The sequence below is a fragment of the Xenopus laevis genome, chromosome 5S, assembly GCF_017654675.1.
Source record: "Xenopus laevis strain J_2021 chromosome 5S, Xenopus_laevis_v10.1, whole genome shotgun sequence".
NCBI lineage: Eukaryota > Metazoa > Chordata > Amphibia > Anura > Pipidae > Xenopus > Xenopus laevis.
This window is the reverse complement of record NC_054380.1, coordinates 135,779,058-135,851,146: the sequence shown is the minus strand read 5'-3', so window position 1 is coordinate 135,851,146 and position 72,089 is coordinate 135,779,058. Positions and strand designations below refer to the sequence as shown.

General features: G+C 39.3%; 2 protein-coding genes across 2 annotated transcripts; one reads left to right on the top strand and one right to left on the bottom strand.

Annotated features, from left to right (window-relative positions):
- Positions 1-29,181: 29,181 nt before the first annotated feature.
- crisp1.8.S (cysteine-rich secretory protein 1 gene 8 S homeolog) lies at positions 29,182-47,053 on the top strand. Its single transcript, XM_018264736.2, has 7 exons — positions 29,182-29,277; positions 31,187-31,291; positions 35,361-35,451; positions 38,136-38,287; positions 41,703-41,797; positions 43,460-43,552; positions 46,646-47,053. Exons 1-7 carry the CDS (start codon positions 29,209-29,211, stop codon positions 46,659-46,661), a joined length of 621 nt encoding a protein of 206 aa, XP_018120225.2. The 5' UTR covers positions 29,182-29,208; the 3' UTR covers positions 46,662-47,053.
- An 8,124-nt stretch (positions 47,054-55,177) lies between these two features.
- crisp1.7.S (cysteine-rich secretory protein 1 gene 7 S homeolog) lies at positions 55,178-66,304 on the bottom strand. Its single transcript, XM_018266006.2, has 8 exons — positions 66,182-66,304; positions 63,442-63,503; positions 60,700-60,819; positions 59,935-60,025; positions 58,954-59,099; positions 57,275-57,378; positions 57,074-57,162; positions 55,178-55,531 (listed from the first exon to the last, which is right to left on the bottom strand). The coding sequence occupies exons 1-8, from the start codon at positions 66,192-66,194 to the stop codon at positions 55,398-55,400; spliced, it is 759 nt and encodes a 252-aa protein (XP_018121495.1). The 5' UTR covers positions 66,195-66,304; the 3' UTR covers positions 55,178-55,397.
- Positions 66,305-72,089: the final 5,785 nt, after the last annotated feature.

The window sequence follows — 72,089 nt, the reverse complement described above, 5'->3', positions numbered from 1 at the left end:
CAGCCGTCTGTATTTAGAGTCACCCATAGCTCAGCTTCTCATACAAATCTGCCCCTGTTAACATATACAAAACAGGCTTCACCATAAGTGATTGTAGATAATCAACGGTAAGAACTAAATTCAATTAAATGTTGCAACAGTGACATCTAGTGTTAAATCATAAAATGTCAAAGGCTGGAAATTACTGCCCCAAAGTTGGATATTTTAGGAAGAGGCATATATACTGTATATAAATATTTATATATATTCCTTTCTCTGATTATTTGATCTATGTAGGGATGGGCGAATTTGACCCGTTTCGTCAAAAATCTGCCGCCAGCGAAATGTCGCCGACGCCCATTAAAGTCTATAGGCGTCAAAAAACTTTTTTTGGCGCTTCTTTTTATTTTGACTGACAGCACAATACAAGTCTATGGGCGTCATTTTTTCGGCGAAACAAGGCGAAAAAATTCGCCCATCCCTAGATCTATGTCATTTTACATAATATGACTAAAGTTTATGTATATTAATATATGACCTTAACAAAATCTTTTTAATTGGTTTCTTAAGAATTTCAGAATTTGGCAATGATTAGTGATGGGCGAATTTGTCCCGTTTCGCTTCCCCAAAAATTTGAGAAAGATAAGCAAAATGCAAATTTTGACACCTGAGTCAATTTTGACGCCTGTTCCCGAATAATTTTGCACAAATTTTTTTGGCGCAGCAAATGTTTGCCGCATTTGCCAAATGTATTCGCCGGTGGCTAAACGCGGAGATTCGCCAAGAATTTGTGCATGGCGAATTTATTGATTGATAGCAAATCATGGGTTAATGTAGTAATACACTGCACAGCTGGGACTGTAATACAGGTATGGGACCTGTTATCTTATCCAGAATGCTCGGGACCTGTGGTTTTCTGGATAACAGATCTTTCTGTAATTGGGATCTTCATACCTTAAGTCTACTAGAAAATCATGTGAACATTAAATAAACCCAATAGGCTGGTTTTGCTTCCAATAAGGATTAATTATATCTTAGTTGGGATCAAGTACAAGACACTGTTTTATTATTACGGAAATCATTTTTTTTTTTTAAAAAAAAAGTGTATTAATTATATCTTAGTTTGTACAGGTATGAGACCTATAATCCAGAATGCTCAGGGCCTGGGGTTTTCCAGATAACGGATCTTTCTGTAATTTGGATCTTCATACCTTAAGTCTACTAGAAAATCATATAAACATTAAATAAACCCAATAGGCTGGTTTTACCTCCAATAAGGATTAATTATATCTTAGTTGGGATCAAGTACAAATTTACTGTTTTATTATTACGGAAATCATTTTTTTTTAATCATTTTTTTTTAAAAAAGTGGATTATTTGGATACAATGGAGTCTATGGGAGACAGTCTTTCCGTAATTTGGAGCATTATGGTTAACAGGTTTCCGGATACCAGATCCCATACCGTTAAAGCTTATTCTCACATTGTATCTTTTAGTTTTTGTGAAAAGAATGGTGTTTAGTGGCAGCTGACACCAGGAGAGTTACTGTCTGAGTTATTGAATAAAACCATTAGATAGGACTGCAGACTGTAACATACTGTCATTTAAAGAATCACATCTCACTTGCTCTGTTTGCTCTTCTAAGAGCTCCGCTGGCTTTGGTTTTGCATAAATGGTATGTTTATTAGTCTGTGTTTGATTTCTTTTTTAATATTTTATTTGGGGGATCAGTGGGGATACAGCTGCTGAAAAAGAAATTTCAGGGTGGAGCACCCAGGTTTAGATACGGGATAGCGGTGAAAGATGGAAGTAAAGCAGGATTAAAGCACTAGTAGAGTATAAGTACAGTATTAGTAAAGTTATAGTACAGCAGAAGTAACAGTAAAGCCAGAGTAAAATACTGGTACAGCAAGAGAACAGTATACAGTAAGTACAGTAAGTACAGCAGGAATAACATACTGTCACCATAAGAGTACAATAGGAGAACAGTAATAGTAAAGCAAGAGTAAAGCATTGGTACAGTAAGAGTAAAGCAAGAGTAAAGCATTGGAACAGTAAGAGTAATGCAAGAGTAAAGCATTGGTACAGTAAGAGTAAAGCAGGAGTAAAGCATTGGTACAGTAAGAGTAAAGCATTGGTACAGTAAAAGTAAAGCAAGAGTAAAGCATTGGTACAGTGAGAGTATAGTGTTAGTACAGTTATAGTTAATCTGGAGTAAAGCACTACTACAAATTACAATAGTATTATATAGGGATGCACCGAATCCACTATTTTGGATTTGGCCGAACCCCGAATCCTTCACGAAGGGTTCGTCCGAATACCGAATTCGAATCCTAATTCGCATGTGCAAATTAGTGGTGGGAAGGGGAAAACTTTTTTTATCTCCTTGTTTTGTGACAAAAAGTCACGCGATTTCCCGCTCTGCCCTTAATTTGCATATGCAAATTAGGATTCGGTTCGGCTGAACAGAAAGATTCGGCCGAATCCGAATCCTGCTGAAAAAGGGCGAATCCTGGCCAAATCCAGAACCGAATCCTGGATTCGGTGCATCCCTAGTATTATACAGTAATAGTAAATAATAGTAATAGTAGTACATTATTAGTACAGTAATAGTAAAGCAGGAGAAAATTATTAGTACAGTAGGATTATTAGTCAGTAATAGTAAAGCAGGCAGAACACACTGGTATAGTAGGAGTAGAGTATTAGTACAATCAGGGCCGGACTTGCCCTGAGGGCGCCCCGAGACCGGCGTCCTCCGTCGCCCCCTCCCTCTGTAAAGATAGCGCGCATGCGCATCCTGTGTGGTTTCTGAGCACTAGCCATTTGCCGCTAGTGCTCCACCAAGAAAACTGCTTGTGTGGCTGGGCAGCATGCCGCCCCTTAATTGATGCCGCCCTAGGCCCGGGCCTATGTGGCCTTGCCGCAAATCCGGGCCTGAGTACAATACTAGTAAAGGAGGTGTAAAGCACTAGTACAGTAATAGTAAAGCAGATGTACAGCATTGATACAGTAGTATTAAAACATGAGTAAAGCATTTATAAGCTTATTTCTAAATGTAATGCTGTGCTCTCCCTGTGGAGGAAACTTACATACAACTCTTGTACTCAGAACTGATGGGCCCTCGCTGTATTACTGGAGAAAGGGTACAGTGGAACTTGAACTCTCAGGTTAAACATATCAGTTTGGGCGCCAGTGGTTCTTAAACAATATGTAACTGTTTATGTGCTGGAATGTGCACCAATGTGAGGCTGAGTAAAGATGATAGAGTACTCAGCAATTAGCTCACCAATGGATTTTCTAACAGTGCTCACTCAGTTTAGGTACAAAGACAATCTGCAGAATGGTAATCACTTTCATAGTTTCACAGCCCAAGTACAAGGCCCTCCAAGTAGAACTCCTGTGGGAAGTACATCTATCCCTATGTCTGTACAATTAAAGGAGAACTAAAGCCTAACTAAAATAGTAGGTTAGAAATGTTGTACATGATGTTTTGTGCTTCTGTACCAGCCCAAGGCAACCACAGCCCTTTAGCAGTAAAGATCTGTGTCTCCAAAGATGCCCCAATAGCTCCCCATCTTCTTTTCTGCTGATTCACTGCACATGCTCTGTGCTGCTGTCACTTACTGAGTTTAGGGAGCCACTCACAATATACAGTACACATAGAATAGAAATGTCAAAATATAAGGCTGATTAGTAATTAATACACATAATTACTACATGGCAGCACAGAAACCAGTGCAATTAGCATCAGAATTTAATAATCAGCAAACCTGTAGCATCAGCTTATATTACAGCCAGGGAAGCTCATTTTCTGCTGGATAATTAGTGACGAGCCCTAAGCTTAGCTTCTCAACAGCCAATCAGAGCCCACTGAGCATGTGAGTGTCACAGACACTTTCCAAGATGGTGACCCCCTGTGACAAGTTTGAAGTCCTGGATCATTGCTGCTATTGACAAGCTCAAACTTTAGCCTCGTGCAATAAGTTCACTATATGAAGTAGGACATTTTTAGCCATATTTATTTTTAGGGTCTATATCTCCTTTAAGTCCCTACTCTGGCAGGTGGTACCCAGGACTAATCATTTTACATGTAGAGAGTACAGGAGCCTCTGCCTCTTGCTGTTCACTATTTACCCTCTTCTTCTCATTAGGGATGTAGCGAACCGCCGATAATGTGTTCGCGAACGCCGTTCGCGAACACCGGCAAAACTTGCGAACAGTTCGCGAACAGTTCGCGAACTTCGAACATCCGAAAATCGTTCGATTCGAACGATCGAAGGATTTTAATCGTTCAATCGAACGATTTTCGTTCGAATCGAACGAAAATCGTTCGATTTTAGCGATCGAATGGTCAAATGGTCGAACGATTTTGACGCGAACGCCTATTGGCGAACGTCGCGCGACGTTCGCGAACTTGCGGCGGACGCGAACAGCCGATGTTCGCGCGAACAAGTTCGCCGGCGAACAGTCCGCGACATCCCTACTTCTCATGAGCGAGTTAAAATAGATCCAGCAGGTTGGTAGCAAAAAGCTGAACACAAGGTTTTATTAAAAAAAAATTAGTATAGCTTAATGCCTGGGAAACACCACCCCTCCTCCCTCCTGTAACATAACGGCTTAACCCTGCCTTAACTAGTGATGGGCGAATTTGCGCTGTTTCGATTCGCGGAAAAATTCGCAAAACGGAGCCGGCATCTCGTTTTTGACGCCAGCGTCCGTTTTTTTAACGCCGGCGTCTGTTTTTTTTAGCGAAATTTATTCGACAGCAGCGAATCACTCAAATTTGCTGTGAATTCGCGCCTTTCGAATAAATTCGCCCATCACTAGCCGTAACTGCAGGGGGTCTTAACTATTTCACATCCCTAAACACTGATACATTAAGGGGTCTATTTATTCTGCTGTGAAAAACGAAAATTTGCCAGAAAAAAAAGTTTAAAAAGCTGAGTTACATAAGTGGATTCCAGACCTTTGTAAGTAAGTTCTGGTGGAAGTTGCTCATAGAAAATTTTTTTAATTCTTACACCATTGTTTACATAATGAACGATGCCTGGCGAATTATTTCGCCATTTTTGTACGCCACATAATAAATCTGCCCCAAAGTGTACAGTATCAGTACAGCAAAAGTGCAGGAAAACAGTAGCAATACCACAGCGGTACAGCAGCAGTTAAACACTGGTCCATTGAAAGTACAATAAGGAAGGGAATCTCTTATCCGGAAACCCAGTATTCAAAAAGCTCTGAATTACAGGAAGGCCATCTCCCATAGAAACCATTTGAAATGATTGGGTCAACTTTAACCATTACTATGTTGTAGAATGACTGATTCTAAGCAACTTTTCAATTGGTCTTAGTTTTTCCCTTTTTTTTATAGTTGTTTACTTATTTGCCTTCTTCTTCAGATTTTTTCCAGCTCTTAAATGAGGGTTACTGACCCCATATGAAAAATAAATTCTCTGTAAGGCTACAAATGTATTGCTATTGATATTTGTTATCACTCATCTTTCTATTCAGGCCTCTCCTATTCATATTCCAGTCTCTTATTCAAATCAGTACATGGTTGCTAGGGGAATGTGTATTGTAGCAACCAGATTGCCGAAAATTGCAAACCGGAAAGCTGCTGAAATAACTCAAAATGATACATAGAAAAACAAAAATATGAAAACCAATTGCAAACTGCATATACTCTGCTGGTGCTGGGTATGCCCACTGTCAGACTGAGACATCCCCCCCAAGGCCGTTATCTGAAAACCCATTATACAGAAAGCTCTGAATTAAAGAAAGACTGTCTCCCATAGACTCCTTTTTATCCAAAAAATCTAATTTTTAAAAAATGATTTCCTTTTTCTTGACAACTTCCTTGACTACTTGCTGGTCAAACTGGTGGGAAAATGACCAGCAGGTGGCGCTGTTGTAACAAAATTCATTCATATTAACAGTACAGGTATTGGACCTGTTATCCAGAATGCTCGGGACCTGGGGTTTTCCGGATAATGGATCTTTCCTTAATTTGGATCTGTATACCTAAAGTCTACTAGAAAATCATGTAAACATTTAATAAACCCAATAGGTTTTGCTTCCAATAAGGATTAATTATATCTTAGTTGGGATCAAGTACAATCTACTGTTTTATTATTACAGAGAAAAGGGAAATAATTTTTAAAAATGTGGATTATTTGATTATAATGGAGTCTATGGGAGACAGCTTTTCCGTAATTCGGAGCTTTCCGGATAACGGATCCTATACCTGTACACGTATCCCTTAATATCTTAAAATGAAATGAAATTAAAAAATGACTGTAAATTACAAAAGTACTTCGAATAGCCCCCTCATCAATTTTACATTCACTTATTTTAAAGGTTTAACTGTCCTTTAAGATGGCAAGCTCTTGAGCCTAGCTGTTGCATGTCAATACACCATGATGAAATCAGAGCAGGTATAATTAACCCCATACCTTTAGAGCATCACAATAGACACTGAGATATCGCCCACACTACACACTGGCACAAAAACAACATTCTGATTTGGTTATGTTTTTTTAAGGACTAAAAAAAGTCTCTCTGCCTCCCGACTCTATAATGTATGGGGATTCTGAGCAGCACTAAGTGCCATGTTAAACGGAGTCATTCTGTATAAAATGTGGGGCAGGAGCCGGAACTCTCTGGGGTCTGACCTGTCATGATATAGCTGACAGATTCTGGAATGAGATTTAATAAGATGTCCGCAGTCACTCAAATGCACTTTCCACTTGCAGCACAGGAATGGATTCGCCGAGTCCAGATTCCATTGCAAATAAAGCCTCTAAAAGCAAAACTACCTAATTTACATTAGGGCTATTCCACACGGGGAGATAGCGACGCGTTTGCGGTCGCGGCGACAAAGCGCCGCGACAGTCGCCGCGACCGGCGCAGGCGACAGTTTTGTATGGGCGCCTATGTAAAAACGCCTGTGCTAACCACACGAGGCGATGCGCTTTTCAACAGTCGCCTGAAAATGCCTCGCCAGGCTTTTTCAGGCGACTGTTGAAAAGCGCATCGCCTCGTGTGGTTAGCACAGGCGTTTTTACATAGGCGCCCATACAAAACTGTCGCCTGCGCCGGTCGCGGCGACTGTCGCGGCGCTTTGTCGCCGCGACCGCAAACGCGTCGCTATCTCCCCGTGTGGACTAGCCCTTAAAGGGATACTGTCATGGGAAAAAAAAAATTCAAAATGAATCAGTTAATAGTGCTGCTCCAGCAGAATTCTGCACTGAAATCCATTTCTCAAAAGAAATTCAATTTTAAAATCTGACATGGGGCTAGACATATTGTCAATTTTCCAGCTGCCCCAAGTCATGTGACTTGTGCTCTGATAAACTTTAGTCACTCTTTACTGCTGTACTGCAGCGCCACCTGCAAGTTCCCCCCCCCCAGCAGCCAAACAAAAGAACAATGGGAAGGTAACCAGATAGCAGCTCCCTAACACAAGATAGCAGCTGCCTGGTAGATCTAAGAACAACACTCAATGGTAAAACCCATGTCCCACTGAGACACATTCAGTTACATTGAGAAGGAAAAACAGCAGCCTGCCAGAAAGCATTTCTCTCCTAAAGTGCAGGCACAAGTCACATGAACAGGGGCAGCTGGGAAATTGACAATATGTCTAGCCCCATGTGAGATTTTAAAATTGAATATAAAAAAATCTGTTTGTTCTTTTGAGAAATGGATTTCAGTGCAGAATTCTGCTGGAGTAGCACTATTAACTGATTCATTTTGAAAAAAACATGTTTTCCGATGTTCCGATAACAACAAGGCCCCCTGAGCACTAACTGCATTTCTAAAGGGACAGTAATACCTTGAAAATATCTACGTTGTCTCATCTTACCAAAAAAATAAGAATGGAATCATAAAAAGAGCGCCCTCTAGTGAATAAATATACATAAAGCACATTCATGACATCAACTAACTATCTCTGCATTTGACATCTTGTAAATTCCATTCATACCATGTACAGGTATGGGACCTGTTATCCAGAATGCTCGGGACCTGGGGTTTTCCGGATAACGAATCTTTCTGTAATTTGGATCTTCATGCCTTAAGTCTACTAGAAATTCATGTAAACAAATAAACCCAATAGGCTGGTTTTTCTTCCAATAAGGATTAATTATATCTTAGTTTTATTATTATAGACTGTTTTATTATTACACGAAAAAGGAAATCATTTTTAAAAATTTGGATTATTTGGATAAAATGGAGTCTATGGGAGACGGCCTTTCTGTAATTTGGAGCTTTCTGGATATTGGATTTCCGGATAACAGATCCTATAACTGTATAAAACTCTTATTAATGAGCAGTTTTAATATATATTCATGTCGACTTCTGCTTGTTTTAGGTACTAAATTAATTTGCAGTGAGGGCCAATAACATCTATTTAGGTTCCTGCATAATGCTATTTAGCTGCACTCCAGGACTAGAGTGTTTATTGGTTTAAAGGAAAACTAAAGGCTAAAAAGGAATATGTCTAAAGATGCAATATTTTATATAGTGAACTTATTGCACGAGGCTAAAGTTTGAGCTTGTCAATAGCAGCAATGATCCAGGACTTCAAACTTGTCACAGGGGGTCACCATCTTGGAAAGTGTCTGTGACACTCACATGCTCAGTGGGCTCTGATTGGCTGTTGAGAAGCTAAGCTTAGGGCTCGTCACTAATTATCCAGCAGAAAATGAGCTTCCCTGGCTGTAATATAAGCTGATGCTACAGGTTTTCTGATTATTCAATTCTGATGCTAATTGCACTGGTTTCTGTGCTGCCATGTAGTAATTATGTGTATTAATTACTAATCAGCCTTATATTGTGACATTTCTATTCTATGTGTACTGTATATTGTGAGTGGCTCCCTAAGCTCAGTAAGTGACAGCAGCACAGAGCATGTGCAGTGAATCAGCAGAAAAGAAGATGGGGAGCTACTGGGGCATCTTTGGAGACACAGATCTTTACTGCTAAAGGGCTGTGGTTGCCTTGGGCTGGTACAGAAGCACAAAACATCATGTACTACATTTCTAACCTACTTCTTTATTTAGGCTTTAGTTCTCCTTTAAGTGTACAGACATAGAAATAGATGTACTTCCCACAGAACTGTTAATTCATTTATGGTGGAATAGATTTACCACTGGGCAGGGAGGATGAGTAGGGACTGATATAGACCTAAACAAGTAATGCCCCACCCCATAGAAACACCAGCAAGTACTTTATGTTTAATTAACACCCCCTTCACCCTACAATCATGGTTTAGAGAAGATGCCAATCAACTGTATTAAAGGAGAATTAACCCCTTTTGTCCCCTCTAGAGGCCTCTCTCTCCTCTCCTTCACCACCGAGGACTCACACCACCAATACAGCAGCTATTGCTTTTTTTTTGTTGGCTAAAATAATTAGAATAGGGCAACAGGCTTTATTTTGTGCCTATTTACTGCCAACAAGGAGCATGCACAGTTGAATCAAGACCCAGATCGGTTCCAATTGAGCAAGCTCCTGAGATCCAGTGAAGTGGATCCAAAGTGATATCATTTGGAATATGCCAACACTCCTGCACTATTTTAAGCCAGAGAAAAAGCTTTAGCTGTTATTTTGTGAATGTGATGAGGTTCAGGAGAGGAGAGAGGAGAGTAAGGCCTATGGCAGGGACCTAGGGTTGTGCTCAGGGTTTAGTTCCACCTTAATTGGAAAGGGACTTTCCTAGGGTCTTCTTTATTGTGCCCCTTGGAGTATGGGGAGAAGGGGAAGAAGGGGTCAATGTATAAACTTCCACTCCTGCCTTAAAGTTGCAAAGAACTATATGAATAAGTGGATTCTATCCCATGTGCCGGGACATTGGTAAGAAGCCTGGTTGGCCCCAAACTTCATAGGCCCTGGCGACCCAGCCCCGACTCTGACCCAGAATGTATCCTCTCTGCCACCTGGACCCAGTAGTGCCAAGTTAATTTGGAGAAAAGTGGGTGGTGGGGGCCATGATGAACACTGGGTGCCAGGGAGAGGGCCCTTCAGTCACTGGAAAGCCCAGTCTGACCCTACATGTATCAAATAGCTTGAGTATAAAATGACGAAATAAAAAAAACACTTGAATAGTTTTTATAAACCCTTAATGGTATCAACTCAAGGATGGAGAAATCAGAATGAATATATTGTCCCCTCATGTAAAGCTATAGAGAGAACTTAGCCCTACCTGATACATATTCATGACCTATTTATAGGGGAAGAGGAGGCACAATCCAGGCGCTTGTTGGAGAAGGGATAAATATATTGTATACGACACATGCATTATCTATTTACACATGAATTTAGTAGTTTTAATCATCTTTCATAATTTTTGTATTTAGAGTTTGGCGCCTGTTTAATGTATATCCAAGTATGTTTTGCTCTATTTGTAGGGCTGTCGGGAGACACAATTCACATTTGTTTTTCTGAAGTGCATTGAAAATCTGTTCCAACTAAAATAATGTCCTGTTTAAAGACTGCTCAGTATCATTTGTCTGACAAGGTACATAAGGTCGCGCATGATTGACAGCAGGGCTAATCTATACACACAGGTATCTGCCCCCAATCACATGAGTGACACAAACTCTAATCCGTACACACAGGCACTTGCAATTCATAAGTACAGGGTCATTTGAGAGAATTGGAAGCAGCGGATATTTAAACACAAAATGTTTCACGGTAGGTGTTTTATAATGTTTTGGTTTATCCATAGCACACGAAGACTTGGGTGAATTCTGTTTGGTTTATGCAGTTCCCAGATGGTCCCAAGAACATTAATGATCTTCACAGAAGACAAGAGAAGCAAGAAGGTTTCACGGTGTACTGAGGAAATTGATGTTGTAGAAAAATGAAATGAATCCTTATGGAAAGCATAAAGTGTAATTGACATGTATGTAGTCTACTCTGCCTACCCCTAGTTCCAGCTTCTAAGGAAGTTGCGTGAGGCCACGAAACGGGTCAATGGTGGGTGTTGTTACACTGTTGTGGGTGTTTGATTCATCTTAATGTAACCAATTTATCAATAAACTCAAAATTTTAAGACCAAACACTGCCTGGTGCTCCGTGAAAAAGTTACAAATTGACACCCCTAGTTCTGGCCCTGAGTTAGGGGTGGAGTTAGGCAGCAAGTTATTAGTTAGTGACTGGGGTGTAGAGAAGTTAGCAAAATGGGGTAGGGGGCACCGAGCCCCAGTGGACCCCAGACATCCCAGTTCCACTGGACTCCTACTGAGTTTCCGACAAGTCTGACCACCAAGAAGTCAACGTTGTCAGGAGAAAGAAAGAGGCTGCTCAGATGTTCTTCTGCTTAGGAAAGATGTGAGAAAAGTTATTTGAGGTTTCTAATTTTATTCCTGAGCTGAAGAACATCAGAGCAGCCTCTTTCTTTCTTGACTACTTGCTGGTCAGACTGGTGGGAAAATGACCAGCAGGTGGCGCTGTTGTAACAAAATTCATTCATATTAACAGTACATGTATCCCTTAATATCTTGGAATTAAAAATAAATAAATGATGAATGTGCATTATAGAAGTGCTTAGAATAGTCCCCTCATCAGTTTAACATTCATTTATTTTAAAAGTTGACTTTGATATTAAAGTATGACAAAATGCACTGGCTCAACAACCACACACTGTTGTAGGAGGACACAATGGGGCTCATTTATCAACACTGGGCAAATTTGCCCATGGGCAGTTACCTATAGCAACCAATCGGTGGTTAGCTTTTTAAAGCCAGCTGCAAGTAGAAGAATGAATGCAGCAATTTGATTGGTTCCCATGGATTACTGCCCATGGGCAAATTTGCCCAGTGTTGATAAATGACCCTCAATGTCTATGTTTCAATGTATATGAACACAATGAGTAATACACCAGCTCATGCCCTTTCAATGACTTACTCATTTCTTTATATTCTTATTTATGTTGCAATAAGTGTAATATATCCTAATCCATTATCCATCTATCTATCTATCTATCTATCTATCTATCTATTATCTATCTATCTATCTATCTATCTATCTATCTATCTATCTATTATCTATCTATCTATCTATCTATCTATCTATCTATCTATCTATCTATCATCTATCTATCTAGCAATCATCTATCTATCTATCTATCTATCATTTATCTATCTATCTATCTATCTATCTATCTATCTATCTATCTATCTATCTATCTATCTATCATCTATCTATCTATCCATATCTGTCTATATAATCTATTTATTTATCCCTCTTTTTATCAAAATAATCTTCTATTTATCTCTTGTGTATCTATCATCTGTCTATCTATTTTTCTGTTTGTCTGTCTGTCTGTCTATCTATCCACCCCATCTATCATGTATTTATCTATCTTATATTATCTATATCTCTGTCTCTCTCTGTCTCTCTCTGTCTCTCTGTCTCTCTCTGTCTCTCTCTGTCTCTCTCTCTCTCTCTCTCTCTCTCTCTCTCTCTCTCTCTCTCTCTCTCTCAATCTGTCTATCTATCTATCTATCTATCTATCATCTATCTATCTATCTATCTATCTATCTATCTATCTATCTATCTATCTATCTATCTATCATCATATATCTCTCTATCTATCTATCATCTATCTATCTATCTATCTATTATCTATCTATCTATCTATCTATCTATCTATCTATCTATCTATCTATCTATCTAACCATTTCCAACTGCAGCCTGAGATGTCGGCACTGAAGGCCTTAAGGCTGGATCCCTGTACCTGACAAGCAGTGATACAGTTCTGTTATATCACATTGGGCAGAAGCAGTTGTGTGCGGCTATTTCATCCCGGTTGCTGCTTGCCATACACTGTATTGTAGCAGATGATCAGCCCTTGAGGCTCCTGCACAGGTAACAATGGCTGCTAGGAAGCTGAAACAATATCTCTATCTGCTCTTCATTTCCACCGCAATATACATTTAAATAATATAGTTAATATACATGTGCTGTGCAATGTTACGCTGCGTATTGAATTCCTAAATCTCAATCTTGTACTACACTCGCTCATATGGATCTGACAAAAGATTTCTACCAATTAGAAAAAGTATTACAGTATTTCTGCCAGTCTCAAGGTTAAAATGATACATGTAATTTCATTCATAGTACACTGTAAAAAAAAATACATTAATATATGTTTCTTATGTTGGGAGGTAACATCATTCCTCAAATTAAAGAAGTGCTTAAACGGCAATGAAAGGCAAGGTCACTGGGGGGTGCCACTATGTTTAGACTTAACTTGGGCAAAACTCTGGCAGGGGTAATACCCATGGAAACATCTTGCTTCAATTTCCCATGGATTGTTAGCACAGTACTAGACTGGTGCATATTCATTATAGTAGAATGAAAATGGCAACATGGACTTGCCCAGGACTGAGTAAGGAACCCATGAGGAACTGAGGTGAGATGGTAGAGCAGTGCTCCCATAGAAAGTTCTTTTGGTCAGGCACTTTTAGTGAAGAAGTGATTTGATTCCCATAGGGACAGCTCAATAAAAACTTTAGTAAAAATTATGTGATACAAGTCACACAAGTCACTTTATATAAGGTTGTGAACATGTTTTGCCTTATATCACATCTCTAATATCTATGCACAACCTAAACTGAACCTGGTCTTGTCTCCATTGGTACCATGCTCTGCTGGGTTTCTACACAACCAACCCTTTGCAATTGTTTTTCATAAGTAAATATCTAAATATGAGGTCTATGAAAGGGAAAGTGGAGGCCAGGGAAGCTCGGGAACCTTCCATGGTATTGGTGGCAGAGACTGGGAAACTGAGGACTTAATAGCCCAGTGACTCTACCTAATGGGTGCTGAGGTATACGACTCATGGATACTAGGAAATAAAATACTATAACACTCACCTCTTGGCTGAGCTCAGCAGGTTCCACCCAGCAATATCTCTAAATGGAAGAGGCTACAAACAGTCCTTTATAACATCAGGTGGCCCTTTCTTTTGGCTCCTTCTTCTTTTCTAGATGTTCCCTGGGGCTCCCAGTATACTGCAGACTATTGTGCCTTACCAATCCAATAAGATTAGTCCCCCACCAAAGGCACAGCTTGATGGCATCATGGGTGAGCTTTGCTAATGCTCAGGAGTTGGGCAGCCCAATATGACTGCTGGTGAATGTAAGGAAATCTGCTGACCCATTGCAATTATAAATACAGGTTAATATTTCTATTAGGGAAACACAATGAAGAAATAAAAAAATAAAGCTATACATCCATTAAATATGGGAGATGTTAAGCCACCAAGTAATCCATTCTTGTTCCTAGTGCACTAATGTGGGAACCATATACATTTACCCCCACAATAATGGTAAAAGCGCCTGGACGGTCATAGAAGTGTCACTTGGTGTGATGTTACAGTCGACCCTCGCACACACCAATGGCACCATCAAATGAGAAGAACGATGGTGTTTCCCAGTTGGAATAGGAATATTGATAAATGGCTCCTTCAAATGATGGGAATTTTAATGTATCTAAATCAGGAGCCCCTATCTTTATTTACCCATGAGCCATGTTCAAATGTAAAGTGAGTTGGGGAGCAACACAAGCATCCAAAATGTTCCTGGAGGTGCCAAATAAGGGCTGTGATTGGCTATTTGGTGGCCCCTATGTGGACTGGCAGCCTACAGGAGTCTCTGTTTGGCAGTACACCTGGTTTTTATGCAACTAAACTTGCCTCCAAATCAGGAATTCAAAAATAAGCTCCTGCTTTGAGGCCACTGGAAGCAACATCCAAGAGGTTGGTGAGGAACATGTTGCTTGTGAACCACTGGTTGAGGATCACTAATCTAAAGTATTTCAGAATATCAGCCCCTAGACATGACAGCAGTATCCCTTTAAAACATAACAAATTTGCTTTTTTAAACTTCGTTTTCTTACTTTGCTCCCTGTTTATGATTATTCTCATCCCAGATTTTATTAGAAAAAGTAAAAAGTATCCATTATTTTTGCAAAAATGTGTACACTTCTTGGAAAAAACATTCTTCACATGGGAGGACCCTCCTTTTTTAACTGTGTGTTTTCTTACTTGTGTGTCCTTTTTATTATTATTCTTATGCCAAACTGTATTTAAAAAAAAAAATTCTTCATAGTTCCATAGTCTCCATAAAATGTGTTCGGGACTTGGAACAAACCATTCCTCAGATGCGAGTGTTGAAGAGCCTTTTTTAAAAACCAAATTAAATTATATGTTTAAAAACTACATTTGATGGCATATTTATCAAAATCCGAATTCTTTCGAGTATTTTAATAAAAAACTTCTGACCAAACTAGAATCCAGGATTGGAGCTTATTTATTATTAAAAAAGCATCATTTAATTGGATTGGGGACAAACATAAAAAAATTGAGCAAAAATTTTTTCAGGCTTCTCCACTAAAATAATTTTTGGGATTTTTACCTGAAAAAAATGAAACTGTTGAATTTTTGCTCTAATTCTAGCGCAGACCACAGAAAATTTCAGATAGAATAGGGACCTCTCCCATTGACTTATAAACAATCTCTGTATGTCTGAGATGCTAGATTTTTGGATTCAGACTTTTCCATCCTTGTGGTATAATAAATCTGGAAAAATTTGAGTTTTTATTTTTCCACCAAAAATTTTTGTCAATCAGACTTTAATAAATAACCCCCCCTTTGAGTTAAAAAACACATTTTTTCCCTACTCTTTTATTTTTAAAAAATCAGAAAAATGTTATTAAATTATGTATACGCCAAAAAAAATTGCAATTATTATGAAACATAATTATCAAAAGCTGAATTTATTTTTATTTTCTTTTTTACATTTTGATAAACACAGTCTAAGTCCTTACATAATACATTTTTATTTTCTTTTTTAAATTTTGATAAACACAGTCCAAGTCCTTACATAATACATTTTTATTTTATTTTTAAAATTTTGATAAACACAGTCCAAGTCCTTACATAAAAACATTTTTATTTTATTTTTTAAATTTTGATAAATACAGTCCAAGTCCTTACATAATAAATCTATAGCAAAGTCAAATATGTACTGTAGTTCACCCAAAAAAAAATGTAAATCGTCGTAATCTTTGGACCTGGCTCATGTCCTACCGTCACTCATTCTTTTTATCCGAGCGTTCCTGTAAAATCTCCTATTTTCCTACAAGAGCGAATCAGTTTGGCGCCTATTTCTCTGCCTTTGTGTGGCACATCTGTAAGTATAATGTAAGCAGATCCCTTTGAAAAATGTCTTTGATGAACATTGGAGCTGACGGGATTTGTGTTTATTCAAGGAAAATATAGGTTTTTGGCCAAAAAAAAAATTGCATTATATGGAGAGTTTCTTCCAAGCTATAAAAGTTACTTCTTGTCGGAAAACGGCAAAGCTATGTAGCAAGGAAAAAAAATAAAGCAGCCGTACTAGAGAGCTGTCAGTCAGCCGTCCATCCATCTGACTAATTGGCTTCTTACCATCTCCCCATCATGTAGTTTTTTTTATTACCAGTCGCCTCTGGCTAAAATGCAAATCAGGAACAATAGACATCTAGCAAGAGCTTTCTTAATTATCTGTCAGACCGCGGGACCAGTGGACCCTGGACTGCACAGTACAGTTATGCTAAGCAGCACGGCATCATGGGAATTGGAGTGACAGTTCATTTCCTCGCTCTGTTTTTTTTTTTTCCTCCCCCGATATATATACAAATGACAATGCAGAAATGTGGGTTTTCCTATAGTTCTTCTGAACACCTGGGCGATTGCTCTGGGGATCATGAAGCCCAAACTGTCACTTTCCTAGATGTGGCCTTATTGCCGTTACCGTGACAGAATTGTTGACAAATGCCAGCAGTCATCTCTGTATCTTGGGAAATGTCTGCCATGATTGTGTCAACAGCCTGACAGAATTTGTTAATGTTTAAACTTTTCCCGGCCGCTGAGTCCTGTCTCGCTGATCACATTTGTCATATGAAACTCAATCTTTGTCAAACTTGCTTAAAAATTAACACTTCTCCCATTTCTTTTGTGCTTAACCGGCTAGCGGTGTATTTTTAACCGCGTCGATTCAAGGTAATGTGATAAGAGTATTCGGCAAACAAGCCTTAATATGAAACGCATTAGGAATTTATGACTTTTTTTGTCCTTTAGACCTTTGCTGCAGTTATAATTATGTTTTTATTTTCTTGCTGTTTTTTTGCCCTAGGAAGCAAAATCCTGAATAATTCAACAGACGTACAAAATGCATATCTCAGCAAACGGTATCAATTATAAGGTGTTGGTTAATACTTGTAAGTTTGAACATATGTTTCCAGGGCAGGACTCGTCCCACAGATACTGGACAATCATAAAGCGACTCAGTGGATTAAATTCTTAAAGGGATATGCCAATCAAAATAAAACAGTTGTATATGTCCCGAGAAAGAATTTGCAATGTTGGGAAAAGGAGGGTTGACTTGGGGGTATATGGATTTACCTTACATTAACTTGTTATTCCATTTACCACAATAAAACCCCTGTTTGTGTGTAGAGATCTTCTTTTAGGAATAGTTGTTTCCCTGGGGGAAAAGAAATCAGATATTGAGTCTTGGTGTATGAAAGAAACACATGGCTCCTCCTCCATTATGGGTTTAAAAGCAGGGGAGTTTGTTCTCCAAGATGAGAGAATAGAGTTTCCAGAGTCTGGCATGGAACATATACTGAAAGTTTGAGTCAGAGTAAGGGACCCCATGTGGGCGACCTCGTTCTTCACCCTACTTGGGTCACAGAGATTCCACAATAACACGAGATAACACAATGAATGTCATTAAATAGTGTGTAGACCTCATGTTGGATAGACTTGACAAGTTGAGCACAGTAGAAGTAGAAACTGCTCATGAAAAGATAAAACTCAGCTCAGTATGAGAGACAATAAGAGCCCATATCTTAGGTGGAAGCTTTTGAGAATTGTTCATTTAGCAAATGTGTGTGTGTCTGTGTGTGTGTCGGGGGGGGGGGGTCATACGAAAATGAGATCTTAGGGGAAAAGGCAAAATGAATTGGAACCTTGTTTGCCTGTATCCATAAGTTAAAGACTCTGGTTCAAGCACTCTAGTATGAAATGTTAGGAAGGAAATCTGCCAATCAGTAAATTTCCAGAAGGAATGTGTCCTTATTCAAAGACATTGAAGCTGGAATGTAGAAGTCAGTTTGAGGCAGGAACAGCCCAAAGGAACTTGAAAATGATACAGACCTAGACTAACAGCAAATCATTATAGGGAAACATGTTGCAGAGATGAAACAAGGGGTATAAAAAATGACAGGAGGTCCTTGCAGCAACAAAAATGTTTATTTGTCCAAGACTACAGGATTATACTCCCAGATCCTCAGAGGCATGTATAGTAGAGGGTAAATAATCCAGGACAGTTCAGCAAAGGTAGTATAATGTGACATCATGTGGAAGCAGCTAGGGAAGTTTAAGGTGCACCTCTAAGTTGGAATGACCCATCATGGTCCGGATTCCATACAGTGGAATGATCAGGGAGAATAAATCTGATTCCCTATCCAGCTGCGAACCTTTCACTTTAGGCAGACGCAGAGCCTAGGGGAGAGTTACTCCCTACTACAATCCTGGTTGGAGCACAGGCTGCTTGTGCTATTTAACCTCTCTATCTCACTTTCCTAGAAAGTGCTAATAAAGCATTAACCTGTCTCTGGCTAATCCTTGTTCATGGGGTCCCTGCACCCAGACTTTCACTAGAGGTACACGTCCCTCTAAGACAGAACAGCTTTACTGGGCCATGTTGAATCTAGGCTCATTGGAACAGATACAGCTGGATCAACAACCAAAGGCCAAAGAGAAGATCCACCCCTAACCAGACACTCAGTGAAAGTGTGGCAGGAAGTGCTCATAGGTCTGTAGGTAACTGAAATATGTAAATTAAGTGACTAGATCCATGTGCATCTGCCCAGCAACTAGGGAGATAATGAAATGTAGGGATTTAAAGCCATAGGGACATCCCAAACCTAAAGGTCCCTACATTAGTATGCACATAGAATATGTTCTACCAGTAGTATTATAACTCACCATGATGAGTTCTAACAATGGCCTATTGAGCAATACATGTCCTTAAAAATGGTAACATGGAAATGGAGGTGTCTAAAGGTGCATGGAACTAGAAAACTGGCTAACACCAACAAGATAATATGCTGTTGCAGGAACCCATGAACCTGAGAAAGGACTGGATTAGCTTGAAGATAGTTGCATTCAGGGCTTTGTAATATATTCTAGATTTCCTACAGGGCATTTTTATCATACTACATACAATACTTGAAGGCATTTGCATTTGGAAAGTCTCCTTTGATGCTCAACTCCCTAGAGGGCAACTGCGTCTAGTATCTTCCAAATTGTTGCTGGACATTTGTGCCCACATTACCTCAGCAGTTTCCCTAGATTCCCTTGAGGATGTTTGTATACAGGTCAACATTCCCTGCCATGCCAGGTAGGCCTTCTTCTTTCTCTTCTTTTTCACCTTCAAGAATGTAGAATTCATGAACCTTGGATGTATAAAAAAGGCTGGAATTTATGTTGGCCTGGTACCACATGGATGTTGCTCTCCCAAGCTATTACTGGCCTTAATATTAAGGGACCACAGTTTGCAAAGGGACTAGTTAGTATCTACTCCCTAGGGTTTCCACTGGAGGCGATCTGAACAAGCTGGTTTTCCATAAATAAGTTTCTTAAGCCTACCAAGCCATCTCAAGCTCTGCATTTGAATATTGCTGCAACCCATCTACCTACTGTGTAGTACATGAGTACTTATCATTGTATACTAAATTAACACATTTTTCATGTTTTAGAACCTCTAGCATCCTAATTCCTGATTTGTGCAGCTGAGCTGTATAAATACTCAACAATGCGGAGTCTATTGTTACAGATGCTTATACCAGCTAAGTTAGAACCTAGTTCTGGGCCAAAATAGGGTTACATGAGCTTTAATTAACTGCAGACAGACAGCATGATAGGTGGCTGTAAGAATATCTCTGTTTAGCTTCCCCTAGTGCAGAGGAGAAAAAGAAGACTGGAGGTTATGTAGTGTTTCCTAAAACCTCCAACCCAAATCAACTCCCTTTATCCCATTTTACAAAAACCGATTGGGTGTAGGTGTGCCTCCATCATATTATATGTATCTCAATAGAAAAACTTTTGTTATGGATGATATTTTCCAATAAGTCCTCATTTTCTCCCTCAGCTAAGTCTTCATGTCTCTTTCTCTCATTGTGATTTCAGCCACAGGCATCTCCAGGCACTAAATGCTCTACATTATATTTTCTAGATTGCTAACATATTTTTCAAAATACTTGAATCAGAAATCAGTTAAGTAGTGGTAAAAATACGCAATATCAATAAAATTTTATTGTTTTGTTCCAATTGTTTCAATGGGTCTGCAAAATTTAAAATTTTGAAAAAAACTTCAAAAATGTTGAAAATACACCACAGATTGACCTTTTTACTCAAAAACTAAATTCATTCAAAGTTTGGAGATTTTTCAATGGATCATTTTTTTTTGCCATGATTTTTTGAAATCGGGCCAAATACTCGAATTTTTGTCAACCCCTGAGAATAATGAGTTTAGCTTGGACTGGTTTTGTTCGCAGAAAGAAAATAATAATATCTAATATCTTGAGTACAAGGGGATGGATTTCTCATGAAAACATAAAAAAGTACCTTTATTAGAATAAAGGAAAACATTTTCCACCATAATTTCACTACTTACGGATTGCTTCAGGCAAATGTATAGTGCACATTTTTATTTTATGATTAAAATTCACTGAATTGTTGCCTAATGTTTTCCTGCATAATCAAGATGAGACATTCATAGATCTCATAATGAATCAAAACAAGACTTGGCCTCCTTGTCTATAAGGCTTTACATTTACACTATATTGTTGACTTTAGCCACACATTATTGGCATTTTTATTCAGAATAAAATAATAAAAAGAGCAGTGATTGACTGTTGATAGAACATGAACGGACAGATATTTTATCTCTTAACTTGAAAGTATTAAAATTCCACACAGAAGCCCCTGAGTTTCTTTTGATGACTACTTGCACAGTGAAAAGAGGTAAACCTCCTCCTGATACACTGACTGTTCCAATGTATCTCAGAGTGCCCTTAGCAATGGACAGTAGGAGAGTGGACATATTGATGCAATTCATCCTGCCTCTGCTGATGAATAATACATAATTGCACCTATCAATTATTTGTGATTGGTAACCCTGGAGCTCCAGGGTTCCTACAGTGGGTGCAACTTGGAGCTGGAATTATATGGAACATGTTGCATTATATAGAAAAAACTTACCAAGTTGCACCCAAAATTTCTCCTTGCAAACTGTACTTGCATTTGTAATTAACCCCTAGTGAAATTAGTGCTAGTTTGTGGCTGAGTTAGACTGGTATTCTTATAATTTTTTTTGGAGATCCTCTTGTTCCTGTTGAGTTCCTCCCCTTATCCTTGCGAGTTTTTATAAATAATTTAAAAAGGCTACATTGATTTGTTAATGGAAAAGGCAAAGATCAAGAGCTCTGGGGCAAATCTACTTTCTTTTTTTTCAGCCTAATTGATAGTGGTTATCCTGTTAGGTCTGTCTTGAACTCATTAGTGAAGAACTTTGCTGGTAAAATGGTTTTAATATTTGTCTATCCCAATAATTTCAGTATAGTACTGATACAGCATTACTGAATGAATGCAATAGTGCATAATCCTTCGCAAGGCCTTGCTGGTTGTCATTATTGATACTTTATAGAATAGAAATTAAGAGTTACTATGACTGCTTTGCCAATATTTGCCCAACTGAAATTCTCTGTCCCAGGCATGAGCCCTTGCTTGTTTTGGGTGAGGGTGTTGTTAAACTGCAATCTATCTTTTCCCATAAATGTGTGCCAGTTATCACTAAACCAGAAACAGTTTTTTTGAGAGCAATCCACAAAGGAAGTCACAGAATAATGTAGAGTTCCAAATATAAAACAGTCAATATATACTCATGATTCAGCACTGTGAAAACAGCAGTCACATCTATAGAACAGTGAAAACAATCAATGCACTCTCCCCTTTTTTTGGGACTTCTCTTCAAATGGACCCCAGGTAGATCTATCTAAGCCCTGATCCTACACACTGATACACCTTGCATGGGCAACAATGCCACAGGTAATCTAGCCCCTTTAACACACCTTGGTGGAGTCCAAAAATGCTCCACTAAATAGCCCTGAGCCTACAGTATATTTCTTTCCTAGAGAGGCCTATAATAGAAGATAATTCAACATCCACTAGATCCGCTACTTGTCTGGGGCTCCACTGTTGATCCCCATCTGTCAGGAGCACCTGATGGTGCTCCTGTCTCTGGCAGCTTCACGTCCAGCACAATGCAATGGCGTCAAGCGCCCGGCACGAAAATAAAAGGACTACCAGGTCATGGGTTCAATGCCCGATTATAGGAATTGCTGACTTGTATTCCTGGGTTCCTAAATTCCTAAATTGTTGTTTCCTGGATTCCTGACCTTCTGCTAGACCCTGATTCTGATCCTTGCTGCCTGCCTTATTAAACTCTTGCCTGACCCCTTTGGCTACCGCAAACTTGGACTTAACCCCTACCGAGCATTGAACTTGTGACCTGGAAGTCCTTTTATTTTCAACTGCGCCAGCGTCAAGGTGCCAGCGTCGGCCTACGTGTGTCATGGGCGTCGCCATCTTAGACATGACGCCGCCGTGTACAGGAATGCCATCGGGTGCTCCTGACACCATCCACCTGTCAGGAGATCCTTGACAAAAAGCCCTCTGAACCACATGACTTCCAAATATATATTATTTTAAACTGCCACCTATTGGCTACACTAGGGCATTTTAAAGGTCATCAGTGGTCCCAGGAAGAGGAGCCTTTCACCCTACTTAAATTACAGGCCCCATAGCGCCCAAACTTTAAGGGTTTAATCTAATAAAGACACTATTTACTGGTAAAGAACCAAAATCTCTGGGTGTTTTCCGTATTCCTTTCTGGATGTATTTGGTTATACCTATGAGGATAGATCTCTCCTCAAGATATGGGTCAATGAATTCACAAGTGGAATTGCCCTTTACTATGGTTGTCCTAATCCTAGTTCAGCATTATAGAGTTCTTTTACACCGTGTTTAAAAAGGCCACGCTGTTCCTCAGCGTATTAAGTTGGAGGTATATTGTTATTGGGAATGAAGACTGAATTGAAATCATTTTGCCTCTTATTTTTTTTGCTGGCAATAAACATTATGCTGTTATCAGAATCATAGTCAGTAATGAACTGGCCAGCAGATTTATAACTTTATTTACTTTATATCAAAGGATCCTAAGCAAACTATAGGAATGTTATTAACACTCTTTCCCTGTTATAGCCTAAAGAGGCTACGATTCTGATTCTGTTTCCACCAAGCACAACTTTTGCAGAACATAAACCTAAGTTAGAAGATGCTTTGTCTATGTGCCCCAGGCTGCAAACTGTTTTGTCATCACATGAGAGCAGGGATTAGCTGAATGCTTAAAAATATATTGTCAGTTGTGTCTGCATTTAATGGCTTATGACCAAACAGCCAAACATACTGTGTTGGGTTATTTGACCACGGAGAGTGTTTTAATGCGTTTTTACAGTCTCCTCAGTGAATTCTATTTGCTTTTTATGACTTTGTTTTGAGATTCCTCCTAGATGAATGTGATTGGAAAATTCCCATCATATCTCATAAGAACGGTTCTGACTGAAAAGTTTTGACAATAAATAACAGTTTGTGACTTTATTAACTCTATGGCGAAATGAAGTATATGTAAACCTAAAAAGATGCGGATGAATTTCTTAATAGATGTTTACTTCATTATACAGGAACAATAACTAGACAACTACACAACCCTCAGGCTATAATCCACCAAAATTGAAGCCCATGGGCTGCCCATCAATAAAATATGACTACAGATCTGGAACCTCATTATTTCCCCCTACACACAAAGACGCAGGCTCCAAACAAAGTCTTTAGATACGTACAATTGTTGAACCATTGTTATGAAAACTTACAACATAGATGCTGCCACCAAAGTAATACTGTATATATAAGCCAAGAAAAATATGTCAAACTCTCAACTCAACAATAGCCATACGACGTTAAAATTACCAGCATACCAAGACCAACTGTAAGGTCAGCCAGAAAACCACATAGGGAACTGAGTGCTGTTTAGGAACCTTCAGATAGTATGAGCTACTCTGGGACATTTAATAAGAATGCTGGACTATTGTGTTCCATGGCTATCAAACAAAGTGCGAGCCAGAGGTTTCAAAGTGTGTATAATTCTTTCTTGGAGCAATAAAAACCTTGAACCTTCAAAAGTTGGAAAAATAATAAATTATCTATAAATAGTGATGAGCGAAATTTTTCGCCAATGTTGTCGTGAAAATAACACCCATAAAGTCTAATGGGTGAAAAAAGTTGTGGCATGTCAAGAATTTGTATCGCAATGTGTCGCCAGTCCAAAAAAGTTATCGCCCATAGATTGTAATGTATATCGCCGAATTTTCGCTGTTTAGCAAATTTTCTGCAAAAAGAAATGGGTCAGATTCATCCATCACTATCTTTGAATTCACAGATAAACCTTAGTAAAGCTTAGTAAAGTTCACCATTCTTCAGGTTTTTTTTTTTTTACCCTTTTTACACATTTACCACTGGTGTCACTTAAGCATCCAGGAAATTATACAATACAGTGAATAATGCATTCAGTTCTGTACTTAGTTTAAAAAAAGATAGATACACTGTATGGTTTCTTCACAGATGACATTTGTGTTGAGAATCCATAGAAGATCATAACTCGGACTGGTATAAGTATACTATGCACATATCTATGATCTGCCAGGATGGAAGCTACTTGTGCTTCCTCAAAGTTTGGATGGACCATTCCTTGAAGCCCATATCAACAACCAAATCAACTAAAGATTTCTAGAAAAGATACATGGCCAAATGCCTTATATGTGGCAGTGTCTCCAGGGGCCTACAAAGAAAGACAGTCTAACTAGGCAGCACCAGCAGAATACTCAACCATGGAGGTTCTCTGCACCAACAAAGATGGTTCCCCATATAACCTCATAACTAGCACTGGTATGAGAATATTATGCACGTATCCATGATCTGCCTGGCAGGAAACCATTGGTACTTCCTCAAAAGTTTGGATGGACCATTCTTGGAAGTCCACATTAACAACCAAATCAACTACAGATCTGTACAAAAGACAAATGTCCTAATGTTTTATATGTGGCAGAGTTTTTAGGGACATACAAAGAAAGACAGTCTAACTAGGCAGCACCCACAGAACACTTGTCAATGGAGGTTCTCTGCAACAAAATCTTTATTACCAAAAAAATAGTACAGCAGATGTATCTGGGCTCACAAAACTCTATGATTCAGAAGACACTACAGTAGTTAATATGGAATAGGAAAAAAACAAGCTTTGTGGCAGTTGCATTCAGAAAGGAGTAAAGACTTCAACATCTAACAGATAAAGATGCTCTTTGACTCACTGACAATATATTGATCCAAAGTAGGTCAATACCACAGCTCCCAGATGGGGCCTTTAGCTCTTTGGAACCTGTCACTCCATTATGGATTACAGATAAGCATTCCTTCCATGGTATCTACAGGTGCCTCAGCATTGCACTGGCTTTCTTTCTTTCTTTCTTTCTTTCTTTCTTTCTTTCTTTCTTTCTTTCTTTCTTTCTTTCTTTCTTTCTTTTCTATTGTTTTAATATGTTTTTAATGGATCAGATCACATGACATCAATTTGTGTAATTCAGTACTTCCTCTGGGTCTTGACAGATGTTTTGCCACCAACAACCTTAAAATAAAACTCATTATTAATATATTATTATATTAGACTCATTGACTTTCCAAAAACACAATGTTCACAAGCATTAACCAAAACATCCATTTCCCATTTTTCTAAATGCTGATGTGCATATGTGAGGGGCATAGGTTGCTCTCATGGATGTTCTCCGCACCTATAAGCATGCTTGAACTATAAGCAAGGGTCTGAGTATTTCCTCTCCAAAGACATAAACATGATGAATCTGATTCCATTTGTTTATTGAAATGTTGAGTTGCAAATATTTTTATTTTAATTCACGCAAATAGTACAGCAGTAGCCTTACCTTAGGATTTGAAAAAAATCTGAATATACATATAAATAGTATTACAAGAACAACAGACATTATACAGAATGGGGCTCCACATAACTTTTCCATTGCATCATGGAAATCCTTATCATGTGGTTGAGGTCCAAGATATAAGCTGGTTTGGGAGATAAATGAAGAACTAAAAAGTAGTTTCTTTTGGGACCCAGAGTAAAAGGCACGCTAAGAAAGATGTTGAACAAGTTGAACATGGCTTGTAGAATAGCTCAGAAAATGTACATTATACAGTATTTGGGATTGCCAGACAAGGGTAAAGGAATTATATATTTTAGTAGGGCCACTGTCACGATTGGCACCCTAAATCCAGAACAAGTGCTTGGCTCCCTGGTCTCGGCTCTGCTTCCGCCTGTAGCAGCCGCCTTTCATTCGGGAGGAGCCCTCCGCTAATCGGATTGCCGCCAGGTCTTAATAAGAGTGGAGCCAAGAAAGAGTTCTGGACGAGCAAAGGGGCACGTTGTTTACCAAGGATTTCGGAAGGAAGGCCACACAACTCAGGAGTAACCAAACGGAATAGCGTGGTCAGACAGGCCAGGTTGGCACAGGCAGAATTCAAGCAAGGTCAGACAGGCAAGGGTCAGGATTGGAGAGTTCAGAATTGTCAGGCAGGCAGGCAAGGGGCAAAACCAGTATAACAAGCAGGATTCACAAGGAATAAGCACCCAGGAACTAATCAAGTTAGACCTAACAACAGGCAATGAGTTTTCATTTAATGCCAAATACAAGAGTCCTCTGCACTCAACCCATTATCAATATATTTAAGACAGAGACATTTTGTGCTACTGCTACTGAAAAATGCCTTACCCTTTAAACAAAACATGGATTGTTTCTCCATATATTGCAATATATTTAAGCTGAACAACTACGTCAAAGTCATCCCATATCTGGCCAGTCCTACACTCAATTTCCATCTGATTCATTAAGAATTCTATTGCTTCATTTTACATTTTACAAAGGGACTAAGTTTTACCTGCAACTTACTTGCTGCTTTCAAAGTAAAACTCCCAAACTTGGCTGCCCTTTTATTAGACACCAGTGGGATCACCTGACTATAGCTTGTTGTAGCTCCCACCCTTCCCAGCTATAGTCAGGTGATCCCACTGGTGTCTAATAAAAGGGCAGCCAAGTTTGGGAGTTTTACTTTGAAAGCAGCAAGTAAGTTGCAGGTAAAACTTAGTCCCTTTGTAAAATGTAAAATGAAGCAATAGAATTCGAATCAGATGAAAATTGAGCATAGAACTGGCCAGATATGGGATGAGTGACGTAGTTGTTCAGCTTAAATATATTGCAATATATGGACAAACAATCCCTGTTTTGTTTAAAGGGTAAGGTATTTTTCAGTAGCAGTAGCACAAAATGTCTCAATGTCTTAAATATATTGATAATGGGTTGAGTGCAGAGGACTCTTGTATTTGTCTATATGTATTTTGTGGTCACAGCCTCATTGCACCCCCGCCTAATGGTTTTAAAAATTAGCGGTGAGCACAACTTTTCCTTGTTTGTTTTCATTTAAAGCCCCTTTAAATACTTTTGAATTTCACGCCAAATACGCAATGACGTCATCATGCCGGTGTGTAAAACCTGGAAGTGCGCGCCACGTGCACCATAGGAGAGACCGGCACCAGAGGAGGAACAACCATGCGGCAGGTGTCCCCGCCGGCCATTAGACCACCAGGGTTAAGCTACCATTACATTACCCCCTCGTCGAGGAGGGGCCAGGCTTGTTAGGAAACCTGAGATGGAACTGTTTCCTAAGATGTTAAGCCCTAATATCTGAAACAAAAACCCAAGAGTTTTCCTCAGGACCGTATACCTTTCACTGTACTAAGTATTGTAACTTACCTCGCACAAGGCGAGAGTCAAGGAGTCTCTGGGCTAAAAATTCAGGCTGACCCTTTACCAACACTGGAGGAGAACATGATTGCTGGCGGACCGTACGGCAGGTTTTAACATGGAAACATGAAACAGGTTAGATAACTTAAACATATCAGGCAGCTTGAGACAGACAGAGGTAAGGTTAACAATCTCCACAATAGGATATGGACCAATAAACCTGGACCTCCGCTTAAGAGATGGAATTTTAGTCTTAATATTCACTGTAGATAACCAAACCAAGTCCCCAACACCTTATTTGGATACCTCCCTACGCTCTTATTTGAGCGGACGTAACTGCCGAAAGGGAACCATGTACCTCAGAATGAGTCTTTGAACGATGCATTACAGAAGGGAGTTTCTCTATCGAAGTAACTGCCACCATTTGAGTAAAAACTAAACAAAAATCTTTACACTTTACACTTTTACTGATGTATTTATATAGACCTTTCTGATAAGGCTTACTTAATTTTAGACTTGCCTTCTCCTTTAAACTATCTACACCTACTGGGCCTACCTCCGCCCAGGTTATAAGTACCATCCACCTCCTCAAACAGGAGGGATCCAATAAGTCGGAGCAAATGTTGGCTTCCCCTTTTCAAGACTAGATTGATGAAATCTCCTGGCCAGTTACTGCACTACCAAGAAAATCCCAGGAAACAACTTCCCCTGCCAACTGTAAATTAAGACCAAGCTTAGTTGTCTTTAAGTCTATGGGACTACACGAATGAAGATTAAATCTTCAGTCCCCTACAGTGGCAAAACAAGTCTATTTGATTGTTTAATGTTTAAATGATTTTTTAGCAGACTTAAGGTATGGTGATCCAAATTATAGAAAGACCCCTTATCTGGAAAACCTTGGTTCCAGGCATTCTAAGTAATAATTACTATATTGTAATTTTTAGAAGCTGTACAGTTCTTTTCACAGCAGATTCAGTGATTGGCCAGTCTTTCTGTAAGTACAATATGGTCATTTATTTCCAAAGACAAAAGCATTTGTATTCAAGCCAACAGAACACAATACAATTCACCAGCCAATCACGTCGAGCTTCGTCACAATGCCTCATGTTTATAATCCCTACCGAAATTGGATTTTCATGATTATCCCCTTCTCTGTATTTCTGCTAAACAGAAGAGAGATTTTTATGCACAATGATAAGAATGGATACTTTTAATTTCATCCTTTGTATATCAGCGGTGATCTACTCGACTTACGGAGATGTAAGTACCTGAATTAAAGTACAGGCAGTCCCCAGGTTACATATATTTTAGGGTTTGTAGGTTTATTCTATAGCTGAATTGTATATAAGTTAAAACATGTACATTTACTTATTAAATGCACATTAAAGGGGTTGTGCACCTTTGAGTTAACTTTTAGTATGATGTAGAGAGTGATATTCTAAGACAATTTGCAATTGGTTTTCATTTTTTATTATTTGTGTTTTTTTATTTACTTAGCTTTTTATTCAGCAGCTCTCCAGTGTGAAATATCAGCAGTCTTGTTGCTAGGGTCCAAATTACCCTAGTATCCATGCATTGATTTGAGTAGGAGACTGGAATATGAATAGGACAGACCTAAATTGAAAGAGGAGTAACAAAAAGTAGAAATAACAATACATTTGTAGTCTTACAGAGCATTTGTTTTTAGATGGGGTCAGTGACCCCCCCATTGAAAGCTGGACAGAGTCAGAAGAAAATGCAAGTAATTACAAAACTATAAAAAAAAATGAATAACGAAGACCAATTGAAAAGTTGCTTTGAATTGGCCATACTATAGCGAAATCCAAATTTTCTGATAATTTTATTTAAAAAAGTCAGAGCAAACTAGAATTTACTATTAAAAAAGCACAATTTAATCAGATCAGAGAAAAACTAGTTAAAATCAAGCGACAATCTGAATCATACGATTTTTTCTGGGTTTTTTTTCAAATTGCTCGATTTTTTCGGGCATTTTCTTGAAAACCCCCGGATTTTTCCGATTTTTGCCTGAAAAGTCCCAAATAGTCAGAATTTTGGGCTAATTCCAGCGCATACCACAGAAACTTCCAAATAGGATAGGGATCTCTCTATATACAACATCTGTAGGTCTGAAATGCGAGATTTTCGGATTCTGACTTTTTCAATCCTTGGGGTATAGTAAGTCTAAAAAAAAAAATAGATTTTTAAAATTTTTCACATTCATACTTTAATAAATAACCCCCTAAAAGTTTATTTAAAGGTGAACCGCCTCTTTATTCCAACCCACAAAAGAACTTTTTTAATAAGCAGTAAACATCCATGAATATGTCTAAAAAAATTTTTTTACAAAAGGTAAAAAAAACCCATATATTTATAATTGTCTATATTACAAATCAAAGCATTATTTTCTTCTGTATAGTGCACTATCCATTATTCTGTTTTCTGGATAATGGATATTTCTGTCAATTGTGATCTTCATACCTTAAGTCTTCTAGAAAATCATTTAAACTTTAAGGGGTTATTTAATAAAGTCTGATTTTTTCTCATTGGATTTTTCAAGGGGAAATACACAATTTTTTCGTGGAAAAAAATAACTCGAATTTTTCAGATTTTATTAAACCCAGAGGGTGTATAAATTCCAAATAAAAAATTACACCAACTTAGACCTGCCGAGATCACAAATCAATGGGAGATGTCCCAAAGATAACCTGCTCTGAGCTGGGTTTCGTGCAATAATCCAAAGATTTCTTGGTTTTCGCAGTTTTCCGCGACAATCCGAAAAAATAGTACGATTCAAATTTTTTCACACTTTTATTGAGTTTTTTCCCAGCATAACAAATTTTCAGGAAAATGCATTGATAAATAAGGGGAAAAAATCCTTGCGGATTTGGTCGTTTTCAGAAAATTATGAGAAGTTTTGGATTTTGAGAAGGATTAATTATATCTTAGTTGGGATCAAGTACAAGCTACTGTTTTATTATTACACAGAAAAAGGAAATCATTTTTAAAAATTTAGATTATTTTATTATAATGTAGTCTATGGGAGCCGGACTTTCCGTTATTAGGAGCTTTCTGGATAACGGGGGTCCGGATAACGGATCCAATACTTGTACATGGCAAGTTTTATGCATGGTATTATAATTAACAAATGTTGTGTTATTTTTGTTTACAGGATACAGGATCAACTTTAGAAACCAAAACTCAGAATAAAATTGTTGACCATCACAATGCTCTCAGAAGAAGTGTTGATCCCACGGCAAGTGACATGAAAAAAATGGTAAGAAGTCAAACATTTTTTACATTTACAAATTATTCTTAAACAGTTGAAAATTACATTAATTACCTAATTGAATTACATTGACATTGAATTACCTAATTATTATATTATTGTATATTAATTATATTTTATTTCATTACAAACTTTTTTTTTACATTATTCTCTACTTTAAAATATATTTTAAAATTGTTTTACTGATATATCTATGTAAATAAAATCAAAGCCCACCAGTCAACAGAGACCTCTGGTTAAACATCTTACACTGATTTGGCCTCACAATACCTCCTATGTTGAATTTCTATGCAATAGGATCTCTGAATCCATCCTGGAGGCACTAATATATACTTTATTTCCCTTTTTTTTTTTACCTGATTTTCTCACTTTTCTCACATTTTCGTGTTTATTCTTTATTTTCAAAACAAATATTTGGATTGGATTTTGTCCATTTATTTTCAACAGTATAGTGGACTACCTGCAGTAAGTATTAAGAGGAGGGATTCCAGATTCTGAAACAGAAGGACTTCTTGGATTACAGACTTGTTAGAAAAGAAGTTAGCAGTTAAAACAAGAGAAGAGAGGGAAAGCAGAAGAGAGGGGTGAAGAGACTCAGCCTTCCCATTTGGTTACATACTGTAGTTACAAAGTTAACTTGGGCTAAAAAAAGACCAAAATCCATCATGTTGAACCCCTACAATGACCCTCAGTGCACATAGTTACTTATATAAAGTTGTTCATTTGGGTTGAAAAAATCCATCAAGTTCAGCCTATAAGGTTCTGCTGGGGTTCAAGCAGGGAACCTTTTGTGTCCTTTCCACTGGGTCAGGTGAGCAGCTAGCAAGCTTGCTTACTATCTTTCACCTGGCCTTTACTATTTCTTCCCAGGAACCTTATTGGTTGGGTGGAGTCAGCCAACCAGGGCTGACTCTACCCTATATATAGGCTAGCTCTTGTTGGATCACTGTGGCCTAGACCCCAGCTCCTGCTCCTGTGCTCTCGCCCTTCTGTCCCTTGCTTCCTGCCCTGTCTGGACTTCCTCCTCATTCTCAGTCATATCTGGTCTTGCTCCTCATTTCCAGTTCTGTCTAGTGTTGCTCCTCATTCTCAGTCCTATTTGGTCTTGCTCTTCATTTCCAATTCTGTCTAGTCTTGCTCCTCATTCTCAGTTGTATCTGGTCTTGCTCCTCATTTCCAGTTCTGTCTGGTCTTGCTCCTTGTTTCCAATCCTGTCTGGCTCTGCTCTTGCTTTCTGTCCTGTGTGTTCAGCTCCCCAGTCCTGATCCAGTCCTTATTTAGATTCTGCCTCCTCACCTGCACTATACTGTTCCAATCTTGTCTACACTCACTCTGTTCTGCCTACCGTTCTTCACCCACTTCATCCTGCTCCTGTCCTTGTGCCTTCTCCCACTCCATCCCACTCCAGCCTTTCCTTGTGCCTTTGCCTGCTCGTTCCACTCCAGCCTGTCCAGGTGCCTTCAACTGCCCCGTCTCACTCCAGCCTGTCTTTATGCTTTCACCCACTTCGTCCCACTTTAGCCTGTCCTTTTCTAATTGCCCACTCTGTCCCACTCCTGCATCTTAAGTAGAGTTTTGTAAGAAAGTCACACAAACATCATATTTGTTGCAGGTGGGGAGCTTACCTCTTTTATTGTAACCACCTGTGCATCAACGTTTCAGGGTGGGTTTTTGAAAACCCCCTGAAACGTTGATGCACAGGTGGTTACAATAAAAGGGGTAAGCTCCTCGTCTGCAAAAAATATGATCTTCTCCGCTAGGCAGGAGAATTTACCTGCATCATCCCACTCCAGCCTGCCCGTGTGCCTTCGCCCACTCCATCCCTCTCAATCTGTTCTCTAGTCTTTGCCCACTCTGGCACAATCCTGTTCCTGTTCTTCAGCCTCTTCCTTCTCAGTTCCTGTGGGTCACTAACAGCTCCTGCCTTAAGAACATCCTCCTTTTCCTATTAATCCCAGACACAACCAATCTGAACTAGTTTAGTGGCCTAGGATATAAGGTCTGATTGGTAGGAAGAAATAAAGCTTCATACAGGTGCTGACATGCCCTTTGGTTGGTGAGGAGATTTCCTTTGGTAGAGAGGTTTGTCCTAAAATTGCGTAGCTATGTTATTTAGAGACTTAGAGACGAGGTTTGTCCTAAAATTGCGTAGCTATGTTATTTAGAGACTTAGAGACTACCCTTATATATGAAGGTGGGTCTTGCAGGTAGCTTGAGTTAAGGAAGGGTCAAGTGAAGAGAGAGCCCTGGGATAGACACAGATCTTAGTAAAAGATTAGGAAGAGGTGGCTATGGAGTACTAGCTAATAGTAGGCAAGATCCCTTCTGTATTATACTTTTACGCCACAGTAAGTATTACTCTAGTCTACTCTATAACTAAATTGTTATTTATGGCATTTTAAAACCTTGGAGTATATACTTGTTTAACAACTCTACCATGTCAATTGCAATAATCTTCAATGTCATGTGAGACCCTTGATGTGAATGATATGTAGAGTTAATAACAAAGATGTTGGGAAAGAGACTGGCTGTATTGCTAATGATGGTTTGCTAGTGATTGCCTAAACAAGAAATGGTAGAGCAAGGTGGACTCCATGTACATTGTGGAGAGCTTTTTTGGCCGCTGCTATTTTCCATCTCATTACACTGATGGTCAAAGTGCTCTGTGTGCCATAGACCAGAACAATCCAGTATTAACAGGTAATGTGGGGTTGCAGCAACCTTATCCTTCAACATCATGTAAATGGACATTAAGCAGAAAACAGCAACCAATCATTTACAGGGTCTGATGGACACAGGAGCATTTCACACATTAACTGTAACAGAACAATCAGACCAGCTGCAATAAGAAGTAATTCATCTGAAGAAACAAGAGCAGGGTTGGCATCTGCCAAGAGGAACACAATGAAGGAAATCCTCCCTGATGCCAATGACATTAATAACCAAGTTAATGATTAGTGAGAACAAACAAAAGAAAAGCAATAGCACAGGTGATCAACTTGAGTGAGGAATAACACAAGACCTATAACATGTGCCAGGGCCCAACAATCACAAGAGCAGCTATGGATTAAAGCATTAATTCTATGTCAATCCACAATCAGATCCTGCTCAACTTCCCTCTTCTCCCTCTTTAGAATTGATAGTTGTCTTCAAACAGCCGAAAATCACCAATCACAATGGCGCAAAATTCAAATGGATTTAAAGAGACATTTTCTTCCTTGTCATTGCCCGTGATAGGATTTGTTCCTGGTGCTGTTAGCTATTGCTATTCCGTTTGAATCTGTTTTGACCCCTGCCTGCCTGTTTGACTATTCTGATCTCTGGAACCTGACCCTTGCCTGCCTTCGACAACTCTTCCTGCTAAATCCCTTGATTGACAACCCGGTTTGACCCTTGCCTGCCTGACGATTCTCGATATCTGCCTGCCTCAATCCTGCCTGTCTGACGATTCTCTTGCCTGCTCCATTTGTACCGTGACCATCGGCCTAACTGACTTTTACAACAGTCGTGCACCTTTGCTTGCCAGAACTCCTCGCTTTGCTCCTCTCGAAAAGTCCAGGTGGCATCTGAGTACGCTGAGGGCTCCTCCCGAAGCCAAAGGCAGTCACACTACTGGTGAAGCCGAGCTGAGACCAGGGAGCTTGGCATTAGTTCTGGTTTAGGGTGCCGACCGTGACACTGCCATTCTTAAAAAATTTTTAGGTTTGTTTCCTGGTTTTGGAAGTAGAACTTTGAAACAGTGCATGTTCCTCTGGCACCAGGGTTCCACCAGCATATTTACAGAACATGTAAGAAGTGGACAAAAATAGCTTTGGACATAGCTACCCAGCAAACCTTGCTATGTGTGTTTCTGCAAGTGTTTTATTGATAACAACTGTATAGCTGCTGCATTGCATGGTATTTAGACATACAGTACTGCTGGTGATGTCTCATTGTGCTCCTTGGGGGGTCTTTGCTTCACTGAATCCTTTTGGATTCGAAAACTAGAAGAAGAAGAAAGAAATTGTAACTATTTTGTATTAATTAACCTAAACTGAATATCTCTCTCTTGATAAAGGTCTGGTGTGACCCTGCTGCCTTAAATGCTTACAATTTTGCAACCCAATGTTCAATGTATCACAGTTTAGTCGAAGAGAGACATATAAAAGGTAAGTGCCAAAACTGTATGTCTTATTACTTTAAATATTTCATTATCTGATCAGGGTAGTGATGTGCGGGCTGGCCCAATACCCACAGGACCTGCGGGTCATGCGTGTTCGGGCTAATCTCCCACTCTTCTTCGCGGGTGGCGTGCAGGTGCGGGTTAAGCTCTTCTCCTGCTATCCCCACCCACCATGTTGCAGTGCCGGCTTCCGCCTTCAGGGTTCTTCTGTTATAGATGCTGTGCCTGCTCGTCCCGCCCCTTTCGGAAGTCAGGCTCGGGTGGGTGCGGGTGGAGGGACGGCGGGTAGCAGGCGGGCGGGTCGGGGAAATCCTGTCCCGCACATCACTAGATCAAGGTTACTGATTGCCAAGGCCTAGGGGCTTTAGAGAGGTTGGAGTCAGGACCAAGGAGGAAGTTGTATGCAAAGTCCAGTACACTGTATCCTAAGGGTTAAAAGAAAGTTCATAGTCATTGTCTGATAGGGTTGCCATCTTCTGTGGCCAGGAAGACTGGGCAGTGTGATGTCAGGAAGGGACTTGTGACGTCGGGGGTGGGAGGATTAAGTCAAGGGGCAAGCTATATGACAGTCCAGGGGAAGTATCTGACGTCAGGGGCAGGGTTATGCTGTGCCAATCGCAAAATTTAAAGATTTTCCTAATTTGGAAATCCAGACAGGACAGCCCTCCTTTCACCAGGACCAGGCCGTCCTCGTGAAAACTGGAGAGGTGGCAAATCTATTTCCAGGCAAAGGTCAGGGCAGGCAGCAATTAGCAGAGTCAAAATCCAGGCAGGAGGTCAGGAAGCAGTTAAACTAGGCAAGATAGCAATTTTAGAGCATCCAGGAACTCAGTCAGGAACAACCAATATTTGTGTTATTTGCTTTCTTTAAACTTTGATTTTTGTGCCAAGCAAGATGATGTCACACACCAGCGAGACTCTGTGAGGTGCAGAGACGTCACTGTATTGTGGCGACCATGGGACGCAGCCATCTTTAATACAGAACAGAGCCTGTACCAACCTGACACCGATGTGTCTGAAGGCATTAGAGGCTACTTAGGTTTACCCTAGGGGCACAAGGCCACTCCCACTTAGGATCTGGCTGTACTCTTCCCCTCGGACTGGATAAAAAAAATCTGATATAAGGTGGAGAATGTTGGTGGGCATAGGCCTGTCCTTATGGCAGGTGTTAAGTACAAGGCCCCATGTTGGTCTGCCGTGTGCTCTGCTCTTGAAGAATGAAATGGGACAAAGTTCTTTCCCCCTCTGTTTGTAGTGACTCACTGTAAAGATGATGAACACTCTTAAAGGATAATAAACACTTAAAATAAGCGCATGTGAAATTGATGGCAGTGCTATTCTGCAAACTTTTGTAATGTACACTCATTATTTATTTTTTTCAATTCCAAGATATTAAGGGATACATGTACTGTTAATATGAATGAATTTTGTTACAACAGCGCCACCTGCTGGTCATTTTCCCACCAGTCTGACCAGCAAGTAGTCAAGGAAGTTGTCAGGAGAAAGAAAGAGGCTGCTCTGAGGTTCTTCTGCTTAGGAACTATTAGAGAAAGGTTTCTAATTTTTTTTCCTAAGCAGAAGAACATCAGAGCAGCCTCTTTCTTTCTCCTGACAACTTTATTGACTACTTGGTGGTCAAAGTTGTTTATACAAATAAAATTTCAAATTTTTACCTACTATTAGTCTGATCCACGCGTGACCCACTTGAGTGCCTTGCTCCAACATTTTGTTGTTCTACATAAATTCCTTGACTACTTCCTGGTCAGACTGGTGGGAAAATGATCAGCAGGTGGCGCTGTTGTAACAAATTTCATTCATATTAACAGTACATGTATCCCTTAATAGCTTGGAATTAAAAATAAATAAATAATGAATGTAAATTACAAAAGTGATTAGAATAGCGCCCTCATTAGTGATGGGCGAATTTATTCGGCGAATTCCCGAGATTCGCGTAAAAAAAACGGATGCCGGCGTCAAAAATGAGACTCCGGCGCCGTTTCGCAAATTTCTCGCCGTTTTGTGTATTTCGCGGGAAACGAAACGCCACAGATTCGCCCATCACTAGCCCTCATCAATTTTACATTCACTTATTTTGAAGGTTTACTTATCCTTTAAGGGATTTTACTCAGGGGCTACACTTAGTAAAAGGATTCTCTCATAGTTTTGTTGGTTTCATATTACATATACAGGTATGGCGTCCATTATTCATTAACCCACTATCCAGAAAGCTCTGAATAATGGAAAGGCCATCTCCCGTAGACTCCATAATAATCAAATAATTAAATTGTTTTAAAAATAATTTCCTTTTTTCTGTAATAATAAAACAGTAGCTTGTATTTGATCCCAACTAAGATATAATTAATCCTTATTGGAAGTAAAACCAGCCTATTGGGTTTATTTAATGTTTACATGATTTTCTAGTAGATTTAAAGTACGAAGATCCAAATTACAGAAACATCTTTTATCCGGAAAACCCAGGTCCCGAGCATTCTGAATAACAGGTCCCATACCTTTCCTAGAAATCCCATTTGGAAATGGAAAAGAGCCAACATGTCAGCACCACATCTTCAGGATGGTTACTCCATATAGTTATCACCAATACTTGCCCTCCATTCCCCAAACATAACTCTAGTGTTTGACATAATTCTCTACATTGTGTTATTCTTGCAGAGCCTATTGATGTCGTATGTGGAGAAAACATCTACATGTCGACTGCAAAGTCTGATTGGAGCACAGTGATCGATTCGTGGTATAATGAAAGATCGGATTTTGCCTATGGGAAGGGAAAAATATCAGATAAACCGATTGGCCATTATACTCAGGTATTGTACAGAAGAGTTGTAGGGATTAAGCTTTTATGTAATCGCCGAAATATCGATTTCTTTCTTGTAAAGAACAAAAATGTCTTTATTGTAAAATTTGAGGGCATAACAGCAACGTTTTAGGCCACGTTTGGTTACCCTGCCTACTCCACCTTTATGTTGTCCCAGGTTGAGAAAATATTAGGCAGTAAGCTTTTGGGACAACTCCACCATCTGAAATTTCCTTTTTCTCTAAACTTACTCCATGAATTTGAGCATACTGGTCGAATAATTTTTAATGTCACATCCTAATAATTTATACCTTTTTAAGTTGATTCAACTGATCTGCTTCAATATCAATTAATTGGTGGATGAATTGATATTGATTGCATTGCACTTGAATCTTTATCTAAATGAATTCATGAATTGTGGATAATTTCATTTCTTTTAATTCTAAAGACAATTCATTTATTTTTACTTCAACCAGCGCTTTATTAAAATTATATACTTAAATTAAATGTTTTAATTAGTTACTAACATTATCAATTGGATTATACTGCATTGCACTTTATTTCTAATCACTAGGATATTAGAATCAAGGCTATATACTTTTGGGATATAACTAAAAAATTGGACTAAAATTGGCTACAAGCTTTTTTTCCTTTAAATTATCACAATTATTTAATTCTGACCAGTAGTATAATATTAGCATATCAGAAGTGAATAAGGGTGTCCATCCATTTTCTTTGTACATCTTCCTTAGCGATCACCATCCTGTCCTTCATCATTCAGAGTTTCTGTGATCATTTATTTTTTTTCTGTATTTATCATCCTCTTCTGTTACATCTTGCCCTGCTGTCCCATGTTCTGTTCTGTTCTGCCATTACCATCTTACCTTACTGTCACCATATTGTCCTGCTGCCACCATCTTATCCTGCTGTTATCATTAGTGATGGGCGAATTTTACCCGTTTTCCACAAAATTTGCAAAACAACGAAAAATTTGCGAAAAATCTTGAAAATCTGAATGTTCACAAAAAATTTGAATGTTTCACGAAAAAAATCGAGCAATTCGAACATTTTCATGAAAGAAATTGAGCAATTTGAACATTTTCACTTAAAAAGCAATTCAAATGGTTTCACGGAAAAATCAAGCAATTCGAACGTTATCACTAAAATCAAACAATTCGAACATTTTCACTAAAAAAATTGAGCAATTTGAACGTTGTTATGGAAAAATCGAACCATTCGAACGTTTTCACGAAAAATGAACATTCACGAAAAAAAATGGAAATTGATGCCGGCGAAATTTCACCAACGAATTTTCACTGGAGATTAGCGAATTTATTCACAGGAGCTGCAAACCACCCACACTTTAGGGGCAATACTAGATGTAATAATATTTGTAAGTTTTTTAACAAGATAACAACTGCCTGGTAGATATAAGAACAACACTCAATAGTAAAAACCCATGTCCCACTGAGACACATTCAGTTACATTGAGAAGGAAAAACAGCAGCCTGCCAGAAAGCATTTCTCTCCTAAAGTGCAGGCACAAGTCACATGACCAGGGGCAGCTGGGAAATTGACAAAATGTCTAGCCCCATGTCAGATTTCAAAATTGAATATAACAAAATCTGTTTGCTCTTTTGAGAAATGGATTTCAGTGCAGAATTCTGCTGGAGTAGCACTATTAACTGATGTATTTTGAAAAAAACATGTTTTCCAATGACAGGATCCCTTTAAGTAAAAAAAATATTTTATTAGGACATTTTAAAATATCAAAAACACCCCACATGAAGCCTAATGCGTTAGGCTCCACGTGGAGTGATTTTGATATTTTAATATGACCTAATAAAATCATTTTTTACTTAAAGGATAAGAAAAGATACAGAGGCATTTTATTGCCAATAGATTAGCTGCAATAGTGCAAGCTAGAATGCTATATTTATTCTGTAGAATGCTTTACCATACCTGAGTAAAAAGCTCTAGAAGCTCTATTTGTATAGGATAGCAGTTGCAGTATTAGCTTGGTGTGACATCACTTCCTGCCTGAGTCTCTCCCTGCTCACTCATAGCTCTGGGCTCAGATTACAGGAGGGAGGGAAAGATGAGCAAACTGAGCATGCTCAAGCCCTAGCCCTGGAGGTTTAGGCTGAAAACAGGAAGTCTGATACAGAAGCCCATGAGTACACAATAGAAGGAAAGAAATGTGCTGTTTCTTTTGACAGAGGACCTTTCCTTCTTCTTTAAAGAGCATGGATATAGAAACATTTTTATGAACATTATGTTATACCTCTGTTTGGTCACTAGCAGACTCTAGCATGCCAGAATGTATATATTTATATATAAATGTAGCTCTGCATCCAAGACTTTAGCTATATATTAGTATCTTACAGAAACCCATCACTGTGCACCATTTACTTGTCTGAGATTTGAAAAACAATATCTGCAAAATAAAGGGTACATGGACACAAGAAAGCTCTAGAATGAACCATTATTTCTAGGGCTCCCTTTGTATGTGGTACTGACACTTGCAATTGGCTGGCACCTTATCACATGCTAATGTTGTTTCAGAGACAGAAGCATCACTGCACTGTGGGTGACAGACATGACTTAAAGGAGAAGGAAAGGCTAAAATTAAGTAAGCTTTATCAGAAAGGTCTATATAAATACATCAGTAAACCCTCAAAGTAATGTTGCTCTGAGTCCTCTGTCAAAAGAAACACCACATTTCTTTCATTCTATTTTGTACTCATGGGCTTCTGTATCAGACTTCCTGTTTTCTGCATAAACCTCCAGGGCTAGGGCTTGAGCATGCTCAGTTTGCTCCTCTCTCGCTTCCTGCTGTAATCTGAGCCCAGAGCTATGAGTGAGCAGGGACTCAGGCAGGTATTGATGTCACACCAAGTAAATATGGCAGCTGCTATCCTAAACAAACAGAGAGAGCTTCTAGAGCTGTTTACTCAGGTATAATAAAGCATTCTGCAGAATAAATATAGTGTTACAGCTTGCACTATTGTGGCTAATCTATTGCCAATAAACTGCTTTGGTAGCTTTCCTTCTTCCTCGTGAGGCGACTTCTGAAAACGAATCGCTGTGTGTGATTAGCGCCAGCGACTTTTCATTTCATCCAGGCGCAGAGCGAGTGGAGGCATTCGGGGACAAAAGTTGCGGCGATTAGTCGCCAGGCGACTAAATCTCCCCAAATCGCCCAGTGTGTCCCAGCCCTTAATAAATGATTCCCCTGGTGCAATTTTTTTTACATGACCCCCAAAATGTTCGCAGTGTCGTTTGTCAGGTAAAAGAGTATCAGATAGTATTAGGAATGTGTCTTTGTCATGTGACAGCTGTTTTTCAGCTTCGATATTGTACTCCAGAAGTAAATTTTTCTCCATATTGTAATAAAAATTTATTTCTTATTTATGTGCTGCAAGGTCGTCTGGGCCAAAAGTTATTTATTGGGATGTGCCTATAATTTTTGCAAGGAGAACAAGTATCCACATGTGTTTGTCTGCCATTATGGCCCCATGTAAGTATTGTTGAATTGTCTTATTAACAGCATTCTCCTTTATTCACATCTGTAATACAATGGGGACCCTCCTTGCAGCCACCAAACTACCCCCTATGGTCACATAATGTATATCTAATCTCCTTCCTTCATAATTGGGGGAGCAAGCCTGGGCCCCCCTAGCAAGTGTGCGCCCGACTGAGATCATGGGGAAATTGGAGCGTGTAAGCGATGGAGTAAGGGAGGGGAGAGCGATGGAAGGGAGGGTGACAGAAGGGAGGGGAGATCGACGGAAGGTGACAGGAGGGAGGGGAGAGAGATGGAGGGGAGAGCAACAGAGGGGAGGGTAACAGGAGGGAGGGGAGAGCGATGGAGGGGAGGGTGACAGGAGGGAGGGGAGAGCTATTGAGGGGAGGGAGGGGAGATTTATGGAGGGGAGAGCTATGGAGGGGAGGGTGACAGGAGGGAGGGGAGAGCTATTGAGGGGAGGGAGGGAAGATTTATGGAGGGGAGAGCTATGGAGGGGAGGGTGACAGGAGGGAGGGGAGAGCTATGGAGGGGAGGGAGGGGAGAGTGAATGAGGGGATGATAACAGGAGGGGGGGAGAACAATGGAGGGGTGGGTGACAGAGGGAAGGAAGGAGACAGCTGCCTCTTCTGCCTACCTCTAGTTCCGACACTGCCAGCAGGGCCCATGAGGACCAGAGCCCACCAGGTATTTTACAGTATATATGATTATATGATATGAGCAGGCACTCAAGGGCCAATACACCTGCACCAGCAATGCACCTGAACCTCCTCCTATACTTAACCCTTGAGACCTTTTTATTGTGGTTTTTTATAGTGTCCCAGTCTGACCCTGTAAGAGCATAGAGCACATTTCCAGTTAGAAGTGGCAGCACCAGGGTTTGTTGTTAGCATTTAAAGAAGAACCAAACCCTTTATATTAAAATCCCCTACCCTACATAGACCCCCCTCCCTACTCCCCCTAGCCCAGGTGTTACCCTCGGTATTGCCCCTAAGTCTTTACTTACTCCTCGTTTCAGATTCAGCACAGCAGAGTTCACGGGTGCCATCTTCCTCTCTTCGGTAATCTTCGTGAAGTAAGCGACATATCGCTGCATGCGCAGTTGGAGCAGTCTTCCTGTTTTTGACAACTGCGAAGCGCTGGAAGAAGATCCGAAGATTACTGACGAGAAGAAGATGTTATTGCTACTTTTTATTACTCATTCTATCCTAGTCATATTCCAGTCTCTTATTCAAATCAATGCATGGTTGCTAGGGGAATTTGGACCCTAGCAACTGGATTGCTGACTCAAAACCACAAATGATAAAAAATGAAAACCGATTGCAAATTCTCAGAATATCACTCTCTACATCATACTAACAGTTAATTCAAATGCGAACATCCCCTTTAAAGACTCTGACCCCAAAAACCAACATGTGGGGGAAAAGCAGACACAAAAAGAGATGCAAAAAGTTATTGTATAACTTTGAAGACCCAACTGACATTAAATGAATCGCACAACATAAAGGCAAATTGCAAAGGGCTATAGGGCGCTCCAAAATGATTTGTGGTCCTTTAAAAGTGGAAGATATAGTGACTTCTATGGTTTTACAGGTGAGCCATATCCCTGGGCATAATTGATAGTAATATATAAATTCTGAATTTCTATTTTTTAAGGGGAAATATGGATGAAAGTGTTCCGAGACCATATGAAGAAGGAGAATGGTGTGCCTCCTGCCCAGAATCTTGTGATGATAAATTATGCGACTGGTAGGTTGGGCACTGTCTATATTAATCCTATCATTATATGATTATATCATGAAACCAATATTCAGATACCCCTTTTCTGCTTTTAAAAGCTTTAGTTCCCCCTGAAATCATTGCCATGAAAGTCAATAGGTGGCATTTTTTTACGTATATATAATACATGTAAAATTTTATGCGCATGCAGGGCCGGATTTACTATCCAGGCAGACCTAAGCCAGCTCCGCTCACCCCCCCTTCTGCACCCTGTCCCCTCTCCTGTCTCCTTCTCCTCCCTATCCCCTTCTCCTACCCATCCTCATCTCCTTCCTGTCCCTTCCCCTGTCTCCTTGTCCCCTCCTCTTCCCCATCTTCTTCTCCTCCCCTTCTCTTCTACATCTCCTCCCCTTCCCCTCAACATATCATACGGGAGCGTACATGCAGAACAGGCACCCCTAGGCTGGCTCCGCTCGCCTCCCCCTTCTCCTCCCTGTCCCCTCCCCTGTCTCCTTTTCCTCCCCATCCTTTTCTCCATATCCTCCCTGTCCCCTTCTCCCCCCTGCCCTTCCACTTCCCATCCAATCTCCTTCCCTTTCCTTTCTACATCTCCTCCCCTTCCCCTCTACGTCTCATTTGGTGCTCACATGCAAAACAGGTACCCCTAGGCTTGCTCCGCTTGCCCCCTTTCTCCATCCCCATCCCCTCCCCGTCTCCTTCCCTTTCTCATCTCCTTATCCTCCTCATCCTCTGCTCCTTCTCCACTCTGTCCCCTCCCCTGTCTCCTTCTCCTCCCTGTACCCATCTCCTTCTCCTCCCTTGTCTCCTTCTACTCCTTGTCTTCGTCTCCTTCTCCGCCCCCTCCCTTGTCTCCTTCTACTCCTTGTCCCCATCTCCTTCTCCACCCCATCCTCTTCTCCTTCTCTTCTCTGTCCCCTTCCATGTCTCCTTCTCCTCCCCTCCCCTATCTCCTCCCCTTCTCCCCCCCAATCTCCTCTCCTTCCCTTCTACATCTCCTCTCCTTCCCCTCTACATCTCATAAGGGTGCGCACATTTAGAACTGCACTGGAGACATGCAAGAGATTTTCAAATTCTGCCGCCCTAGGCCCGGGCCTGTGCAGGTGACTTTTTATTACTCTAAAGTCAATTGGTGTTTTTTCTCAGCGGCATTTTTGTCTTGGCGTCTTTTCTGTCACATCAAACTTTTTTGCTGCAAATGTTTGCCGCAGTTTCGCAAAAAAAAATTGCGAAATTTCGTAGCGAATTCATGCCTGGAAAAAAAACTGCTCACCGCGTTTAAAGATGACTGTTGTGCCTGAAAGTACACAACATTTCGCAATTTTTTTCTCAATTTTGTGACTTTTTTCATGGTTTCGAAAAAATTTTGGAGTAGCCACATGGAACAGATTAGCTTATCACTAGCTATAGAGGAAGCAGTCCCCAAAATTCAGACACACACACACCCACATTCCTCGGGTGGTCACGGCATCTGCTTCCTCTATAGTTACACCACTAGTAATGTGAGTTGTTCTTATCTGAAGATTTTATAATGGTAAAATGTACGTGGATCTCTTTAGACTTCAGTAGAGGGTTAATAAGGCTGGGAAGACTGGAGCATAAGAGCCAATAAGAAGCTTCACTGTTTCAAACACGGTGTGTGTTGAGAGTTATAGTTCAGCCTCCTCTGACCCCTTCCTCCGCCCATTGTAAGGGCTCACTTAAAAGAGAGGGTGATAAATGTAAAAGTGGGCTACAAGTGCCTATAGAGTTCAGTTTTGAGGGCAGTGTTTTTGGTACCCCTAAATAACAACAGGCATTGCCTTCTAGGCTTCCAACTCACACCTTCTTTGGGCTTCTTCTCAGGGAAGTGTCGTTTTCATATTTTTATCCCAAGTTCCATTTTGCAGTAGAAACTTTGCTCAGGCCCCTATGTTAATAATATATAACCTTGTTATTATACTATTATCAATTTCTGCTAAACTGGACCCCAGTGTAGGGTCAGAACTAAGGGTAGGCACAAGAGGCAAAAGCGGGAGGGGTGCTAGGCACTAGTGATGTGTACCCAACTTTCCCCCTCTATTTATAGCCCTGCCCTTGTGATGAAACCTGATTGGAGATGGCCAAGCAAATTAACCCCTGTTTTGACTGGAATATACTGTATGTGTCATCTTTTACATGGGAAACAACTGACCTTCAGGCTCGGCCCCCTTAGCTCATAACAAGGTTACAGATATATAGAAACATTGGGGTAACAGTCACCCTGCTATAGTTCCAGGGGTACCCAGGGCACAAATAAGCACTCACCCCAAATCTCCCCCTAACTGACCTTCAGACTGGGCCCCCTTAGCTCATAACAAGGTTACAGATATATAGAAACATTGGGGTGTCACCCTGCTATAGTTCCAGGGGTACCCAGGGTACAAATAAACACTCACCCCAAATCTCCCCCTAACTGACCTTCAGACTGGGCCCCCTTAGCTTATAACAAGGTTACAGATATATAGAAACATTGGGGTAACAGTCACCCTGCTATAGTTCCAGGGGTACCCAGGGTACAAATAAACACTCACCCCAAATCTCCCCCTAACTGGCCTTCAGACTGGGCCCCCCTTAGCTCATAACAAGGTTACAGATATATAGAAACATTGGGGTGTCACCCTGCTATAGTTCCAGGGGTACCCAGGGCACAAATAACCACTCACCCCAAATCTCCCCCTAACTGACCTTCAGACTGGGCCCCTTAGCTCATAACAAGGTTACAGATATATAGAAACATTGGGGTAACAGTCACCCTGCTATAGTTCCAGGGGTACCCAGGGCACAAATAAACACTCACCCCAAATCTCCCCCTAACTGACCTTCAGACTGGGCCCCCTTAGCTCATAACAAGGTTACAGATATATAGAAACATTGGGGTAACAGTCACCCTGCTATAGTTCCAGGGGTACCCAGAGTACAAACAAGCACTGACCCCAGATATCACTCTAATAGTAACTAGGGTGTATCTAGGACAGAAAATAAATATTTAATTCCAAATTCCAATTATATTTGTATTTTGTATTAAACATATAAAAACTATTGGACTGTAGTAATTTAATAAGTACAATTCTGCTCTCTCCTTAGGAAACCTAAAGAATAATGATGGAAGAAGGAGACTTAACGGGGAATCCTTGTTGGGCTTCATTAAATAATTAGCTTGTACTTTTAGAAACATTGAGATTTTGGTTTCAATACCCCAGATATGGCCCTTGGTGTAATACTCTGCTGTTACTATCTTCTTGCCTTATTACCAGATGCTGCTTCATGATACTTTATGTTCCCCGAACCAATACAAATGCTTGTGTTTTATTAGATCTCTGGCTACGATTGGATTTCTAGTGTTTCAGGGGAAAAAAACCAAAATGATTCCTTCTGAAGGGAAATAAAACCCTTTCCAGCACTTTCTTGTGTTTTTCTTTCTTTTTTTATTATTTTCTAACCATGAAATAGATTTAGTCTGAGGAACAAGTACAGTATAGTACTGTTTGTATAATCTTGGTGTGCCCTATCCTCCATTAACGGTATTACTTCTCTTGGTCTGAAGGTCTTCAACCCAATCCCACATATGGAGCTGGATATAATGGCTTTGCCCCGCCCCACTGCTCCCATCAGATGGACACTCCCCAAAACTCTAAAAGCCCAACCTCATCCCTAATCCACTGAGATCTTTTATCCCCCCCAAGCACATTTGTCCATAGTTGTCCTGAGGCAAGTTGAGAAATATAGCCGCTCCTGGCATCTGCAAGAGCCAAAATTCAATTTTTTTAATTGGAATTTCTACACTTTTAGTGCAGAGAGCGCAATTGTGGTTCAAAATGCTCCTGTCTCAGTGCATTATCTTTATCCGGACCAGGTAGGGCGCTGTGGTGTTATGGCTGATATCTCTTGATTGTTCTTGAGCAATGTGCCCTCCAGGCCTCTACATCCCTCAATTTTACAGATGGGTTTCAGAAGTTTCAGTTGGACCAGTCCACTGGGTGTTTTTTAAGTTCCTGTGTGAATTGTTGTCTTCCTGGTGGTGTGGGGTTAGCAGGTATCTCTATCATGAAGAGTTGTTTAATTAAGGCCTGAGCCTTTGTGTGCCAGCCTGAAGTTTGGTTGTTCTGTGAGTAGTGCAAGTGCCACGCCTATCTGTACAGCCCCATTTGTAGGTAACCAGGTGATTCCACTGGCTTGTACCATGCAGTCATTGGTATGTAGGTTCTTCATCATCCATCCTTTCTTAGAAGCTCAGAATAGGAGTATTGGGTAGGGTTCTCTGTGCTACATTTATGGAAGGCTTCTCTTATTGGGGGTAAAGCCAGTTTGAAAACTAGGGCTTTTATGGGTTTTTTAATTGAAAACTTTACACCAGAATATTAACATAATTTAGACATTACACATTACTCTGTTCAGCCAGTATTTATGCTGGAATCCAAGCAAGTCTGGAATTGGAAATCAGGCAGAACGTATGGCACTTGGCTCTTCAGCAAATCATTCTAATACTTGCTTAATGCAACAACCAAACTAAATGTAGATATTAGACATCTCACTGTTCCAGGAGAAAGAATGATGGCTGGTTTGATGTTCTTCTAGTTGTGAAAAACATTAGAAACCTCGGATAATTTTTCTCACATCTTTCCTAAGCAGAAGAACATCAGAGCAGCCTCTTTCTTTCTCCTGACAACTTCCTTGACTACTTGGTGGTCAGACTGGTGGGAAACTGACTAGCGGGTGGCGCTGTTGTAACAAAATTCATTCATATAAACAGTACATGTATCCCTAAAATCTAAATGAATGTAAATTGCAAAATTCACATATTTTAAATGTTTACTTATTCTTTAAATATGGATATTTCTTTATAAAGATGGAGCACTGGCCATTGCTTATTATGATTTGTTGTTGTCATCAGCATTATGAATGAATGAATGAATGAATGTTTTTATTCATCATATAACAATATTACAATGGAACAGGATGCCCAAGGAAGTGGATATTTGAACATTAGTTGCCACAGAATTATATTACTGATATCTATTTGCATAAAGTGGCCTGTTTGATCTAAGTAAAAAAAAATGTAGGTTGGCCTTGAAGAGCATCATGGGTGGGAGGAGCAGGAAGTCCAAGCATTGTGCTGTTGGCTTGTGTCCTGAGCTGAGATTAAACCAAGTTTTGGAGAGCTCCATGAATCTGTCTGATGCCCCCAAACAAGAAAAAAATAAAAAAAAATGTAAGAATAGTATGGGAATAAATAATGGATGTAGTTCCCTGTCAGGTCCTCTTAGCTGCATAATCAGGACTTGCCTGGTGTAAGTGGACACCTGTAAATAAGTGTTTACTGCCATTTGTGGACATTTAATACCAAGGGCTCACCATGTATAAAGTACCTTTTGATTGACAATAAAAATGGGTATGAAATATAATGCTATAAATAAATCCTATAAAGGCAACATGTATTTTCAAATATGGCCGCTAGTTGGCAGGCACACGACATATAAATGTGTTCACAATATAATAATAATAGTGTCAGCGATGAGGACACCTTGTTTACTAAATTGTGTCCTGGGCACAAATTTGCATCGGTATTTACATTACATATAAAACACCTTTGCCCACGCAGCACTAAGCATCCGCATGGGATCTCCTAGTGTCACGTAAAGCCAAATGTACAGTAAAGTGTCGTTTTCTGCACGTTTAAGTGAAGTCACTCAAAAAGTTAAGGGATGGAATAAGGCACCAAGGCAGACCCGGTTTTTAAAGCAGAAACTGGCAGTTTACGAAGTGAGCTACAAACATTTTTTCTAAGCCATATGGATTCAGTGGTTACATTTCCTTCATGCATTCACCTGAAAATGTGCAGGAACCCTAAGAAACAATGGTAAAGTTGACCCCCAGAATTACAGGACTCAGTAACAACCAGCATGGGACAGCACTATGATGTCCCTATCATACACCAACTCTGTGAATCCCTTAGGCAGATTTCATGGCAAAACGCGTTTCAGCACTCAATCCCCCATCATTTTATCACTTCTTGGCTCCAGCAATTTGGGAGGCAGTGTTTCCAACATTTTATGACACATTGATCTCAGCAAATTCAGGAGGACCATACCATAGTCAAGGAGACAACATGTAAAGACTGACATTCTTAGATGGCAGAAGAGTGAAAATGTGGTCATAATAAGCCAGAAAGTCCTCCATCCCTGGCCTGCCTACTGATTCTTCCCCACCACCTCCTCTCTAAACCCTTTTGCCTCCACCCCTGCTGTTTGGTTCTTCTCTGTTGCTTCCACTTTCAATTGATCTTGGGCCCCACCTTAGGTAGCTGTCCCAAATGTCTCCATTAAATTGGAGACAAGGGAAGGTTGTATTGAGAAAAGGTCCCTGATCACCATCAACAACGGGAGTTGGCAGATAAGGAGAGTAGCCCCAATCTCTGTGATCCAAGTAGCAATATAACAAGCCGGAAAGTCCTCCATCCCTGGCCTGCCTACTGGTTCTTCCCCACCACCTCCTCTCCAAACACCCTTTTGCCTCCACCCCGGCTGTTTGGTTCTTCTCTGTTGCTTCCACCTCCAATTGATCTTGGGCCCCACCTTAGGTAGCTGCCCCAAATGTCCCCATTAAATTGAAGACAAGGGAAGGTTGTATTAAGAAAAGGTCCCTGATCACCATCAACAAGGGTAGTTGGCAGATAAAGAGAGTAGCCCCAATCTCTTTGATCCAAGAAGCAATATGACAAGTTGGAAAGTCCTCCATCCCTGGCCTACTTACTGGTTCTTCCCCACCACCTCCTCTCTAAACACCCTTTTGCCTCCACCCCTGCTGTTTGGTTCTTCTCTGTTGCTTCCACCTCCAATTGATCTTGGGCCCCACCAGGTTCATGGCCTTAGGTGGCTGCTCCAAATGTCCCCATTAAATTGGAGACCAGGGAAGGTTGTATTGAGAAAAGGTCCCTGATAACCATCAACAACGTTGATCACTCTCTCCTGATGCAGATTCTGTATTCGATTGGCATCCGTAACCAGGCTGCATCTTGGCTTTCTTCTTACCTTTCTAACCGATCATTCACTGTCTCTTATGATAACAAAACCTCATCTCCAGTTCCACTTAATGTGGGGGTGCCGCAAGGCTCTGTACTTGGTCCACTGTTGTTCTCCCTGTACACTCTGTCTTTGGGAGATCTCATCCATTCATTTGGCTTTAATTATCATCTGTATGCTGATGTACCCAAATATATTTATCCACCCCTTCATTAACAGCTGAAACAGAGGCTCAGATCTCTAACTGCCTCCTGGCTATCTCAAATTGGATGAACCAGCGCAACCTCAAACTCAACCTAACAAAAACTGAACTTATCATCTGTCCACGTAAGCCTGGTCCTACTCCCCTATTTACTATCTCTATTGATGGCTCATTAATCCTGTCAACTCAGCTCGCTGTCTGGGGGTAATCTTTCACTCCTCTCTCTCCTTCTCTGATCATATTAACACCACTGTCAAAACCTGACACTTTTTCTTACGCAATATTGCCAAAATCTGTCCCTTCCTTTCACCTGATACATCCAAGACGCTCATGCATGCTCTCATCCTATCCCGACTAGATTACTGTAACTTTCTACTAACTGTCCTCCCTAACTCCCATCTCTCCCCTCTACAGTCTGTATTAAACACTGCTGCCAGAATTCTCCTCCTCTCACCCAAAAGGGTACAGGCCCCTCCACTGCTGAAGTCCTTATCATGGCTTCCTATAAAACAAAGAATAACTTATAAACTCCTCCTCATAACCTTCAAAGCCCTTCATTCCTCTGCACCTAAACTACATCTCATCTCTTGTTTCTCTATATGTTCCTGCCTGAAACCTCCGCTCCTCTCAGAGCAACCGCTTGGTTGTACCCCCCCACTACTACTGCTGTTTCCCGTAATAAACCCTTCTCTCTTGCAACTCCTTATATTTGGTATGTCATTCCTGATCCTGAATCTCTCCAGAGGGAATCCTCCTTCAGTGTTTTTAAAACAAAACTTTAAGACTCTGGGAGCACCTGGATAACACCTGAACTGGGAACTGGCACTTATATGTTTCACCCACTGTAACCTACAGCACTTTAATATCCCTCCGAATTGTGTCCGTATGTTACCCTCCCATTTAGACTGTAAGTTCTACGGGACAGGGTCCTCTAGCCTTTTGTTTCCTTGACACTGAGCTGTGCTTTTCCCTCAAGGAGCGCTTTACAAATAAAAATATACATACATACATATTTTAATTATATATTAAAAGTACACAATAATAATATTAGGGATGCACCGAATCCAGGATTCGGTTCGGGTTTCGGCCGTTTTCATCAGGATTAGGATTCGGCCGAATCCTTCTGCCCGTCTGAACCGAATCCAAATCCTAATTTGCATATGCAAATTAGGGGCGGGAAGGAAATCTCATGACTTTTTGACATAAAACAAGGAAGTAAAAAATGTTTTCCCCTTCCCATTCCTAATTTGCATATGCAAATTAGGATTCGGATTCGGTTCGGTATTCGGCCGAATCTTTCGAGAAGGATTCGGGGGTTCGTCCGAATCCAAAATAGTGGATTCGGTGCATCCCTAAATAAAATGTATGTGTTTATTTTTTTACATTTTTGAAATGTTTGTAATTAATCAATGATACATCTAATTACATATTATTATTAGTAGTAGTAGTACTGTAGTATTATTATCATTGTACTGGATAATAATATACTTTTAATATAATTAAAATATAATTATTTTTAGTACTGTACACTTTATTTTTTACATTTGAATGCACTATAAGCAGAAAACAAATGGATAGTAATTATTAGTGGTAGTGGTATTATAGTCCTAGTTATTATTATAGTGCTTGCTAATTTAAAATATTAAATAAAATATAATTATCTTTTAATTATTTTAAAAGTATATTAGCAGTAGTATACAACAACAATACTAATAATACAGGTATGGGACCTGTTATCCAGATTGCTCGGAACCTGGCGTTTTCCGGATAAAGGATCTTTCTGTAATTTGGATCTTCTACTAGAAAATCCTTTAAACATTAAACATTAAATAAACCCAATAGGCTGGTTTTGCTTCCAATAAGGATTAATTATATCTTAGTTGGGATCAAGTACAAGCTACTGTTTTATTATTACACAGAAAAAAATATTTTTAAAAATATGGATTATTTGGCTAAAATGGATTCTATAGGAGATGGCCTTTTTCTGGATAACGGGTTTCCAGATAATGGATCCTATACCTGTAATAATTTCTATTTTGTACATGTTATTTTCTACATTTGAAAGCACTATAAGCTAAAAACAAATGCTTTGTAAGTTTTAAAACCATCTGGAGATTTGGCCAGTTCTCATGTTCAGCTCCATGCCCTTAATCCAGCGTTATTTACATTTTGAATAAATCAACACAGCTCTCTGCATCTGACATTTTTTCCAGCAAAATCTTTTTTATTGTATTTCACTATATGAAGCTGTCAGCACACAGATACAATTCTGCAATATGAATAATGTAAATAAGTGGAAGTAAATACTGTACAATATCTGTCATTTTATTGACATTTAGGGGCATATTTATCAAGGGTCGAATTTAGTATTTATGGGAGTCTATAAAAACTCCCATAAACTCAAAATTCTGAAAAAAACGTCCAATTGAAATTTATTTAAAAAATTTAATTTTTTTTTAAATTCGGGTGATTAGGATCAAACTGCAAACTTGAATCGAATTCGAATCAAGTTTGAGTTTTTTCACACAAAAAAAAAATATTTATTTTTAAAAAAAATGTGATTTTCAAAAGTCCACCAAACAACTCCAAATTGATTGTAGGAGGTCCCCCATAGGCTAAAACACCAATTTGTCAGGTTTTAGATGGCGAATAGTCGAATTTGAATTCTTAAAGGGACAGTACATGATTAATTTCAAATTGTTTTTAAACTTGAATCGAATTTGGACTATTCCCCAGTCGAATTACACTAAAATAAACTTGAAATTGTAATTTAAAAATGCTAATTTTCAATTCGACCCTTGATAAATCTGCCCCTTAATTGCAGTGAATACTGGTTAATATTTCTCTGATATAATAACTAGTATCATCCCTATATATATAGGGATATATAGGGATATATATATATCCCTATATATATATATATATATATATATATATATATATATATATATATATATATATATATATATATATATATATATATATATATATATATATATATATATATATAGATATATAGATATATATATATATATTTAGTCATGTATTTATTTGTCTTCTAATTATTATTAAAAATATAAAGAGCAAAACATTCCATTATGTTAAATGAATAGCGTCCTAGCTAAAATTACAATTAGGGGGTTATTTATCAAAATCCAATTTTTCAGATTTTTTAAGTAAAAAAAAGTATGACCAAACTAGAATCCACGATTTGACCTTATTAATCATTGAAAGAATTGCGATAAAATCGGTTCGAAAAAAAAAAAAAACCTAGGGTTTTTGCTTCGTGAAATCTCTCAAACACTTGATTTTTCCGCATTTCAGCGCAGACCATGATAACTTCACATTTAAAATGGGACCTCTGCCATTGACTTCTACAGGACCCCGACATCTTGGAGATGGAGATAGCAGCCTCGGGGTATAATAAATAGGTGTGATGAAAGTAACTCACCCTGGTGGTCCCAGTGGTGCGGCGGGGACGCCCGCCACGCCGTCTTTCCTCTGTTGCCATTTTGGTCTCTCAGGGCGCGCGCGCACGCGTCTCGTTCTATTTATTGACGCGGACGTGCGGATGTTGTGACACGGACGTTGTGACGCAGGCGCGCAATGGCGCGAAAACTCGGCGCTATAAAAGGCTCATTTGTGCTGCTAGACTTTGCCTGTGATGGGATTTGTTTCCTGGTGCTTCTTGAGCTTTAAGCTATTCTGATCCTGAAAACCTGTTTTGATTCCTGTTGTGACCCCTGCCTGGCTTTAACGATTCTACATTCTGTATCCTGACCCCTGCCTGATTACCGACTCCGATTCTGCTTAACCCTATGATTGACTTCCTGGTTTGACCCTTGCCTGCCTGACTACGTTATTCTCTGCCTGCCCCGACCCGGCCTGATCTGACTACGATTCTGTCTAACGCCTTGTACTGTGATCTTCTGCCCAAAGACTCTCGCTTACTGTTGTGCCCCTCTGCTTGTCTAGAACCCCTCACCTTGCACCTCTCGTTATAAGACCTGGCGGCATCTGAGTAGCTGAGGGCTCCTCCCGAGGCCAAAGGCGGCTGCTACAGGCAGAAGTGGGAGCCGAGACCAGGGTGCTTGGCATTGGTACTAGATTTAGGGTGCCAACCGTTACAATAGGGATGCACCGAATCCAGGATTCGGTAGGGATTCGGCCTTTTTCAGCAGGATTCGGCCAAATCTTTGTGTCTTGCCGATCCGAATCCTAATTTTTCCTTTTTCCTTTCCTGCCCCTAATTTGCATATGCAAATCCGAACCGAATCCGAATCCTAATTTGCATATGCAAATTAGGATTCGGTTCAGTATTCGGCCGAATCCCAAATAGTGGATTCTGTGCATCCCTAATAATAAATCACGAAAAATGTGAGTGTTTTTTTCCAAAAAAAATGTAGATTTTATAGTTACAAAAACTCAAATTTTTCGCATTTTTGGCATTCAGACTTTAATAAATGACCCCCTTAGAGAAGGCACCTATATTGCTCCATATTTCTAAATGGCTAATTAGCATTCAATTGCAAAATGCACCTCAATAAATTGCTTTTAGCCACTAGATACAGGTGCTTCGTTTTAAACGGATGAGTTGGAGAGCCCAGAGAAGCGATTATATTATCTCATTGTTTTTGCAGAGACAGGAAGCAGGACAACCTTCCTTTACAAGTTGGTATTTATCACATTGACCTTTAGTTGCCAAATCATTGCAGTTGCTATAGTTATCTTCATATGGGCAGGGGTTGGCTGAAAGGAGACAAGAAAAGTAATGTAAGAAACATGTGGGCACATTTCCTTTAAAGGATAAATGAAAAAACCCTAATTTTGTAGGCAGTTATATGTAAGAGTAATATATGCCACGGGGCAGATTTATCAAAGGTCAAAGTAAAAAATAAAATTTAAAAAATTCGAATTTCAAGCTAATTTTTGTGTACTTCGACTAGGGAATCGTCCAAATTCTATTTGAATTTGAAAAAAATTTGAAAATTCGAATTTCGAAAATTATCATGTAGCGGCAGATTTATCAAGGGTCGAATTTTGAATTTGCAGGAATTTTCAATAATGTAACCAGAAACATAACTTTTTGAAGCACATTCCTTCTATATTTAAATGAGTAAAATGCACTGGTACATTCTTGTTTTTTCATAAAATGTCTCCTTTAATTCCATTAAAGCGCAACTAAAGCCCTGTACAGAGTAATGTATCCTTTCACATGCTAACCCATGCTTACAGTCCAATTGCCCCAGATTATACAGCCTGAAGTAGCAAACTGTGTGACTGAAAGACATAGCAAGCGTGGGAGCCAGTACAAGGAACAAACAGAAAAGTGTTGGAAAGGTTACTGCCTGCTCTTCTGTTCCCATTTCCCCCTAAACAAATATATGCTCAAATATATCCCTTATTTTCAGCTGAGTGATAGAACTAAGTAGTGATGGGCGAATAAATGCGTCAGGCGCAAATTCACGGTAAATTCACGAAACTGTCGTGAAAAAAAACTTCTCCAGTGCAAACGCGCTTTGGAAAAATTGCTCGCATTAAAACCAACATTATTCGGACACCCATTGACTTTAACGCTGGCATCAAAATTGACGCGATCGTCAGAACTGACGCGGGCGTCAAAATTGACGAAGGCATCAAAATTTGCAAATTTCGAGAATTTTTCACAGTTTCCTGAATTTTGCAGCAAATTTTTTGGCAAAGCGAAACGGAAGAAATTCGCCCATCACTAGAACTAAGCAGATGAAACCTTGGTTGCCTCGTTCGACAACAGAAATGGAATTATACATGAGCTGTGGGCACTCCTAGTGCAAACTCATAATATCAGCAGTGTAATTAATTTAGGGGCAGATTTATCAAGCGTCAAAAAGACCAACCGAAATTAAATTGAAGGGTTTTTTTGGCAGAATAGGTCCGTTTTGAAGTACGAATCGAAGTAATAGAGCATTCGAATCATACGATTCAACGTTTTTCCCAAAAAAAAACCCTTTGATTTCTCAAAGTTCACCAATTGACTCCAAATAGGTTCTAGGAGGTCTCGCATAGGCTAAAACAGCAATTCGGCAGGTTTTACATGGCGAATGGTCAAAGTCGAATCTTTAAAGAGACAGTACCTGATAAATTTCATAATTCTTTTCAAATTCAAATCGAATTTGGACTATTCCCTAGTCAAAGTACACAAAAATTAGCTCGAAATTCTATTTGTTTTATTCGAATTTTCACTTCGACCTTTGATAAATCTGCCCCTTAGTGTAAATTGCAGTAAAGTGTTGGGTTGCTTTATGCACTTACTGCATAGGCCATTATCACATGCGTTTGGACAGTCCTTACACGCCGGGCCAGATTTGTAGGGATATTCTATTGTGTCAGCAATATTTCCTCTAGAATAGTGAAAAGAATAAATAATTAGTAAACAGGATCCTAATGGAGACTGAACATCAAATCCACAGACATTTCTTTAAGGAGAATAGAAAGACCTCTATGTTCACTTACGCCGGGCAATAGTGACAAACGTAGTAGTATCTAAATGTCCCGCCATTAACAACAGGGCATTCCGTGCAATGGCATCCGACCAGGTAGGATTTGTACCACATAATCTAGAATCACAAAAAAAATTATATATATTGATTTACATGAAAAATAAAATGTTCATTAGTTAAAGGGTAAGTAAAGACCTTATGCCATAAGCCTGATTTGCAAGCCGACATTATTCCATCAAGTGGGTCTCAAAAGGGGGTTGGTTTCCCAAACTGGGTGAGGTTTGGAGTAATGATGGGTGAATTTCTCCTGTTTCACCAAAAAAATTGCAAATTTCCTGCGAAATTCGTGAAACGGCGAATTTTCTGCAACAATTCCAACGCAGGCGACAATTTAATGGGCTTTAGTCAAAGGGTGCTTTTAATTGTCAGAATTGTCGCCATTGTCGGAATTGTTGCCGGCGTCAGAATTGTCGCCGGCATCAAAATTTTTTTGACCCAGACGAAAATTCGATGGGCAGTTTTGCTAAAAAATTCACCGGTCACAAAATTCGTTGGCCAATTTCGCAAATGTATTCGCCGGTGGCGAAAGGGGGAAATTGGCCACAAATTTGTGCCTGCCGAATAAATTCGCCCAGCACTAGTTTGGAGCAGAACAGGGAAGTAAGTAAACATGATGGGGTGTGGTCTTAATGGACTAAATTGTCACTACATTTGTTTTAGCAAACTATGCTACCAACATACCGTACAGTAGATAGCTAGAAATGTTGTACATGATGTTTTGTGCTTCTGTACCAGCCCAAGGCAACCACAGCCCTTTAGCAGTAAAGATCTGTGTCTCCAAAGATGCCCCAGTAGCTCCCCATCTTCTTTTCTGCTGATTCACTGCACATGCTCTGTGCTGCTGTCACTTACTGAGCTTAGGGACCCACTCACAATATACAGTACACATAGAATAGAAATGTCACAATATAAGGCTGATTAGTAATTAATACACATAATTACTACATGACAGCACAGAAACCAGTGCAATTAGCATCAGAATTGAATAATCAGCAAACCTGTAGCATCAGCTTATATTACAGCCAGGGAAGGTCATTTTCTGCTGGATAATTAGTGACGAGCCCTAAGCTTAGCTTCTCAACAGCCAATCAGAGCCCACTGAGCATGTGAGTGTCACAGACACTTTCCAAGATGGTGACCCCCTGTGACAAGTTTGAAGTCCTGGATCATTGCTGCTATTGACAAGCTGAAACTTTAGCCTCGTGCAATAAGTTCACTATATAAAATATGCCATTTTTAACCATATTTATTTTATGGTTTATTAATTCTTTGTCAGCAGGGGAGGTATGTAGCATTGATTTTCCTTATCTATTACATTGCAAGGTATCATTCATGAGATAAAAATGTCTATAACACAAGTAAGTGAGCCATAAGCTTTTTTTGAACTGGTAGCTTTGGTTAATGAGCCAAAATCAAAGATATTCTGTTATCTGAGTTGGATCTTTATATGTGCCTGCAGAAAATACATAGGGGGTTATGTAATAAAAGGCACAAGTTTGCCCAGGAGCAGTAACCCATGACAACCAATCAGCAGGAAGCGTTTACTGGTCACCTGTTTCAAAGCCAACATCTTATTGGTTGTTATGAGTTACTGCTTCTGGGCAAACATAATGCCTTTTTTTAATGCTTTACCTGGGTATAATGCCCTATGTCGAGATCACGATCTTTGGCTCCTACTCCGTATTCAAAATTCTTAAATTCACTGTGAAGTGATTCAATCGCCTCCTCCCAAGAGGCCGGATAGGACGACATGAACAGATTTTCCCCACAGGTGAAATCTAAAAGATTGAGGTGATGTCACTCATTATCATGATGTAATGAGAAATAGGGGAATTCTGATGACATCCTTCTTGCCCTCTCCTGAAACCAGCAAAGAGGGTCCTCATGTGTCATGCAGCTTTGGAGATATAAGGGTTCACTTATTGGATTTGGCCGTGCTGTATTTATTTGTTGGTCAAGGGGAGGAACCTAGGAATCTGTCCCCCTCCCTCCCACTATAGGTCCCCAAACTTGCAACCCATTCACACATGCAGGTTAGGGGGTGATTTTGCAATATCTGCAAAGATGTATCTTACACAGTGTCGGACTAACCTTAGACCAGGGGCCTACCCAAAAACCTTAGACTAGGGGCCTACCCAAAAACCTTAGACTAGGGGCCTACCCAAAAACCTTAGACCAGGGGCCCATGCAAAAAGCTTAGACCAGGGGCATACCCAAAAACCTTAGACCAGGGGCCTAGCCAAAAACCTTAGACCAGGGGCCCACCCAAAAACCCTTAGACTAGGGGCCCACCCAACAATCCTTAGACCAGGGGCCCACCCAAAAACCTTAGACATAGGGCCAATCCAAAAACCTTAGACCAGGGGCCCACTCTCAGTACTATTATTCTTCCTCTCCTCACTCAACCTCTATTCTCCTAGTCTCTTTTCTTTACATACTATAATCTATTATTTCATCTATTTAACCTCTTTGTTCTCATAGAAATAGGGAATGGCCATAAAATAGGCCAGATGTTTAGCAGCATGAGGTTCAACTAACATATGGGCCCACCGGGAGTTTTCCTGGTATCCCGGTGGGCCAGTCCAACACTGATACTAGAACAAATATACTTACTAGTAATCTGGCGGGAGGATGGTGGACTGTGATATTGATTGCATGTTTGTGCCCAATTCTCAGCTGTTTTTGCTGCCCTGGCATTCCAACTCTGGTAAGATTGAAATTTGAATATAGACACATTACTGTACATATTTTCGTCTGCAGTTTGTATGCTCTTAAATAGGCTTTGAAAACTCAAACATATTTATGTGCTATGGGGTGTTAGTGCTCAGTGCAGCTTAGTAGTGATGGGCGAATTTGCGCCGTTTCGCTTCGCCGAAAAATTTGCGAAATTCGCGAAACGGTGAAAAATTTTTGAGGCCGCCGAATTTTTGCCGTGAATTTTCGCTGGCGTTTCGCGAATTTATTCGCTGGTGGCGAATCGCGCAAATTCGCCGCGAATTCGCGCCTGGCGAATAAATTCGCCCATCACTACAGCTTAGCAGCAATGCTGAGCACTAACACCTTTCTGAATCTTTAATCCCTGATGAAAATACTTTATGATTATAAGTGCAGTGAAACTACTGTAACATTTATTTATTATTATTCAATAATGGCCCTGTGTTGTTTTTTAGTGGTAAGCCTAATGCAACGGGCAACTTGCTCCAGCTTCTTCAGTTCAACTTTAGAACTACTATTGTATCGATTAAAATGCTTAATTAACAGGCTTCTTCTCAAAGGCATCTCTAAGGGGCATGTACATCAGGTGCCTACCTAATCCTAACTCCAACCATCCCAACCAGTAAAGGGCACATAAAGTTTATATCCTTGTTATTCTCTTACCATTTTCAGCATGTTGGCTGCAGTTGGTTTGGCGCTTCTCCTGTAGGCATTATGGGTATCTACGATCTTCTGCCTGTTGGTGGCATTATACGTTGATAGTGTGGAAAAAGGGAACACGGCCTGTAAAAAAAGGTATTCTTTATAGTTTTATTCACTCCAGCTCTATCCATCTCTCCCTCTGTCATTTGAGCAAATGCCTGACCGCTACAAAAATGTAACATGGTGACAGTTTGGTACATTGAGATACAAAAACATTTCCCCAGTGACATGGATGATTTCCAGGAGATTTTTGCCCATGTGCCTCTACCGCATCTTGTAGCCGTGCAGACATGTCATATTATTATTATTATTATTATAAACATGTATTTATATAGCGCCAACATATTGCGTAGCACTGTAAAGTAAATGTGATTATACAACTAAATCACATGAATTATATACATAGAACATATGGAGTTACATACATCACAATCAATACAGATACAAAAAGGTGAGGAAGGCCCTATGCATAGGCATACAGTCTAAAGGGAAGGGAGTAATACACAAGGTGTGGGAGTGAGCAAGTACAAATTAAGTGGGTGAGAAATGTGGTACTGTATGTGGTGTTGCGTTTGGTAGTTAAGCAGAGTGAGGGGAGGCTTCTCGAAAGAAGTGCGTTTTCAGAGATTTCTTGAAAGCAGAAAGGTTGGGAGAAAGTCAGACAGACCATGGGAGAGAGTTCCAGAGGAGGGGTGCGGCCCTTGCAAAGTCTTGAATGCGAGCATGTGAGGAGGTAATGAGAGAAGAGTTGAGTAGCAGGTCAGTAGAGGAGCGTAGTAAGCGAGTGGGTGAGTATATAGAGATGAGTTCAGAGATGTAGGGTGGGGCAGAGTTATGAAGTGCTTTGAAAGTCAGTGTCATTAATTTGAATTTGATTCTGACAGGTAGTGGAAGCCAGTGCAGGGATTGACAGAATGGCGAGGCAGAGGAGGAGCGGTTGCTGAGGTGTATGAGCCTCGCAGCAGTGTTCATTATGGACTGGAGAGGTGACAGTCTCTGGAGGGGGAGGCCAATTAAAAGAGAGTTACAGTAGTCTAGACGTGATATGATGAGAGAGTGAATAAGAATTTTGGCAGCGTCACCTTGGGTGATAAATTATCGTATTTTGGAGGATTTAGCACATAGTTTGAAACCAAGGCACAGGAGATGTTTACATAAAGAATTGTTACTAAACAGAGGTAAAATTCCTTTTTTACTATGATTAGAGGTTAATAAGTTAGGGACCACCATGTGGGGTTTTACCTTGACGTGGTATGGTGGCTTATCAATATTATGATCATAACTTTGTAACAAAAAAACCCTGTTTCAAAAGTACATGCACTTGCATTTTTACTTGAATCATCTAGACAGGGCTCTAAACGTTTTGAAATTGGCCTCAGTTGTGCACCCACAACCCCCCATTTTTGTGTTTGTATTAGGCGCTCAAGTAGTTTAGAGATGAAAGGTAGCAGAGAGATAGGTCGGAGGTTGTCAAGATTGGAGGGATCAAGAGAGGGTTTTTTCAGAATGGGGGTGACAAGAGCATGTTTTAGTTGAGAAGGAAACAGTCCAGTTGAGAGCGAAAGATTAAATAGGTGAGTTAAGGCTTTAATTAGACAAGGATTGGTATTGCGGAGAAGTTTTGAGGGAATTGGATCAAGCGGGCAGGTGGTAAGGTGAGAAGAGGCCAGAAGCTTTGAGACTTCCTCATCAGTGACAGGGGTGAAGGAGCACAGGAGAGACTGGGGAGTGTGGATGTACTATACATCCAACTGCACCCAGTTAGCTTCTTACAAGTGATGGATGAATTTGTCCCATTTCGCTAATTTCGTGAATTTCCAAATAATGTTGACGCACAATGTTTTGACACAAGCAACTTTTCCGATGCTTATCCAAAAAATTTTTGATGCCTGCGAATTCTCCCCGACAAATTTTTGCGGCAGTTTCACGAATTCGCGACTGGCAAATTTATGCGCCCATCACTACTCCCTACCATGCCCCAACTTTTCTCCTATCCAGATTATCACCTGGAAAACGTGGATGGGCTGACTGTTCTGTTGTAGCTAATACACGAAGCCTGGAGTTTGGCCTAACACGCTCTTGCAATATTTAACAATTTTAGAAAAGAAAGAATTCCCCGTGTGTAGCCACTAAGTTTATAATCTCACCGGCATTAATGGGGGGTCTGGGTGCACCTGCTCCAGACCTACAGCTCAGGGTGGAGGTATTCAACCAGAAGGAAAATACACAGCCAGGCTTGTAATAGAACTGGGAACTTTATTTAAGGCCAAAAGTAGATCAATACATGGCCTTACTCATTTTGTGCGCTTGGGCACTAACTGTAATCATAGGCTGGTATTTACCACTTACTAATGGCTGTTTCTTTTCCTGCTCTCTCCATGGGATTCATTAGCTTTCAATGTACAGTAGCATTTACTCAACCAGCAATTAGCTGTGATTAGTCTGCTGTAGGACGAACACTGAATGCAAACTACTAATTGGTTGTTTAGTGCTACAGAAATAAGGTCAATTTGCCCAGTTTTAGTAAATGAACTTTCCCAGGAGAAGTTTCTCACCTCATGCCACCAAACAGTAATCTACACATGGAAGTCTACACATTGAATGCCCTTGCTTCATACAAGCACACGCCTACTCTCACATAGAACATATAGAAAGAACAGATTAGCAAAAAAGTGACATGGAATAAAAAAGCGCAGTACTTACCGCAGCAGCTGCATGCTGCAAGAAGGTTGAAAGACAGAAGACAACAATCAGCATCATTTTCCCTAAAAGCAAAAAAAAAACAAAAACATATAGCGCATATAAATTATAATTGCAAAATCTTCTTTTTTTTTGCCATATATTATTTCTTTCTTCTTCACAATTAAGGCTCTTTGGTTCATTTAAACAGCATGAAAAAGCATGAAAAAGCATGAAAAACCTGAATCTTAGGATTTTTTTTTCGGATTTGTCGCAGAAAACTGCGACTTTTTCGGATTTGATGCACAAAACCTCAGACTTTTTTGGATTTGACGCCCAAAAACCACAAAGTCTTCGGATTATTGCACGAAACTCATCGCAGATCAGGATATCATCTGCCATTGACTTCTACATGGACTTGGTACTGTAGGTCTGAGTTGGAGTACTTTTTTATTAAGACTTTTAACACGACTTTTAATAAAGCATGAAAAATGTGTGTTTATCATCAAAAAAACCTGCCAAACAGAGCCTCCTGTAGGCTGCCAGTCCACATCAGGGCTACCAAATAGCCAATAATTATTTGCCCACCACAGGAATTTTTGTAATGCTTGTGTTGCTTTTCAGCTTTTTTTTTACAACTGAATTTGGTTCACAGGTAAAAAAAGGTTGGAGATGCCTGCCCTAAAAGTTTACTGCAATATGAAATAGAGTTAAAGGCACTCAACTCAGAGTTGGGTCTCAGAAGGTCATTAGAATTTCTGTATAAGTCCATAGGCACAGGAGTTGGTAACTATTAAAAGTCCAATTTGTTTTTTAAAATTCAGGTTTCAAAAACAATTCCTTGAGACTAACAGAAGTCAGGATATACTTCTTGTTTGTGAAAACGGAGTCATTGTCCAATAAAAAAACCCAAAAACTAAATACTAATGTATGTTGTGTAAGTGTGTATATATATATATATATATATATATATATATATATATATATATATATATATATATATAGATATATATATATATATATATATATAGATATATATATATAGAGAGAGAGAGAGAGAGAGAGAGAGAGAGAGACAGAGAGAGAGAAGGAGTACAGGCTGTACCAAACTATTTCAGCTTGATTCAAAAATAGTTTCACTTGATTAACATTGATTAAATATCTCAAAAGATGATACAGGTATGGGATTCTTTACCCTGTTATCCAGAAAGCTCCGCATTACGTAAAGGCTGTCTCCCATAGACTCCATAATAATCAAATAATAAATAATAATAAAAAACTATTTCCTTTTTCTGTGTAATAATAAAACAGTAACTTGTACTTGATCCCAACTAAGATATAATTAATCCTTATTGGAAGCAAAACCAGCCTATTGGGTTTATTTAATGTTTATATGATTTTCTAGTAGAAGATACAAATTACGGAAAGCTCTGTTATCCAGAAAACCCAGGTCCCAAGCATTCTGGATAACAGGTCCCATACCTGCAATATATATTACAAAAAGTGTTCATTTTCTTTTTCAGCCATGAAAACTGGGGATGCACCAAATCCACTATTTTAGGATTGGCCGAATCCCACATCCTTTGTGAAATATCAAACCGAATCTGGAAATGCCAAAAAAAGCTTTAAAGAGAACCACATGCTGCAATTAAATTACAGTAATTAGCCATTTAGCCTCCTTGTTTGTGTGACTAAAAAATCACATGATTTTGAGGATTTGGTTTGGCCAGGCACTCGGATTCGCCCAAATCCAAATCCTGCTGAAAAAGGATGAATCCTGTCTGAATCCAGAACTGAATCCTGGATTTATTTATTGCTAGTGAAAACCGCAACCCTCTAAAAAATGATACTATGACTTTATGTAGAATTATAACACTCACATACTGTATGTACAGTGCTTAAGCTATCCAATATGACACAAACTTGGTAAATTAATCTTATCCCAAAAGCGTATTAAACTGAATCCAGTTAAAAAATCATTAAGAATCAACGATCCTGGGATATTATTTGAGAAGTACCTAATTCTACATTTGTGTGTGTGTGTGTGTGTGTATATATATATATATATATATATATATATATATCCAGGCATTACATTCAATCAGACAACGCTAATTTACAAAAATGCAAAGTTAAAAAAAAGCCCAGGGTGCCAAACGCTGGCCGGTAGGAAATTATAAAGTTGAATGGACGTATATGTTGCAGCAAATACATTACACAAGCCCGGGGAACCTTAATAAAGACAATAGAGTTATTACAATGCTCTACACACAAGCACACTGTATAGTCAATGTTCCGTATGTTAGAAAATGTAGGGGGGAACCCGGGTACCCAAAAAAAATTTTAAGGACTTTTGCAGCCTATAACCCTGAAAAAAGGAAAAGACGCCAGCGTTTTTTGGGACTTTTTGCACTAAAGAATATGATGTAAGTAACAGAAGAATGAGGAAGATCTATACACTCCAATGCAATTCCCCTGGTCTGAGCTGGCGAAGTCAAGTCTGGCGAAAGAGCTAACTTTCAGTAAAATCCGCATCTTAGTGAATTTGCGGAGTAACATCCATTCACCAGAGCGAAAATTCTCCTGGCGATAGGTTGTGAATGACAGCTAGTGTCACTCTCTTTCGCTAGCGAAGTTACACCTGCGCTCGTTAGTAAATAGGCGTTATTGCCAGCATTTCTCACTTCGCCCTTTAGTAAATCTGCCCCATAAAGAGAGAGGGGGGAGCAACATTATACTGTATATACTGTAGATACACACATACCTGTGCAGTCCATGCTTCTATTCTAACGATGCTCAGCAGGTAACTCACGCGATTCCTTTCGTTCCTTCTCTCTGTCAAGTGGATGTAACTGTATCTATATATATACTCCTTAGCAACCCTCCTTCTGCCCTCCTGGTTCTTCAGAAATCTGAGGACATTCCAGCTTATTAGCAGAGCAGGTCTATTATCTCACAAAGTCAGTTAGTAATGAGCCTCTCCTTTGTGTTTGCCTTGGAGGTAAATACCTGTTCGTCCAGCTTCTTGTTGGACACTCCTTGGACTTTGTACTGCTAGCTGGGATACTCGTTATCACTGTACAGAGATACAGAGAAGATGCTTGAGCGCACAACCCTTGGCTAAATTTAACCACACTTAATTAACCCTCGATAATCGACTGGCAAATTAAAGTCCTTCGACTTCTAATATCGAAGTCGAAGGATTTTACACAATTCGTTCAATCGAACAATCGAAGGAATAATCGTTCGATCGAACAATTAAATCCTTCGAATCAAACGATTCAAAGGATTTTAATCCATCGATCGAAGGATTATCCTTCGATCAGAAAAAACTTGGAAAGCCTATGGGGACCTTCCCCATAGGCTAACATTGACTTCGGTAGCTTTTAGGTGGCGAACTAGGGGGTCGAAGTTCTTTCTTAAAGAGACAGTACTTCGACTATCGAATGGTCGAATAGTGAAACGATTTTTAGTCAAAGTCGTAGTCGAAGGTCGAAGTAGCCAATTCGATGGTCGAAGTAGCCAAAAAAATACTTCGAAATTCAAAGTATTTTTTATTCTATTCCTTCACTTGAACTTAGTGAATGGGCCCCTTACACTTAATTGCCCTGGCGTATGCTTAACTTGATAAATTGGGTGCAGGATCAAAAATGAAGGGTGATATTAATTAAAACTCAAATTTTTACCATTATATTAATAATAAAAATAAGACCTAACCCCCAACCGACATAATTTACTAAAAATTCAGATAAAAAATTGTCCGTGCAATTTAAATTGTGGGAATTTTTCTTCGAATTATCAACTGAAAAACTTCTGATTATTAAACGGAAAGCATTCATTTTTCAGATTATCTAATGAAAACCGACGTCAAACAGCAGTAAACTTCAAATATCATGAAGGCAAAAAACATCTTCCAATTGTAAAAGGGAGCATCAACCATTGACTTTTATATTCGAGTTCGACAGGTTTTAGCTGAAGTATTTTTGGATACATTTTGGTCCCCATCTTTGAAAAAGGTCCCAATAGGGACCGAAAAGTTGGATAGCAAACAGATTTTTTTATTTTTTTATATTTAATTTTGAAATCTGACACAGGGCTAGACATATTGTCAGTTTCCCAGCTGCCGAATCATGTGACTTGTGCTCTGATAAACTTCAGTCACTCTTTACTGCTGTACTGCAAGTTGGAGTGATATCACCCCCCCATCCCTTTCCCCCCAACAAGAGAACAATGGGAAGGTAACCAGATAGCAGCTCCCTAACATAAGATAACAGCTGCCTGGTAGATCTAAGAACAACACACAATAGTAAAATCCAGGTCCCACTGAGACACATTCAGTTACATTGAGTAGGAGAAACCACAGCCTGCCAGAAAGCAGTTCCATCCTAAAGTGCTGGCTCTTTCTGAAAGCACATGACCAGGCAAAATGACCCGGTTACTCTGCCTTCTCCACCTTTGTGGTGTCCCAGGGAAAGAAAATTATAGGCAGTAGTTTTGGGACAACTCCACCTCCTCTCTTTTTTCATTTTCCTCCTTTATTCATGAACTTGAGCATTGATTTTAGTTTTTATCTGATGAATTTGCAGTCAATTTAATTAATCTAATCCTCAATTGCCTACGCATAATTATTATTTTTAATACAACACTCTCAAGCACTTTATAACTTATGAACGTATTTTCTCCAATTGAAGTAATAATTTGAATCAACTATTTTAAACATATTATTATTTATCAATTTAGCACTGCAGCACTTTATTAATTTTTATGAATTAATAGCTCACTAATTAATAGATCACTAAGGGGGTCCTAAATTTTCCTAATTTAAATATATTGCAATATATGGACAAACAATCCCTGTTTTGTTTAAAGGGTAAGGCATTTTTAGTAGCTTTAGGCACAAAATGTCTCAATGTCTTAAATATATTGATAATGGGTGCAGAGGACTCTTGTATTTGTCTGTATTTTGTGGTCACAGCCAGGGTCAGACTGGCTTATTTGGGGCCCACCAGGCTCCGAACTTCGGAGCCCCCACGCACATGTGCAAAAGCCGGCGCACCGCCCCCAAATATTTTTGATTTAGTTCAGAACGATTGGGGGATGGGTCAAGGCCAGCGGGGTCCCATCAACCCAGTCCAACCCTGGTCACAGCCTCATTGCACCCCCACTTAATGGTTTAAAAAATAGCTGTGAGCAAAACCTTCTCTTGTTTGTTAAAGCTTATACAGTAGCAGTGGCCAGCTCCATGTTGTAGCTCCCATTTTTTGGTACCCTTAAAGTGGAACTATCGCAAAAATGAAAATTTAATATAAGCTTCATTGTACTGAAATAAGAAACTTTCTAAATATAATCAATTAAATATTCTGCGTCAATTTCCGATTTTCATGATTTTTTGGTGAAAACGTTCGAATTTCACGATTTTTTTGTAAAAACTTTTGAATTTCAAGAATTTTTCGCTGTTTCGCGAAATGGGAGGAATTCGCCCATCACTTCCTCTTGGCTAAACCTCACTTTTTTGTTTTACTTTTAATCAATTATGTTGCAAAGGCTAATTGATGGATTGATGTAATTATGCTTACAAGATAGTGTTTGAGGCATATAATAGACACATCGACATAAATAAAGCCTTTTCTATGAAATAAAGGATACATCCACGCGTGATACCCACTGCAGCAAGGGCACATTTCGGTTCCTGCACCTTTGAATGGAGTGTTATTGCACAGATCCACTAATTGAGATTTGTATTTGAATCCTACTTAATGCATCCTCTTCTCACCAGCTTAGAACTGATTACTCCTAATGAGTAGTCTTCTAATAAAGTATCTGATTATCCCTGTGAGAAACTTTTAGACAGCAATACTGGAGTTTTCTATACGATATGGGTGGACATTTTTCTGCCCAGAATCACATTCCCAAACCTTTTTGCATTTTAAGCATTGTTGGTGGGGCTTCCATTAAGGTCCATGAATATTAGAGAGGTTGGGCTCTGATGAGGTTGGGCAATAAGCCACACTCTCTTCAGTTCAGTTGGGTTGAAGTCAGAGCTCTGTGTAGTCTGGTCAAGTTCTTTCACTCCCATCTCCGTAAACCTATTTTATGGGAGCATTATGAAGCTGAAATAGGAAACTGTAGTAGGAAGGACAAAATGTCATACTGTATCCTTGAGGTTTTTTTTAGTAGACCTACAGGTTGTGATGAGTAAAACTGCCCCAATGGGAAACCATGGACAATTTGACAAATGGAATTCAGGGGGTGTGCTGGTGGTGTTTGTGCCAAAGCATTGGAGTCAATGGGTGATTTTTTTCTTCCATCAAAAGTCTTGGAGTCAATGGGTATGTTTTTTGTGTGAATTTCATTGGATTTGACAAGTGTTTTATATAATGCCAAGTGTCATGAGGCTTATTTATCAACATGCTCCTTTAAGTGATTTTAGAGGTTTTTGAAGCCATGACTAAACTCACTTTCTTTAAAACCACAACATTTTTCAAAAGATACGAATGTAAAAGCTACAAACAAAAAAATAAAAAAAACACTGACAGATGTTTTAAAAAATATGAATACCTGTCACAATATTTTTTTTGGACAATTTCTAGTAAAAAAAAAATAAATCAAAAAACCCTTTCAGGGGCCCATTAACTAGCAATTGAATTTAAATTTTTTGCACGAATCTCGAAAAACTTGTGGTTTTTCTATGTTTTTAAAAGCTTTAAAAATTCAAGATTGATTGTATAAATCATGAAAACACTAAAAAAAAATTGGCAAGTAAAAGTTATCTAGGTCCAATAGAAGTCAATGGGAGCTGATCTTATTGTACCATTTTTAATCCATTCTGAATTTTAGAGGTTTTAATTTTTAGAGGTATTCGTGTTTTTTTATCATTTGTACTTTTTACATTTGGACAATGACATTTGTGGTTTTAGAATTTGGGTGTTTAGTCAGGGTTTTAAAGACCTAAATTGTCTTCGACTTTTAATAAATAAGCCTCTGCATTGATTAAAAATGGTCCAATAAGACCAGTGTAGCTCCCACTCACTGACTTCTAAAGGACCTCATAAACTTTTACCTGGCAAATTTTTGTATTATGAGTTCTTTCTAGTTTTGACACTTAGGAGGTAATTTATCAAAGTCGGAATTTATCTCAATATTTTCTGCTACAAACTCCAATCAAATCTGCTCAGGTTTTTGTGCTTATTTATTATTATTTATTATTTTCCCGAAAATTTGATGTATGGGAAAAAAACTGATTTTCACAAATTTGTCATCTGATTTTCATGATTTTTTCGGATTTTTCACCCGAAATTCAGATTTTTGCCAGAAAACTTTGCATGAAACCCTGCGAACATCACAAAATCATTAGGACATCTCCCATTGACTTATATGCAACCTCAACTGGTCTGAGATGCCAGATTTTCAGATTCAGACTTTTCCATCCTAGGAGTTTAATGAATTCAGAAAACTTCGTGATTTTTAAAAAGTCAGATTTTATAAAAATGAAACAAATTTTTCATGGTTTTTACATTTGGAGTTTAGTAAATAACCTCATTAATATATCAAGAGGGTAATTTATCAAAGTCTGAATTTATCTCAATATTTTTTGCTACAAACTCCGCTCGGGTTTTTTACGCTTATTTATTATTACATTTTCCCAAAAATTTGCTTTCCCTATAAAAATCAGATTTTCAAGATTTTTTCGTACGTTTTTCATGATTTTTTCGGAATTGTCACCCGAAAAATCTGTAAATTTCGGGGTATTGCCCGAAACTCAGCGCACATCAAAAAATCATTGGGACTTCTCCCATTGACTTATATGCAACCTCGACATTCTAAGATGCTGGATTTTAAACTTTTCCATCCTCAGGGTTTAATAAATTCCGAAAAATTGGTGATTTTATAAAACTCAGATTTTATTAAAAAAAAATCCAGAATTTTTTCGTGATTCTTGCATTCAGAGTTTAGTAAATAAACCCCTTACAATTTTTGGTGTTTTTAAGAAATATAAAACAAAAACAAATACATTTTTTCGCGATTCATGGGAAAAATAGAAATTGGATCGTTATTAAACAGCTTTTAAAATCAATGGATGCTTTTCCTTGTGAAACAAACACATGACGAAATTCTTGCATAGGTGTATGAAAATTTTCACCACTTCCAAAAATGCAAATTTCATAGAAAACCTCTGATAAAGAAAAATGTGCTCATCCGTATCTGCCGGCCCTAGGCCAGACTATGTCCATAATTTCTCATACCTTTATAAAGATGTTACTGTCTTAGCTGGAAAAAAACCTTTCAAATGTATGTCCCATTGCCAATAACAGTGCATTCAATGCAGATTCAGGTAATTTAATGTTTTATTATTAATTCGCTTATGTAACCAGCAGCAGAACCATGAAAACGAACAAAATTGCAGGATTACAAGGGTTTAAAATAATTGTGACCTCTAAAAGTCATGTGAGATGATCCATACAGCAGACCAAAATAGCTTTCCCAGACATCCAGGAAGCCAACAATTCATTTTGCATAATGAGTATTTTGTAAATTCTCCCATAGCCCTTGGCAGTCAAATAATAGATATAGTGCAGTACAGTACCAGAATCTAAGATTTGAATTTTAAATTTTTTTCTTGAATCATATTTTTTTTGTTTTGTGTTTTTTTTTTCATTTCTTTAAAACTCAAA

Coding starts and splice junctions, on each gene's coding strand:
- crisp1.8.S (XM_018264736.2), top strand. CDS start 29,209: ATGATAAGAATGGATACTTTTAATTTCATCCTTTGTATATCAGCGGTG. Junction 35,452..38,135: donor CGAAGAGAGACATATAAAAG/GTAAGTGCCAAA, acceptor TTATTCTTGCAG/AGCCTATTGATGTCGTATGT. Junction 38,288..41,702: donor CGATTGGCCATTATACTCAG/GTATTGTACAGA, acceptor ATGTGCTGCAAG/GTCGTCTGGGCCAAAAGTTA.
- crisp1.7.S (XM_018266006.2), bottom strand. Junction 59,100..59,934: donor ATCCTCCCGCCAGATTACTA/GTAAGTATATTT, acceptor TCAATCTTTTAG/ATTTCACCTGTGGGGAAAAT. Junction 57,379..58,953: donor ACATAGGGCATTATACCCAG/GTAAAGCATTAA, acceptor TTGTGATTCTAG/ATTATGTGGTACAAATCCTA.